Here is a 71,577-nt window from a genome sequence, read left to right as displayed (position 1 = left end):
AGCTAGGACGTGGTTACTGTCCCTGCCGCCGAACTCCATCACCACATGGGGAGAGGCATGTGAGAAGTTCATGCTCAAGTACTATCCTAGCCACAAGACACAGGAGATTAGGAGCCAGATAATGAACTTCATGCAAGGAGCTGACGAGCCTCTCCACGAGGCTTGGGAGAGATTCCAAGAGCTCCTCCGCCAGTGCCCACAGCACCAGTTAGCACCCGTCATGTTGATGCAGTTTTTCTATGACGGATTGATTCAGACGGCACAGTTTATGGTGGACAGTACAGCAGGGGGCAACATTGCCCGGAAGACAGCTGATGAGCTCAAGGAGATTTTCAACACACTTGCAGCGAGCTCTCAACAGAAATCAGTTAGAGGAAGGAGGGTTGAAGCCAATGCAGTAGCTCCCAACAATGAGCTTCAGAAGCAAGTAGCAGAATTGATGAGGCAAGTTCAGCACCTCAAGATGAACCAGGCAGAAGCCCCACCAGTTCACGCGCCACCAGCAGAAGGATGTGGAATATGTGGCGAATTTGGCCATGGAATTAACGCATGCCATCGAATGGGCGAATTCCCACCTGAAGGACAAGCAGAAGTATATGCTGCTCAGGGCTATCCGGGGAGGCCTCAATTTGAACAGAGGCCCAGCTTTAATCAAGGGCAACAAAGCTCCAATTCGGGTTGGAGAACTCAGCAGCAGAACTACAATCAAGCTTATCAGCAGCAGCAGCCCCCGCAGTATCAGCAGTATCAACAGTTCCCTATGCAACAAGGGAATTTTCAGCTGCAGCAGCAATACCAGAATGCTCCTCAACAGTTTCAGAAGCAAGCTCAACCGCAGAAGCCGTCTCTCGAGGACACCATGCAGTCCTTTATGGAGATGACCAAACAGAACATGGAGTCTCAGAGTGCTACCATCAAGCGCCTCGAGACTACAGTTGGGCAGCTAACTGGAGCATTGAATCAGCTGCAGCAAGGACAGCCAACGGGGAAGTTCCCAAACCAGGATCAACAGCCGCATCAAGCTCATGCCGTCGAGGTAGTCAAGGACGAGGCCCCAATAACCATGGGGAGATGGAGAAGCAAAACTGTGCAGGCAATCAAGGCTACCCAATGCCCCAGTGAGCCATGGCCACCTGTCACTGTTGCACGAGACCAATCACCACCCAAGCAAGGAGATCCAGGTAGCTTTATTTTGGATATTAGCTTAGGTGGGGTTGAAAAGGTGTTTGGGATGCTTGATTTGGGCGCGGCAGTCAATTTGATGCCGTTTGATATTTTTGAAAAATTGGGTAATAAAAGGCTGAAAGGCACGAATTTGAAGATAGAGCTAGCTGACGGCTCTATTAGTAGTCCACGGGGCCTTGTTGAGGATGTTGAGGTTGTTGTGAGGGGGATTAGTGTCTTGGTTGATTTTGTTGTCCTTGATGTGGGAAAAGGGATTAGAGGCGAGAATGGGCATCTCGTGCTACTTGGCCGACCCTTTATGGCTACCACCCATACTCGCATCGATGTGGGTACGGGAACTGTAAGTATGGTAGGGGCAGGTAGAGCGGTCACATTCTCAGTTTTTGATAGAAGACCTACTACCCCCACTCCCTTAATTCAAATCTGCTCTTATGTTGAAACATTTGATGCTTTGGATGAGGATTATATTGTGCAGGAATTCCTTAATCAGTTGCAGGAGGAGGACGAGATCGAGGAGGAATCCCTTGCTAACCTGCAGGATGGGGCTGACATTGAGCAGGAGTTTATCGATAAGCTGCAAGAGGATGAGGATGTAGAGCAGGGCTTTCTGCTTGCCCTGCCACTGGAAGAGAAGTTTGATGAGGTAGTTCCACTCGGTCCCCAAGAATGTGTAGACAGGAGATCATCTTATGATATGAGCGTTGAACGCTCACCTGGAGGGCCCGCAGCTGCGATCGAAAGAGATATGTGTACAAAGATGCTAAGGCAGATGGAGCTTCAATGGGGTTTTGGTTAAGGACCCATCTTAGTCGGGCCGGCGACTTTAAAACTAGCGCTGCATGGGAGGCAACCCATGTTTTTCTTGCTTTATTCCTTGCTCTTGTTTTTCTCTTGCTTTGTTTGAGTTGTGTTTCTGTTGTTTCTTGTGTTTGTGCAGGTTGGTGCTTGGGAATGATAGTTTGTGTGGATAGAGACAGGCAGACATCGTGGGACACTACAGACTCACCACTGGATTGGTATTTAGGGAAGTTTCCTCTTTCACCCCTCTTTTTGTTGCACTGAGGACAGTGCCAGATTTTAAGTGTGGGGGGGCGTTTGTTGGTAATTGTAAATCCTGTGGGTGTCTTCTTGTTGTGTCCTTGGGCTTTCTTGTGTTGGGGCGAATGGTCCCCTTGCCTTGTTTTCTTACTTGTTTTTAAGTGCATCGCATGTTGATAGTGATTCATTGGCGATTCTGGATTGTGTCTGTGTTGTTTGTTATCCTCGTTTTTCTTGATTGATTTGTTCCCAATGAAGTGTAATTAGTTTAAGGTTTTGGTGCAACACCCTGATGAGCAACTCTTGACGTGATTTGTCCGGTAGATGCTAGGGGGAGTGTTTTCAGTGCAATTTCCTAATATCTTTCTCTGTGTTGAATTGTTTGGTTGGTTGTTGAGTTTTTGATAGGTCTGGGTCTCTGCTCCCCTAATGGCTTCATTATGAGCATGGGAAACCACACGAGAATATTTTGGATCACCTCCAAAAGTTCAATCTCGTGAATTATGGCCCATCTATTGAGAGCAAAAATAACTTGACCCCAAAAAAAAAAAAAAAAAGAGAAAGTGAAATGTGAAAAAAAATGTAAGAATGTGAAAAAGGATGAGATATGATTGTAAAGGAAATTGCATTAGGAAATTCACCCCTAGCGGAGAACTGGGTCTGATCGGATTGAGTTGTATCACCTCGTTGTTGCATTTTTAAACTTTAACTTTGAACATCTGATTGGGGACATTGATATCTTGAAGGACTTGGATTGGTTAGTGTTTGCTTGGTGAGAAGAATCGCTTATGGATTTTCTGTCGATGTTGTGACTGTTGCTTGAGGACAAGCAAGGATTTAAGTGTGGGGGGGTTGTTTAGCCCTATTTTGTGATGATTTTGTGAGTTTTCCTGCTGTGCATTCGAGCTCGTTTCATACCTTTGTGCTTTATTTTTCACGTGCTCGATGATCTTTTGGATGTACTATTGTCGCGTGCAGGATTCGCGAGTTGCCGAGCGTTTTGGCATTCTTTTCGAGCATTTTCTGGAGTTCGGCTCACGGCCGCCGCCGCCAGGCGGCGGCCGCCGTGGAGACGGCGGCCGTGGCCCCACGGCGCGGGCCGTGCACATTTTTGGTGAGAAATGCGAAGGGCGCTCACGGCGCCGCCGTGTCACGGCGGCCGCCGTCCACGGCGGCGCCGCCTCACGGCCGCCGCCGCCCCTGTGCAGTTCCGGCAGTTACGGATTTCACCTTTAAAATCCAATTTTTAGGGTTTCATTCGGGAGTTCCGACCCCAGCAGCCTCCAGACGCAATTTTATGCTTTTTTCCCTTAGTTTAGTTAGATAGAAACATTCTAGATACTTGTGGATTCCGCTAGATCGTTGTTTACATTGAATCGATTGTAAGTTCTCAATTTGATTAGTTAATCTTTACAAGCTTTCTTGTTATTGCATTGCCTAGATAATTGAGCACTTAGATAATGATATTTGATTTATGCTTTTGATGTTTTCATCGCCTAGATAATTAGTGTTTATAATTGTTGATTTACTATTGCTTTCTAGATTGCTAGTTAAAACCCTAGGTTTTTGGCTTTCCTGCATTCTTAATCTGCTTCCCATCTTTCGCCTAGATAGATTTATATGCTTTCTGTTGATTCTGCATTAGATAATTTACAAGCTTTATTTAATTACGCCTAGAATTAAAGAGAGAGTGTCAGACCCAATTACCCGATTAGAGTGTTTAGGTTTTATTTCTGTTTCTTGTGAGTAGCACAATTGAAGCCCTGCTAAGCCTTCCTTGAGAGACGACTTGAGTCACCTTACCACCCTAGGACGACCTCGTATAAATTCAAGTCCATCCACTAGGTGTTTTTGGATGAGTCAGTGCCGAACATCGAATAGATATTTAATTGGTGGATGAAAGGAGTATCAATTATACACAATGTCAATTACAATATTATAGTGTCATTTATACGCAGTGTGATTTGTATAGTAGAATAGTGTTAATTAAAGACAGTGTCATTTGTATAATCGAATATTGTCATTTATACGATTTGGGTCAGTATGCGGGTTCAGATTAAGTTGCAGGACTAAGTCTAGATGCGATTCAACTCGATTGTACGATACATTCGATTGTACTCAAAATCATCTTTTTCTTAAATATATGGATCGCCATCTTTACTCCAGTAATTTAATTCTCTTTGTATCCAAAACCACATCTTTCTTAAATACTAGCATTTGCATCCCGTGCAATGCACGAGAAAAATATTTTTAATTTTTATATTTATATAAAATTAATACTAATTCAATTATTATACCTGTAAATATAATAAAAAATTAATTTTAATTGAATATATTTGAATTGGATATTGAAAAAATTAAAAAGAATTCACAATTATAAAATTTGATATTATGAAAAATGTAGGGGGTGAATCCAAAAATTACGGAAGTGACGTCAGTCACGTCTGGATCGACGGACACTAGCAACCAGAAACCACAAGCAACGTTAGAGCCCTCCGAAGAGCACCGGTGGGGATGTCGATGGAAGGGCCTCCGACGCTTAAGTCAGTAAACTGATGGAAATATTAAGTGTAAGTAACGTAAGTACGTAACGAAATAAATAAATGGTAAAGAGAAGACAGTAATAAGTGATGTATCCGGAAGATCGGGGTGTCCCGGAAGTCGAATTAAAGCTAAAGGGCGGTGTGGAAAAAGGGGCGACAGACGTCCTGGCTAGCGGGGCTAGTCGAGCAATCGGAACCCTTGAGAGTTGTGAGCGTGGAGGCGGAACGGAAGAACGGGAAGAACGGGAGATAACCAGAGTCAGTGATCGTGAATGCAAGAATGAATATCAGTGACGGCGGGGGTTGATTGTGTTAGTGAATTAGTATATATAGGTTATGGGCCTGCAAGGAGGCGACTAGGATTAGGGTTTTTTGGAATGCTCTTTGAAACCCTAGCGGTTCCGATTTCTTAGGAAACGATCTTCTGCGACTCTCGTCTGACCTAGTCGCCAAGTAATCGTTGAGTTTAGGGTTTTCCCTAGTGGGTTTACGTATTTACCGCATATGGGCCCACTTTGGACCTTGTGTCACGAATGTGGTGTGGATCGCTTTACCGGGCTGACCCGTTGGGCCGCGCTGACGTACGTGCCGCCGAGCTGCTCTGCTTTGGTCCTCCAGAGCTGATCTGCTCTGGTCTTCCAAAGCCTCTCTACTTTGGTCATCCGAGCTACTCTGCTCTGATCTTCCAGAGCTGCTCTGCTCTGGAAGTTCACTCTGCTCTAGAGTACGCTCTGCTCTGAACCGTTTGCTCTGCTCTGGCATTCTACTCTGCTCTGCTCGAGCATGTTTACTCTGCTCTGAAGTCCGCTCTGCTCTGCTCTGGTCTTCTAGAGCTGCTCTGTTCTGGTCTTCCGGAGCTGCTCTGCTCTGTCTGCCGAGACGAGCTGGGCTGGCCCGTTAGGCCATATAGTTTTGGTTCATACGAATTTTATCCATGGGAAAAACAAAAAAATATGTTAAAAAATAAAAAAATAAATACTAATTAAAAATAATTTAAAATATATTTATTCAAAAAAGATGAGAGAGGAGAGAGAAATTTATAAAACTTTAATATTTAAACAAATTTAATTTTTACATTATAAATCAAATATTTTCATAAAATATATCATATTAAAGCTCTTGTCGTGTTCTTTAATTTGATATATATATATTAAATATTTTATAATTAATCAAATTTCATAATTTTTAAAAGAAATATAATAATAAATAAGAAGTTAAAGAAAATAAAATATATATAATTTAAACACAAACCTTCAATTTTATTATAACTACTTCAATTTTACTCCGTCCCATAATAAGTGGCCACATTCTTTTCGGCACGGAGATTAAGAAATTGAGTGTTATATGTTTTAATAGAGTGTGGCCTACAATTGTTGACCAAATTAGTGAGTAAATGTTGACTTAATTAAAGTAATTTTGGCATTTTTAGAAAGTGGCCTACAATTGTTGACCAAATTAGTGAGTAATTGTTGACTTAATTAAAGTAAACTTTTGCCATTTTTAGAAAGCAGCCACTTATAGTGGGACAGACGAAAAAGGAAATGTGGCCACTTATTATGGGACGGAGGGAGCTATTGAAATTAATGGAAAATTGATTTTAAATTGAAAATTCTCTTTTTAATATAATATAGAGATGGGTCGCCATCTTTACTCCAATAATTTAACCGTCTTTGATACTATGTGTGCAAAGCAAAAGAAATCGGAGTATATATATATCCGGTCGTAAACCCTAAATTCCTCTTTCAGCAGCAATCCTCCTCCACTTCCCCAAACCCTAAAACCCCTAGCACCCGCTCTTACGCCGTTTAACAATGGCGGAAGCGTTCCCGGTTAAGCCGAAGCTTCGCCCCACCTCCAGTAAAGTCACTCCAACGCCGGAGGCCAAGTACTGGAGATCATTCAAAATCCCTAAAGATATCGAAACCACACCATCAAAATCCTTCACTTTCCCAATAAATTCGATTGCATTTTCGCCGATAGGCCCTCACGATTTCGCCGCCACGCATTCCGCCAACATATCGATCTTCTCCGGCAAGACCCTTGAGCCTAAACCCACAATCTCCTCTTTCTCCGACACCGCCGCTGCCGTCTCCTTCCGCTGCGACGGGAAGCTCCTCGCCGCCGGAGACTTGACGGGCACCGTCCACGTGTTCGACGCGAAGTCCCGCAGCCATCTCCGCCGTCTGAAGGGCCACGCAGCCGCTGTCCGGTCAGTAAATTACCCTCGCGCCGCCGATAAACTCCACCTCTTTTCAGGTGGAGATGATTCCGTTGTTAAGTATTGGGATGTTACAATTGAGAAATGCGTGTTTAATCTCTTAGGGCACAAGGATTATGTGCGGTGCGGCGATGCTTCGCCTATTAGTGATGAAATGTTCGTTTCTGGGTCGTACGATCATAGTGTTAGGGTTTGGGATGTGAGAGTGTCGAATGCAAGCTCTGTGATGGAATTGAATCACGAGAAGCCAGTAGAGAGTGTGATTTACCTGCCCTCCGGTGGCCTAATCGCCACGGCTGGTGGCAATTTCGTTAAGATATGGGATGTGATTGGTGGTGGGAAGTTGCTGTATTCAATGGAGAGCCATATCAAGACGGTTACTGCGCTTTGTATGGGTAAGGTTGCACGAGGGAGTGGAGAGGAGGCCGAGGAGAATAGGATCTTGAGTGTTGCATTGGATGGATATATGAAGGTGTTTGATTATGCAAAGTTGAAGATCACTCATTCCATGAGATTCCCGGAGCCACTTCTATCAGTGGGATTTTCGCCTGATTGCTCGACACGTGCTATAGGGACGTCCAAAGGGAACTTGTATATCGGTAGAAGGAAGGCAAAGGTGGAGAGTGAGGAAGTGGGGGGTGGTTTGCAGTGGAAAATTGTGGACGATGAGCCTGGCAGGAAGGTTCTAAAGCCTTCGTATTTTAGATACTTCCAACGAGGGCAAAACTTGAAGCCCTCGGAAGGGGATTACTTGATCAAGAGGCCGAAGAAAGTGAAGATGGCTGAGTTCGATAAGCTGTTGAAGAAATTTAGGCACAGGGAGGCACTGGTAGCTGCTTTGAACCGGAGAAATCCAGAGAGTGTTGTGGCTGTGATGGAGGAGTTGGTAGCGCGTAAGAAGTTGATGAAATGTGTGTCCAATTTGGACATGGAGGAGCTCGGGCTGTTGTTGGCGTTTCTGCAGAAATACTCGACTGTGCCAAGATATGCAGGGATGCTGACGAGGTTGGCGAATAAGGTTGTTGAGTTGAGGGCCGAGGATATAAGATCGTCGGATCAACTAAGAAATTATGTTAGGAATCTGAAGAGGGATGTTGAAGAGGAGATCAGAATACAACAATCTTTGCTAGAAATACAGGGGATAATTTCGCCTATGCTGAGGATTGCTGCTAGAAGGTGAAGTTAGTGAGAGGAGTTCTATATTATGAGTTTGATCTACCAAGATTTTGTTGGAGCTGGGAGAAACCCTCATCATGTTTTTTGATAGGATTGATCTCTATTCTATTGTTGTCTGTTTTCCCTTTTTCTGATTCAAAAGCCAAAATTTTGTTGAAATAGAATCAATTGTGAAACTCTTACATCTTTCTATAAAAATAGTTGCATCTTTTTACCAGGACACCACATTTCTCTTAATATTTTTATATAAATTTCTGCCAAGATTTTTTATCTTAGTGATTGGTCTTGTTAATGATTTCTTGCTTTCCTTTTTTGTCATTGTGGAAACAATTCTCACCATGTGATGTTTAAGTGAATTCATCCTAGAGTTGTGAAACAGAGCGTTGGTGAATTTTACATTTATTTTGGATGATAGTTTGGATTTATAATAAGACATATGATTAAGTAGTTGAAGAATTGCATCTTGGATTTGTAGTATACATGATTAAATATTTGAAGAATATACATCATTCAACAAATTTGTAGTTTTGAAGAATTGCATCTTGGATTTGTAGTATACATGATTGTAGACCTATATAAATTATTCTCTCGTTTAAAATAAATGTCGCCTAAGAGGGCATATACATCAATTCATTGGCAGAGCTTGATTCCATTATAAAGTTGCCATGCCTAATACTATTGAGCTACCCACTGCAAAGCATTTCGATATATAATTAATTAATTTTTTATCCGGCTTTAGAATCTAAAGATTTAAGTTTATCTAATAAATAATGGATTAATTGCCAACAATTATACAAATTATATTCAAATTTTAATTTTTAATCAAATCTATTTTCTTTGGTAAAAAATACATAAACTTTTAATTTTTTGAAATTTATGCCGACTCCAAAAGTTTGTTGATCGATAACGTGATTGTCTGAATTTCGATGGGCATTATGAAGGCATCGTTAAATATTTTTTGACATTATCTTTCTAATAATACATATATTGCTGAGTTTTAGGCACCGAAAATGATCGTAAAAAGGATAAATATAGAATTTCATGACATCAATTTTCATGCCATTTTTTATTATTTTCGATTACCAAAACTTAACAATATAAGTATATATCATTAATAAGATAACGTCAAGAGTTTTGCAATAGTACCTTCGAATTGCCCATCAAAATTCATACAATCAAGTTATTTGTCGGCGAACTAAGCCTTTCGGCTTAGGTCAAATTCTAAAAAAAAATGTATTTTTTGACTAAAAAATTAAAATTTGTAGGCAATTAACCCTTAAATAATTAAAAAGTATGAGGATTTTTTCTTTAGTACGTGGCTTTGAGTATCAAAAGATTTAGACCGTCCCAATTTAATAGGTTATGTTTTCTTATTTGGATGTTTCATTTTTTTTTTGTTCAAGCAATTCATTAAGCAAACCATGGTACCAGCAGTACCAGAAATTACATCACTCAGCAGTACCAGCAATTCATTTTTTTTTTTATATATATATAACAAAGTTTGAATGTTTCATTTCAATAAACCATTTTCTAAATGAAAAGTCAATATATAACAACATTCCCATATAATTGATCATCATTTACATCAAATGTTATTATAATCTACACATAATTATCTCTTTTTTTATTGATTTTATTTATTTTATTTATTATTCGTTTCTTAATATCCGTACCTAAGTTCTATGATCTATTAAATTGAGACGGAGGGAATATATTTTATGTGGTTGCTGTGTAATTATATATTTATATATATATATATTTCTATTAAACTTTCTCATATATATATATATATATATATATTCTTAAAGTCAATCTTTGTATTCAAGTGTGAATTACGATTTTGTGGTGCTTTATTAACTTTTCGTCTCAAAGAAGTCAAATCTTGCTTAAAGAAAATTTTAGATAGTTACATTTTATCCTCTCAAAGTTACAATATACTCCATCCGTTTCATGGCAATATCTTATTATTTTGGGCAAATTGCATGAAAATACCTGACTTTATATCAAAATTTAATTTTTAATATTCTTTTTAATTGTAGAAAAAATTTTAACGACGTTTCAATTAATAGCAATGTCCGTCCGGCGTAATTTTTCGATCAAATTAAATCTGATTTGACAGCCAGACCATCAACGTGGAAGCTGAAATGCCAACGTGGCATCAAAAATGTCAAATCACACCCACACACACTCTTCACTCCCTCTCTCAACCTCTCTCTTTCCCCCACACACCACGACGCCGCGTCCTCCTCCTCCACCGCCGCCGCCGCCCTCACCCGCTGGATCGTGCCACTCAGCGAAACTGCCAACGCCTCGTTCTCTTGCGCGAATCTCAGCTACGTCTACCGCTCCATCTCCATCTTCCTCACGCACTCCTCCAGCTTCGCGTTCCTCATCGCTGCTCTCCATATTTCCTCGTCTCTCTGTTTCAACAGAGACTGGAACCTCGATTCGCATCCCTTTATCAGCAGCGCCGCTTGCTGTCGCCGCCGCGCAACCGCCACAACAGCCACCAACGACATCCCCACCACCACCGCCGCGACGCCCTCCAAGTCGAAGAAGCTGACCCTCCTCTCCATCACCTTCCCTAGCAACGACAACTTCGTCATTTGGGCCGACTGCGCCTTCGACCCCTTCTTCAGCTCACTCATGGGCACCTGGAAATTCCTGAGCGGCATCATCAACATCGCTGCCTTCTCCGCGCTCTGCATTGATTATTTGAATCGGATTTTTACCATTTTCGGATCTGAAAAACCTAGAACCCTCGTGATTTTAATCTCCATCGCGTTTCTGAACTACACCGGCTTAGCAATCGTCGGCTACATCGCGTTGGCGCTGGGGGTGATCTCCCTCGCTCCGTTTCTGCTGATGTCGGTAGATTCATCCCCGTTGATGGATTAGCTTAGGGCGGAAAGGAGTGAAGAAGGAGGGTGACGTGTTAGATGGGTAGGGAGGGGGAGTGGTGTTTCACGAAACCAACACCTAAACTACAAAGCTGAAATCGTAAACTATACCTAGTAGAGGTGATCGGAAAGAATAAAGTAAACGATTGGAGAACTTGGTGCGAGAGAGAAAATAGTTGTTGTATTCGAAAAACAAGAGATAGCGTAGTTACAATGCACGAGTGTGGAGCCTATTTATAAACTACATAGAGGGGTAAAATGGTAAATTTGCCTGTAACGCATGCGCCTTGCATGATCGAAGGATAAAATAGTAATTTTGTCTTTACGCGGGGCTCTCCCGCGTTTTCTGGTGACTTCTCTGGCGTGGGTGACATCTCTGGCGAGAGTGACTTCTCTGGCGTGGGTGACATCTCTGGCGAGGGTGGTTTCTCTGGTATGGGTGACTTCTCTGACTCTGATGACTTCTCTGGTGAGGGTGATTCTTCTGGTTCGTATCATTTCCCTACTCTGCACATATTACTCCTCATCAACCACTCCCCCCTCTGGTCTGGTTGAACCGGGCATTCTTCGTGTTCAACCAGCGAAGCATTGTTAAAGCTCGTACCGTGCTGTTTTCCCTGGTCCCTGCAAATCATGAAGACACGAGAATTCTATCTTTGTAAGAAAATAAAGGTAAGCCCTGTTAATTGCTTTTTGGCATTTTTGTTATTCCCATCCCCTAATCTGGCTAGTTCACTCTGAAGTAGTGCAACTAGTCAGAGGATTTGCTCGCGTGGATGATGTCATCCGCATTAAATGCCCGCTCAGTCTACAGTGCTTTTCCCGTACCCCGAGGTTACTTTTTAACCTTTGCGTCTTTTCGCCTCCCCGTAAGGATTTTCTGTCGTCGATTCACTTCCGTATACCACGTGTCGTTCATCCCGCATGTTAGTAGTTGCCCGCGTACATTTTTACTTAGTCGATTCGAACTTCCGTTTTTCACTATTCTTCTTCTCCAAGTTTTTCGAACTCCTTCATCTGTAGTTTTCGGCGATCCTCCCTCCTGTTCCGGTGTATTGTTCCGCGACCCCTCCGCTCCAGTTTTCATTGTCAGTCTTCCCTTGACCTAGGTAACTTGCGTACCCTATTCTCCCGATATGTGTGATTAGTTGTAGAGTGGTTTTGAAATTCGTTGGTGCTCTGATTGAGCGTGTTAGAAACCCTAGGTTTTGAATATTCTGACCATGGCCTCCACTTCCGCTCCCCAATTCTCGCAGTCGCCTTCTCCTTCTCCCCGTGATGCTTCATCTTCTTCTTCTCAGCCCCAGAGTCCTGAACATCTTCCCTCCCCTTCTGCCTCTCATGATTCTCAAACTGTTCCCGATTCTCCGATTGTTCCCAGTTCCTCCCAACCAAAAAAGAGAACCAAAAAATCACCCCAACCCCCAAAGAGTATTCCTGAATCCCGCCTTGGCGTCGCGGCGGTGGAGAAATTAAAGAACAAGTGTCGACGCCCTGCAGGTTTACAATTTACGGCCTTCTCTAAAGCCTCAACACCCCCTGAGAAACTTCGCGACCACAAAACAATCGCCATCTGGCAGGCCCAGATAGATGCTGGCCTACGGCTCCCTCCTCCTACCCTTCTGGTTGATGTTTGCAACCATTTTCGTATCCCTTTTTATCAGGTCGCCCCCTCTGCCATTCGGAGGCTAAATACCTTCCATATTCTATGCCGCGCCCACGGTGTTGGGGATACCGCCAAACTGTTTTGTCAGACCCAATCCCTTCGTATGCAGGGCAGTCCCCTGTATAGCTTTGCTGGTCTTCCAAAATGTCCTACTACCTTTCTTTCCTCTCTAAATTCTTTTGATAAGGGCTTTTTGAGCTACTATTGTTATGTGCGCACTCTTATCGGCTCCTGGCGTGATTATAACGTTCGTGAACTGGAATGGCATAATCCACGGACTACTTATAAACCCGCCTCCCTAGAAGCTCCCTCGACCTTTGACTTGGGGGTCATAACCCGTCTGAACGCTATGAACGAAGCCCAGCCTTTAGAATGTAAATACCTTGCTGAGAACAATTCAGCTCTGGCATACAATGGCCTATTTCCCCTGTATCCCAAGAAATCGATAGGTAAAAAATATGAATTAGAAAATACATTAGTTTTTGTTACCCTGATTTAACGGTGTAGAATTCTGATCTGCAGACATGTCTTGGAGAAAAAAGTGCGGGGAAAATTTGCCTGACGTTGCTTCGGTGGTAGAGGTCCCCTCAGAACAACCGACCGGGATCGAGCTGGTCATCATTCCCCCTGTGGTAGAGGTCCCGGGGGAGAATGTGGAAGCCTCCCGCACGTTTAATGCAGAGAAGGTTGATGCAGGTAGCCTTGTTCACAGGCGCGGACTCCCCAGCACTGGTGGTACATCTGGTGCCGGTGAAGAAGAAGTCCAGATTGTAGACATCACTGGTGAAGTTCCCTCACCCGACTCAGTCCCAGGTGTCACCCTTACTGAGCTTTCAAAGAAAAGGAAGAGGGGCTCCCTAATCTCCGTGGGTGAGAAAGAGAAGCAAGAGGTCCTGAAGAAGGCCGCCAAGTCCAAGGAGCCAGCGAAGAAGTCTGCTGGAGGTTCGAAGGTCCCCCCTTCTGCTGGGGGAAAAGGCAAGGGCAATGCTGTGGTCTCTGCTGAAGAGGAGTTGGAGGATATTGTTCCTGGCCCGATTTCAAGCTTATCGGGGCAGGGGTTTATCGATGCCCTATCCTCTCGTGTTCACTCAAAAGACAAGGAGAAGATGGAGAACTTGACACGAGGGGCTTTGGCAAGTCTGCTTGCCCAGACAGCTCTTCAGGTACTTTGCAGTTGGTATCCTTATCTAAAAAATTTAAGTTATCAAACTTTTGATTGTTCTGGTGGACCCCCTTTCTCTGAAGAAAATCATTCCTTTGGTGAAGATGGTTTCTTTGTTCTGACCTAACCCATTCTATTTCCCTGCAGGTGGAGGCTCGATTCTGGGGAGCTATCCGGCGCATCTATGATTATGATGTGTTGGAAAATAAGAGAGAAAAGGAGCAGGCAGATATTGCCAAACGCGACGACGCTGTTGCTGGGGTAGTGGAGCGCCTGAGTGGGGCTGAGGCAGAGATTGCTGAGCTGAAGGCCAAGCTGGCCCAAGTAGAGGTAGAGAAGTCGTCCCTGACCTCTGAGCTGACCAGGGTGACAAGGGAGAGCCATGAGAGCCTTATGAGGTTCAAGGCGGGGTATGAAAAAGATTATAGGGAAGCCAGGCGTGATTGGAGGAAGACACTTGTGGAGGCCCAAAACCGTGCTTACGTCCTGGGAGCACGAGATCAGCGCTTGGAGTATTTCTTGTCTCCTCAAGGTCAACACTTCCTAGGGGTGATGCTGGAGGGTACCTTGGAGGCCTTCAAACGGACTCCAGAGTACCTGGCGGACTTCGGGCCCCTCTTTGCTTATGTGATAAAGCAATCCGCCTCCAAGGCGTTAGAGATGGCGGGGGCGACTCCAGAGCAACTTGCTACCCTAGATCTACGAGCCTTGATGGATAATCTCCAAGATGAGGAGATGAATAAGCTGATGAAGATCCCTGAGAATTCCCCAGAGAAGCCGGTGTGGTGGTATCCAGTGCTGGAGAAGGCTATTCCTTTCTTTGCTTTTGGAGTAGGGTCTGACCCATTGCCCTCTGCCCCCATGTATATGCCTGCCTTCTCTGCTTCCCTAGTGGGCTTCGTGAACAAGTTACGGGATCCCACTGGCAACAGTACTCGGAAATTCTCCCAATACAGCATGAGGCCTCCTCTGCCCTCTAATCTGGGTGGATCCGCTTCCTCTTCTACCGCAGTGGATCAGCTTCTCGATCTGTACAGGGACGAGAAAACATATGTGCAAGAAGCTGTGAAATTGCTGGATATGGAGTCCCGTCTTCCAAAGGCGAAAGAGGCTGGCATGCTACCGGTGTTTACAGAGGGAGCTTCTGCTAGTCAGTCCCCTGCAAGTGGTGCCCTTCCTCTGAATTCCTCTTCCTCTGCCTCTGCTCCCGCTTCCTCTACAGCTGCTCAAGACTCTGCTGCTCTTCCCACTTGATGGCCCTGATCTCCTTCCTGCCTTATCAACAGATTTTTATAACTTTATAATTTGTAAAGACTCAATACTTACTTTTGGTTTTCGATATGCAACTCTGCCTTCTTGGCATGTTTATATGAAATTTCTCCCCTATTTGTGCTGCTTTTTTCCCTTCATTCTTTGTGTTGTTTTCGTTGCTCGTTCATGTTGAGTTTATATTCCCGCATCTCCTTTGCTGGTTTGGTTTGTCCTGCTCGTTATTGATGTGTCTCTGATCCCTTCCTCTGAGGTTTCTTTGATTTCTGCTCTGAGGGTTCCACTGATTCTTCTGGTTGAGGACTTTGGCTGACTCCTCTGGCGAGGATTTTGATGACTCCTCTGGCGAGGATTTTGATGACTCCTCTGATGAGGATTTTGATGACTTCTCTGGCGAGGATTTGGATGACTCCTCTGGCGAGGATTTGGATGACTCCTCTAACGAGGATTTGGATGACTCCTCCCCGTTCAAGCCTTCTTTTGTTGCTTCCCATCCAAGCACTCCTTTGTTGCTTCCCATCTAAGTTTGAGCACTCTGCGCGGAGCATGGAAGACCCTGGGGGTACAACCAACTTTCGCGGCTTACGATTAAGTAGTAACCCTCTGCGCGGAGCATGGAGGACCCGGGGGGTTGCAACCAACTTTCGCGGCTTACGATTAAATAGTAACCCTCTGCGCGGAGCATGGAGGACCCAGGGGGTGCAACCAACTTTCGCGGCTTACGATTAAATAGTAACTCTCTGCGCGGAGCATGGAGGACCCAGGGGGTGCAACCAACTTTCGCGGCTTACGATTAAATAGTAACCCTATGCGCGGAGCATGGAGGGCCCGGATGGCACAACCAACTTTCGCGGCTTACGATTAAATAGTAACCCTCTGCGCGGAGCATGGAGGGCCCGGATGGCACAACCAACTTTCACGGCTTACGATTAAATAGTAACCCTCTGCGCGGAGCATGGAGGGCCCAAATGGCACAACCAACTTTCGCGGCTTACGATTAAATAGTAACCCCCTGCACGGAGCATGGAAGACCCGGGGGGTGCGACCAACTTTCGTGGCTTACGGTTAAGTGCAACCTCTGCACGGAGCATGGAGGACCCGGGGGGTGCAACCAACTTTCGTGGCTTACGATTATGTGCAACCTCTGCGCGGAGCATGGAAGGCCCGGATGGCACGACCAACTTTCGCGGCTTACGATTAAATAGTAACCCCCTGCACGGAGCATGGAAGACCCGGTGGGTGCGACCAACTTTCGTGGCTTACGGTTAAGTGCAACCTCTGCACAGAGCATGGAGGACCCGAGGGGTGCAACCAACTTTCGTGGCTTACGATTATGTGCAACCTCTGCGCGGAGCATGGAAGGCCCGGATGGCACGACCAACTTTCGCGGCTTACGATTAAATAGTAACCCCCTGCACGGAGTATGGAAGACCCGGGGGGTGCGACCAACTTTCGTGGCTTACGGTTAAATGCAACCTCTGCACGGAGCATGGAGGACCCGGGGGGTGCAACCAACTTTCGTGGCTTACGATTATGTGCAACCTCTGTGCGGAGCATGGAAGGCCTGGATGGCACGACCAACTTTCGCGGCTTACGATTAAATAGTAACCCCCTGCACGGAGCATGGAAGACCCGGGGGGTGCGACCAACTTTCGTGGCTTACGGTTAAATGCAACCTCTGCACGGAGCATGGAGGACCCGGGGGGTGCAACCAACTTTCGTGGCTTACGATTATGTGCAACCTCTGCGCGGAGCATGGAAGGCCCGGATGGCACGACCAATTTTCGCGGCTTACGAGAGCTTCCCTCCCTCTGCGCGGAGCATGGAAGGCCCGTATGGCACAACCAACTTTCGCGGCTTACGAGCGCTTCCCTCTAATTTGCAGCTTGATTCCTCTGCTTTTCCCTTTGACTTGCTGAGGAGTAATTTTTGAATTTAAAAATTGGGGACTACGGGTATACACCCTACTCCCCCCTCTGGTGACATGTGCAATACTCTGTTATGAACATGTTGGCCCAATTACTTCTTGTTCCATCTCCGGCCCATAAACTCGCGTGAGCCCGTTACCTCTTAGCCCTTTTCATGTCCTATCTCAGAATCCCTTATTTCCTTTCCGCCGTCCCAAACTGTTCTCCTCTCAAACCCTAGATCTCCCGTCCTTTTGGCTCAAGATGCCTTCTTATCTTGGTTGTAACGCCCTCAGTCGGGGGAGTGAGTCCTGTTAAGAAAGTACTCAGTGTTGGAGGCTGAAAAGGCAGGACTCTCCCCCGCCTGAGGGTTTTATCCCCAGGATTCCTGAAGAAGACTTCCTCCCTGTATCGTCCCTAGCTTGGTTATAAAGCACTCAAGTATGGGAAGTTCCCCTCAGAACACTCACATTCTTGAAGGCTCCGCTTTTCCCTCTGTGCTCCCAGTGCAGATCTCTAGCTTTGTGGTTGTAAGGAGCGGGCTTCCCGTATTTGAGAGCATTATTACCGGCTTCCCGAGATCTGGACGTTGGTTGGTCTATTCCTCCGTCTTCTTTCCTTTTGGCATTTTGACTTGTTGCTTTTCTTGGTATTCTGCAGGCATGGGGTAGATCTGGAGTAGATCTGAGAAGTGGGGATGTTCCAACGGAGCGGAAGAACCTGAAGTGTTGGCGCATGGAAGAGAAATCGCCGATCCCTGATGTTTGCTTTTCCCTTTGACCTGCTGAAAAGTGGTTTTGTTTTTGTTTTTCCCTTGACCTGCTAAGAAGCAGTTTGTATTTGTTTCTCCCTTGACCTGCTAAGAAGCAGTTTGTATTTTGAATTTGAAAATTGAGAACTACGAGTATACACCCTACTCCCCCCTCTGGTGACGTGTGCAATGCTCTGCATGAACATGTTAAGTGGTATATGTAAAGTAAGAAAGTGATAATTGAAATTAATGAAACAACACCAGGGAATTCCCTAGAACCACATATCTGTTTTATTGATATCATGGCCCCGGACCTCGTTAAAACCCCTGTGGGGAAAAAGAGTATCCGGTCTACAAGTGATTATTCCTGCTGAGTAGCAGTTATACATAGAACTTTTTAAGCGTGTTTATATTCCATGGCCTAGGTAGAGCTCTGCCGTCTGAATCCGACAGTATGTACGCTCCCCCCTAAGACCTCTGTAACGATGAACGGTCCTTCCCAATTAGCTTCAAATTTGCCCACTGCCCTTAATGCGTCGGCTCTCTTTAGGACCAAATCGCCCTTGACCAGCTTCCGCGCTCTGACCCTTTTGTCGTACCCTGCTTTGATGACACCTTTATACTTTGCTGCTCTGATTTGAGCTTCTTCTCGCTGTGCTTCCACAAGGTCGAGCTCTGTTCTTCGAAGATCGGCGTTATGCTCTGTATCATAGGCGATGATGCGGTATGATTCCAGTCTGGCCTCCGCTGGTATCACTGCGTTGGATCCATATACCAGCGTGAAAGGTGCCTCGCCTGTTGCCGTCTTTGGGCTAGTTCGGTAGGCCCAGAGAACGGTGTCCAACTCCTCCACCCATTTCCCTCTACTCTGGTTCAGCCTCTTCTTGATCCCTTCACAAATTATTCTGTTAGCTAATTCCACTTGGCCATTTGCTTGTGGATGAGCCACTGAGATGAAACGCTGAGTGATATCCATTCGGTCACAAAAATCCGCGATTCTCTGCCCTGTGAACTGAGTCCCGTTATCAGACACAATGATTCTCGGTACTTCGAATCTGCAACAGATGTTCCTCCAAATGAAGCGTTCCACTGTAACTTCATCAATCTTGCCCACAGCCTCGGCCTCGACCCATTTAGAAAAATAGTCTACTACTACGAGGAGAAAGCATTTCCCCCCAGGTGCTGTAGGCAACTTCCCAACTATATCGATGCCCCATTTGTCAAACGGACATGCAGCGTACAAGACACCCATAGGCTCCCCTGGTATGTTGATTCTCCCAGCATGCCTCTGGCAAGCTTCGCATTTACGGACGAATTCTCTGGCTTCCTTGTTGATGTGGGGCCAATAGAACCCTGCCCGGATGATTTTACGTACAAGATCTCGAAATCCTGTATGCCCACCACAACAACCTGCATGAATTTCTTTCAAAGCAAAATTAGCCTCATCTGGAGATAAACATTTTAGCAAGGGTTGAGTGAAAGATCGTTTGAAGAGCTGATCGTTAATTAAGCAGTAATTTTCATAGCGAGCCCTCTGATTTGATTCTCTGCTTAGCCGCTCCCCTGTCTTTAGAAAATGTATGATCGGAGCCCGCCAATCGTCCCTGATCTCCACTGAGAAAACCTGCGAAGTCTCCATCTCTCTGGTATCACAGAGTAAAATAATCTCATCGCTCCAAGTTTGTTCTACAGCGCTAGCCATGCGTGCCAGTAAGTCTGCTTTCGTGTTCTCTTCCCGGGAAATTTGCTCAAGTTTAAATTCCATGAACTTTTCTTTTATTTCGCTGATTTTGGAATGGTACGCTTTCATCCGCTGATCTTTGACATTATAGCTTCCCGAGAACTGTTGAGCTACCAGCTGGGAATCTGTCTTTATGATGACACATTCGGCCTTGAGCTCTGACAGAATGTGTGCCCCTCTGACCACTGCTTCATACTCGGCTTCATTGTTAGACAACCGGCAGGTGAACTTTATGGCAAATTGATATGTCCCATAACCCGGTGAAGTGATATAGACCCCGATCCCACATCCCTCTTTTGTTACCGATCCATCCACAAAGGCCACCCAGAACTCTGGTATGGGACGACGGGTTGTTTCTTGTATGAAGTCTGCTAACGCTTGTGCTTTGATCGCCGTTCTCGGCTCGTATTCTACATCATACTCCCCTAGCTCCACAGCCCATTTAACCATTCTTCCCGACAAATCCGGGCGGCCCAACACTTGTTTGAAAGGTAGAGACGTTCGCACCACCACTCGGTGTGAAAGGAAATAGGGCCTCAACTTTCTTGCCGTAACCATGACTGCCAGAGCAGCCTTCTCAATTTTTGTGTAATTTAGTTCGGCGCCTTGAATTATTCTGCTGACAAAATAAATTGGTCTCTGAAGACTTCCCTCTTCTCTGATGAGTACCGAGCTAACTGATTCTTCCCCCACGACTATGTACAAAAATAGTTTTCTCCTGGTACCGGCTTGGTCAGAGTCGGGAGTTTGGCCAAATACACTTTAAGATCCTCAAATGCCGCTCGGCATTCCTCTGTCCACAAGAATTTGGTTCCTTTCCTTAGGATTTTGAAAAATGGCATGCTACGCTCTGCCGATCGTGATATAAACCTGCTCAGCGCAGTGATGCGCCCGTTCAGAGTCTGCACCTCCTTGATTCCTCTGGGCGGTGTCATTTCCATAATAGCTTTGACCTTTTCTGCATTAACCTCAATCCCGGCAGGCGTGACTTTATATCCCAAAAACTTCCCTGTTGTGACCCCAAAGGTGCATTTCGCAGGATTCAACATAAGCCGATGATCTCTGACCACTGTGAAGATTTCCTCCAGATCAGAAACATGATCCTCTGCCCTGACGCTTCGTACAAGCATGTCGTCCACGTACACTGAGATATTCTTAGTAAGCTGTTCCTTGAATATTTTTTCCATCATTCGCTGATACGTAGCTCCTGCATTTTTTAGGCCAAAAGGCATACTTTTCCATCCATATACCCCACAACAAACGGCGAAAGCCGTTTTGGCGATGTCTCCCCTATTCATCCTTACCTGATGATATCCCTGGTATGCATCCATCATGGATAGTAAAGCGCACCCCGAAGTGGCATCCACCAGCTGGTCAATCCTCGGCAGAGGATAGTGATCTTTCGGGCAAGCGGCGTTCAGGTCTCTGAAATCTACGCACATCCTCCACGTATTTGTCTTCTTTGGTACCATCACCGCGTTTGAAATCCATTCTGGATATTGCACCTCCACGATGTGCCCTGCTTCCAACAGCCCATAAACCTGCTCCCTTATTGCAGCATCCTTCTCGGCCCCAAAATTCCTTGTTCGTTGTTTTACTGGCTTGATTTTAGGATCCACATTAAGGCAGTGCTCCGCCAGCCTTCTGTCGATTCCCTTCAAATCGGCGGTGCTGAATGCGAACACATCCGCATTTCTGCGCAAGCAAACAATGAGCTCGTCTCTGACTTGATCACTCATGTTAGACCCAATTTTGGTCTGAAACCCTTCTTTTCCAGGGAACAATTCGATCATGTTGCAGACATCGCAGGTGGATACCAACGCAGTTTTTTCTGTACAATCTCTGTCTTTCAATAAATCCGCCAACTCTTGACGCTCCTCTGCCGAAGCATTCACCTCGCCCACTTTTCCCCTCTTCCGTGCATCTGATCCCTCTGTCATTCTTTCTCTTTTCTGTCCCGATGAGTGTGTAAGCATTTGGACATGGCATGCTTTTGACGCTGTTTGATCCCCACAAACTTCCCCTACTCTTCCCCCCTCGATGGGGAATTTCATTTTCAAGTGAAACATGGAGATCACTGCCCTGAACGCCGTCAAGGCAGGCCGTCCCAATATGACATTGTACGCGGGTTTGGTCAAATCCACAACTAGAAATCGTACCATCCTTGCTCAGCTGCTAGCGGCTGCACTACCAAGGATTAATGGCAACTCCACATAACCTAACGGCATGACCATCTCTCCCCCGAACCCAAACAAAAGGGCATTCGTTGGCTCAATCTTTACTTCAATTCCCATGTTTTGAAGGCATTCCTTGTACAAGATATTTACGGCACTACCCGAGTCAACAAAGATACGGTGAACCATGCAACCTGCTATGTCCGCCATGATGACCAGGGCGTCATCATGCGGGTACATTAGTGTACGTATATCCTCTGCTCCAAAAGTGATCGCCGGCTCCTCTGCCGCACTCGTAATTTCCATGACCTGTTTGTGGTAATATCCTGACTTTACTGCTCTGACGACTTGTTTTTAGCCCGATTTGATGTGTGCGTCCCATTCTCTCCACAAATCATATGCACTTCCCTTCTGTATGGTGGAGGAGGGGCTTGCCTCTCTGCCCCCTCTCTGCGATTATCCCGATTGTCATCAGGCCTACGATCTCTGTTGTTCCCCTGCTCTTGTCATTGATCCAGGTTATTTCTCTGATCCCTCTGATCCCGCTGATCCCGCTGATCCCTCTGATCCCTTTGATCTTTCTGATCATTCCGCCTCTGGCCCTCATTTCCTCTGTCAATGAACTGGTCGAGATATCCCTGGCGCACCAATAACTCCAATTGGTGCTTAAGATGTCCGCAATATTTTGTGTAATGTCCAAAAGAATTGTGATACTCACATAACTTGTTATTAGACCCCTCCTGGGGCGGCCCATTCCGATAGGTTCCCGGTGCCCGAAAGAACGGTTGGTCTTTTATCAAATGGAAGATTTCATCTTGTGGTTTATTCAAGGGCGTGTACTCAGTAAACCGCGTAACCTCATTCACAGTGCGTTGTTGATGGGACGACATTCCTCCCTGGGGTGGCAGTACCCTCAGAGGCAATCCTCTGAATGGGGCTCTTTCTTGATGTCTTTGTCTCTCGGGTGCTTCCTCGGCCTTTTTGACTTTATGTTTATCATTTTCCACTTTTCTTGCCATCTTGGCGTCCTCTAACTGTAAGTAACCTGGCAACCTTGCCATAATATCATCGAAATCCCTTGCTGGTCGGATTTGCAATTCGTCAAAGAAGATCCCCGGCCTGAGTCCTCGAACATATGCGCAATTTTTGATTTGTGATTCTGCCTCTGGTACTTCCAGAGCGGCAAGATTAAACCTTGCTGTGTACTCCCGCAATGTCTCACCCTGATCCTGCTTGATGTCCATCGGTGAGAGAGCTGACTTCCCTACCCTCCGTGAGCTCACAAACTGTCGTAGGAAACGAGTCTGTAAATCTTCAAAAGAGTAAATAGAATTCGGGGGAAGCGTCCCAAACCATAGCTGAGCTGGTCCGGTAAGAGTAGTTGAGAAGATACGGCACTTGATGCTCTCAGTGTACATATGCAGCGTAACCAACCCTTCAAACCGATTGAGGTGCACCTCCGGATCGGTAGTGCCATCATAATCTAGCGAGATGGGCTTGTAGCTTCTAGGTAAAGTGTCTGCCAAAATATCGTCAGAGAAAGGACTACGGTTGTTGATAGGATGAAACCTTGAAGTCTTAGCCCTCTTGTCTTCCTTATATCTTCCCTGCTCCCTTCTGTCCCTTGGTATGTCCCGGTCATGACGTTTGTGAGCCCGGTGCCCTGGCCTGCCAGAGGAAAACTCCAGCTCCATTTCTTCTACTCTTTCGGTGTACTGTGATTTTTCCGGGCTGTGAGACTTCTCTGCTCTGTAGGATCGCTCAGATCTCTGTTCCTTGTCTTCCCTCCGGGATTTCTCCCTCAGCGATTCTTCCAGATTCTCAAGTTGATGTTTCAATTGTGACACTTGCTTTTTCAACCGTGCCTTCTCCTTCGGTCTCTCTTCCTCAAACACAAGGGAGACGGATTGACTGTCAGACTCGTCAACCCGTTCTCTCCTGACAACACTGTTGAGCCTAACACGGCTCCCCTCTGGTATAGCTAGTTCTCTGTCAGCAGCATCCCCTTGCATTTCTCCAGGCATCACAGCCTGTTTGTTGATTGCCAGTATGTTTGCCTCCTGGGCAGCGGGAGGTGGGGCCTCAGTGCCCTGCGGATTGGTTGCTCCAACCGGGGTAGCCACAGTAGGAATGACAGACATCATCGGAGTTCCCAGTGCCTGCCGCATGTTGGCGTAGCTGAGCAAGGCCATCATTTGCTCTGCCAGCCCAAAATTAATCGATCCTCCTCCAGACGCGGGGGCCAGACTTGGCAGATCAGAACCCGGTGTTACCAAAGCAAACCTCTGGGCGTTGACATTCAACCCTGTTGTCGGCGTGGCTGAAATAGCCTGAAAACCCGATGGCACAGTGAAAGTGGGGTTACCCTGAAGGCCAGTGAACAATGAGGTAGGCACCTCAGTAGTGACAGCAGCAGAATCAAACTCCTTCTCCAAGTTCCGGTGAGCATCGGAGGATCCCATGGTACCTGCATATAAACAAAGTGAGAGAAAAATCCTATCGACGAAAGCATAAATCCTCCGTTTACGGATTTAAATCCCGATATAAGAGATCCAATAAGAAATCCCGGATACCGGTACGGAGACCGTTAAAAAAAATTCCCCTCGAAGTAACTCTATGCACTGAGAAATAAACCTAGGGCATAGATTGAAAAAACAGAACCCGCATAACGGAGTTTTCCCCGGTGAACCCGCATTAAGATCCGACGGAAAAAACAGAGCATCAAGAAAACCAAAACAACCATCAAAAGGCTTGTCAGCGCAATACGTTAGAAATGATATATAAATAAGAGCTATGTAAGGAAACGAACATCACAACCCAAGATTAATACAATCATGCCCTATAATAATCACAAGACCTACAACCAACAAAATTATCATGGCAATCAGCCAAATTAGCAGCATAATGCGTTAATCCAAGCATAAAATGAAGACTAGTCGAAGATGGTGAAACACAAATCAATAATTATTCTTCTGGAATGAAAATCACCCGCAAATCAATAACATAAGCCTAATTGTAGCAGGGACATAGTACTAATCGGCATATTATCTGTGCAAGGCCCGTAAATCTACGACACCGAACCAGGATAATCGGCAACAAAGTAACGACCGACATATTGTTGGTGCAAAACCCATAGATCCACCACAAAAACCCAAAATAACAAGAACAGAGCATCATTCCATAATCTAATGATAAAACGGCAATTAACCATAGAAAACGTGGAAAACATTGATAAGCATCACCCATAAACGAAAAATTCCCACCGATCAGCAACACAAGCTAAATCACTAATAAAATAAAGTATTAACTAACATTCTACCGAAGCAAAAACCCACAAATCACCAGCAAAAGCCCAATATAAGCAAAAACAGAACAATATTCCACAATTCCCCAACACAATCGTCAGATTTATAAATAAAACCCCCATTTTATGAAGAAACCTCTCATTCGTGAACACTTGAACCGATTGAACGGTAAATAAACATAAATTCCCCCACAATTCACTGTTCGTGACTCTCACCACCTTTTCCCATGCATCGAACACATAAATAGACATAGATCGCAACAGATTAACAGCATATTAGCCCGACAAATGCAATAAACTAACTAAAATCGTCTGGGTGCCCGAATTATCGGCGTAAATAGTACCGACGCACGCAAATCCGATTGGAATTTCAGATCTGCGTACGCCGGCGACCATAACCTCACATCTTAACTCAGTAGCCTTCCCACAGACGGCGCCAGTTGGTGTTTCACGAAACCAACACCTAAACTACAAAGCTGAAATCGTAAACTATACCTAGTAGAGGTGATCGGAAAGAATAAAGTAAATGATTGGAGAACTTGGTGCGAGAGAGAAAATAGCTGTTGTATTCGAAAAACAAGAGATATCGTAGTTACAATGCACGAGTGTGGAGCCTATTTATAAACTACATAGAGGGGTAAAATGGTAAATTCGCCTGTAACGCATGCGCCTTGCATGATCGAAGGATAAAATAGTAATTTCATCTTTACGCGGGGCTCTCCCGCGTTTTCTGTGACTTCTCTGGCGTGGGTGACATCTCTGGCGAAAGTGACTTCTCTGGCGTGGGTGACATCTCTGGCGAGGGTGGCTTCTCTGGTATGGGTGACTTCTCTGACTCTGATGACTTCTCTGGTGAGGGTGATTCTTCTGGTTCGTATCCTTTCCCTACTCTGCACATATTACTCCTCATCAGGGAGGGTGTTAGGATTATTTAATTTTTGCCACGTTGAAGAAAGCCCAGTAAACGCTAATTTAATATGGCCGGAAAATTACGCTGGACGAACATTGCTATCAATTAAAACGTCGTTAAATTTTTTGCTACAATTAAAAAAATTGTCAAAAAACCAGATTTTGGTATCAACTCAGGTATTTTAATGCAATTTGCCCTATTACTTTTAGACACAAAAAATTAAAAAATATATGTATATGTTGACCTAGCGGTAGATCATTAATGCTCAAGACCTAAGATCCATTATTAATAACATTTTAAATAATTAATTTTTTTTATTGAAAATAATACTCCCTCCGTCCCATTAGTAGTGTCCCACTTTTCTTTTTGGGTTGTCTCATTAGTAGTGTCTCATTCCCTTTATGACAATATTCTCTCTCTCTATACCTAATATTTAAATAATTTCCACCAATCCACTTTATCTACTTTCTACACACTCTTTAATCTACGTGCCCAAAAGAAATGAGACACTACTAATGGGATGTAGGGAGTATAAAATATTATTAATGGAATGTTTCAATATAATAATTGAGATATTACTAATGAGACAGAAAGAATATATTTTAAATTTCTTTATTTTACTTGTGTAATATATATATATATATATATAATTAATGTATAAAATGAGTTGGTGAAATATATTTAAAATTTATTTTAAGTGAGTTTGTATACAAAGTGAGTTGGAATCCATTATTAATAACATTTTAAACAATTAATTTTTCATTGAAAATAATATAAAATTTTATTAATGAAAAATTTTAATATAATAATTGAGACATTATTAATAAGACAAAAATAATATATTTTAACTCACTTCTTCTTTACGTCGGGAAATTTCGCCACTTGGAGATCTCGAAAGGGACTACTTAAACCTACAATTAAACTTTTATATGCAAACACCATTATGAACCCTTGATTTTAATTATATGTATGGTTACGAACTTGCGATCAATTCAGTTTTTTTATTATGTTTAGCGTGTAGATAAAGTTGATGATTAATAATGTCATTTACTTTTGATATTTATTTCAACTTTAATTTTCTAGTATATGTTAAAATCTAAAATTTTCCGTGGATTGCACAAGACACATAGTATAAATATTAAATATTCATTTGCCCAGTTATATAGATTGATTGAAATTTACACAATAATTAAAAAAATTATTGAAAATAAAAATATAAAAGTAAATTTTCTATTATGCCCATATTTATTATTTAATGATAAATTAAAATTGAAATTAATTAAAGAATTAAATAGAGATATGTTAATAAATTAGTGGAAAAACATTACTTCCTCCACCCCTCAAATATATCTTTAAGGGAGAGTGACACGCGTTTTTATAAAAGTTAATTGTGTAGTTAATGAGTTATTAATAAGTCCCATAAAAAGTGAAGATCGTAAGAGTAATTGTTATTGTTAGTGAAATTGTTTCCAAAAATAAGGTATGAAGATATTTTGTGGACAAACCAAAATGAAAAGAAAGGAAAATATTTGAGGACAAAGGGAGTACATCTTTTATGAAAATAAGCCTATATATTTAGGACATCTAAAATAAAAATATACATATATAAATGAGACAAAAGGAATAGATTTTTTTGGGATAAAGTTTTAAGAGCTATAATATAGTAAATGGGACGGAGGGAGTATATTTTTTGGGTCAAGATTTTAAGGGTGGTAGTATATTCACTCCGTTCACGAAAAAGAGTCAAACTTATCCATTTTATTTGTCTATAAAAAAAAGTTTCATTTAACCTTTTGAAATATTACATCATATATTTTCTCTTATATTTAACTATAAATTGTACTTTTATTCTATTTTTCAACTAATAATGTACTTATTGTACTAACACCATTCCTATAAATTATCTTTATTACATCAACAATTTTATTAAAAGTCGTGTGTATTTTTAAACGGATATCTATTTCATGGACTAACGGAGTACTAATTATTTTAAGGACAAGATTTTTAGGGCTCAATGTCAACTCTATGGGGAGTCTAAATTGTCTGGTCTAACCTCGAATTTTGTTTGAATACCCGATAAATGTATTCCAAATTTTCATTTTCAAGAATTTAGTTTAGGCATCAATCAAGCAATGCCAATTTCGATTAATAGTCGTAGTTAGAATTCACGTCATCAAATTTGTACACTTGATTAACCACGCAGATATAAAAGTACCATTTATGCTACACACTTTAGAATTGAGATGAGATTTGTCAACCAAAACCCTCTCTAAAATGAAGAAAGTCAACAGTAATACACCATAAAGAAACCAGAAAGGAAACTGTCTGATAATTCTAACGAAATCAGGTCACCAAACTAACCACAATGACAAAGATAGCTCAACACTTGCATCTGTCTCAACTTTTCAGTCCTTATTTTAATATAGATATACTTATAATTTAAATCTTTCAGCAAATTAGACTCAACCTTCAAAATATTTAAACATATATTGATCTTTTAATCTGTTGCAAATTCATCAATTCTATATTATTTTTGCACAAGTCTGAAGCTCAAATTTAAACATTTATCTAATAGTATTGAAATTCAAAATTGATTTGAGTATTTTTTTTTTATGCTCGTTTTCTTCTTTGTCTTTCAATCTCATCATCTAATATCTGAAACTACAACTCGAACCATCAAAAAGCTTGAACTCTATCTTGTCAATTTCTAACTCAATACTCAAATAATGTCCAACGACATTGACAAAAAGAAGGTAAAACCCAGAAAATGAGCATCAAAAGCCTTTAATCAATTTGAATTTTGACGTTGGAAGAATGTTTAAATCTTGGTTCCAAATTTGTGCAAAAATAGGACAAAAGAATTTATAGTAAATTGAAAGATTGAGACACGGTTAAAATGCTTTAAAAATCAGTCCAATTTGCAATAAGGTCCAAAATTTAATACTCCCACCGTCCCATTATAAGTGAGACATTTTTCTTGGACACATTATTTTTAAAAAAATGTATTTTGTGTGTAGGTGAAAAAATGAAAAAAATATTTAAAGGGTAAAACTTGTATCCCGAAAAGGAAAGAGGCTTACTTACGGTGGGACACTCAAAATAGAAGGAGTCTCATTTATAGTGGGATGGAGGGAGTATTTAAATTTCAATTATCTTTTTTATTATCTCCATAAAAATGGTTGAGCAGTATTAAATAAGGTGAGATACTATTTATAATAGAAGATCTCGTTTTATGTAATTTCCTAATTTTTTTAACAACAAGAAGTAGGAGTATTAATTAATTAAGAATATAATAGTATAGGCGAAGAGATAACTTTTCCGAAACATAAATACTTTCCGAAAGAGAGAATTCCGAAGTGGTGATATCAAAATTTGAAATTTATGCCGTTTGAATAAAGTAATCAACTTTTCAATCTCCAAGGCCCTCTTTTCTTGAATGCAACTCAGAGTGAGAGAGGGAGGATGGTGACAAGGGGTGGAGGGAGGAGCTTAGAATCCGGTGCGGCGGAGGATGAGGAGAAGCAGCAACAGCTGTCTTACTTGCACTCCATTTTATCTGCTTTGAGAAAATCCATGGTGTCAACGTGCCGCGTCGCTGAGCAAGATGAAGAAGAGGTGATCTCAGCCGTCCATCACATGGAAATCGGGTGGCCCACAAACGTCAAGCACATAACTCATGTCACTTTCGATAGATTCCATGGCTTTCTCGGATTGCCTCTTGAATTTGAGGTCGAGATTCCGTGTAAAGCTCCTAGTGCTAGGTATGCTCTCTCTCTCTCTGTCTCTCTTTGTGGTATCTGGTATGTTAAAGAAGTTGAAAAATATCTAAGCTTTATTGGTGTAAAATTAAATAGAGCTGTTTTAACTGTCACCTCCTTTTTTGGCCTCGTTCCTGCAGGATTTGTAAAAGAGATAGCTTTGTTGCTTTTTCTTGCTGGAATTTTGTATCAAGTAAATGTAAATGCTAAAGAAATGAAAACAAAACAATAGTACTACTAAAAGTAAAAGTGATACTTAATTTGTTGCTTTTTCATGCTGGGATTTTGTATGAAAGTGATACAGAATCGGAAACTAACAATAATCCCAATTAAAGTGGAGTTCATTGAAAGTAAAGATGTCTTCCTTGCTTTTGTTTGCAACTTGCAACACAGTTTAGATCTGATCCATTATCAAATTATGCTTTAATCTTTACTGGTTTATATGTATTTGTACAAAATCAATTCTTGCACATTGGGAGTTTCAAGCATATACTTAGACCTGAGAAACTGTGATTTTTCAGTATTCAATTAAATAAAGTCAGTCAACTTTGAGTTGAGAATATTTTTTACAGCTTCCAAAGTCTTCTTAGTCACATGGAGATTTATTCCCGGTATTGATATTCATGTCGGTGCTCTCGAATTTATGGATATCGATATATAGAGGTTAATATGATGTTCACTTTGGCTTTATCATTTCTATTTTACTATCATTTATGGATATTGATATTGATTGAAAGATAGATAGTTGAGTATGATCTCCCACTTCACTTCTACTAGATTTGATCACAATTTTGCTGCTATATCTTCAATAATCTACTTGATGTTGCAGTGTCAGCGTGTGTGGCGTTTCGGCTGATTCAATGAAGTGGTCTTATGACGCGAGATGCAACAGTGTCCCGACTATTCTGCTGCTAATGCAGGAGAAGTTATATGCACTAGGTGGTCTAAAGGTGATCATGACTTTGAATCTCTTTGCATTTTTGTACATATAAACATGTTGAGTATTTCACTACACCACTTTGGCTGCAATGATTCAAGCTCCTCTCGTCTAAATTTTGCTTGAATGTCGCGACAGGCAGAAGGGATATTCCGGATAAATCCAGAGAACAGCAAAGAGGGGCATGTGAGAGAGCACCTCAACAAGGGCATCGTGCCCGATGAAATTGATGTCCATTGTTTGGCAAGCCTGATCAAGGCATGGTTCCGGGAGCTTCCATCCGGTGTCCTTGATGGCCTCTCGCCTCAGCAGGTCTTGCAGTGTGAAGCAGAGGATGATTGTGTCGAGCTACTTAAGCAGCTTAGGCCGACTGAGAGCTGTCTCCTGGGATGGGCCATTGATCTCATGGCAGACGTCGTTGAGAATGAGGATTCAAACAAGATGAGCGCAAGAAACATTGCCATGGTCTTTGCTCCCAACATGACTAAGGTGAGTTGATTCAATCATTCAAACACCACACCTTCTCACTGATTTTTGTATTTCAAGAATCATAACAAGGTTTCTTTTTGTAGATGTCTGATCCATTGACAGCTCTGATGCATGCTGTTCAAGTAACCAACTTGCTGAGGACATTGATCGTTAGAAGAGTACGAGAGCGTGGGGAGACGGACGGGGCTGCCTCCCCTCGTTCCTCGAAAACACGCAAGAATCTTGATGATCAAATTGAGTGTAACTCCGCAGATCTAGCCTCTGACGATGAATATGAATACGAATCGGATTCATTGAGTGACATCGAGTACTGCTTCTCGAGACAGCTAGATGAGCAGGACAGCGCTAAAGATGGCTTCCGCAAACAGCTTGAGAGGATTCTGTGCAGAGATCAGTCAAGCCCCATTAGTGGCTCGGCCTTGCAGGCGGATTCGGGTGTCTCGTTTTCTGAGAGCCGAATAGGGAGTTCTAGCACTAGCACGAGCGATGATGAATGCTCAAGATCAAGATCAAGATTGAGATCAACAGCCAAGAATTCGCGGTTTTACCTGCACTAACCCGGTGCATCTCATCGACTAAGTGTTTGTTTTGGATGTGGATTGTTTGTAACCTTCATAGTAAGTTTGTATAGTTTCAATTTGCAGGAAACAAGAGAGAGCTAAGCAGTTAAGAGTTAGTTGGTAGGTGTAGGATCTTGGTGATTGTGTGTGAAGTGAACTGCCTTTGTGAGCTACTAAACATTAGTGGATCAGCCCAACTTATTAATGATAAGAATAGTATTTAACTTGTGCCGAAATTCGATCATCTTTCACATCATACATTATCGTATAACTCTGGTTTATCCTTTTCTCTCTCTCTACGCCTTTTCTTAACCAGTATTGGAAAATACATATTCTTGGTTGATTGTGATCTCTCGTTCAATGCATAAGCCAATAGGAAGCAACATTTTTTATGTCATCAAGCCATTCCTTTTATAGGTATATTAGCGTATAAATATACCAAGTTTGGGCTTTTTTTTTTGTAAATATTTATAGATTCTCTTTTACTTTGAATTTACTCTTCTTTAAAGAATACTAGCTGCCAATTAAATTGTGTTACTTCTGGGGCTCGTCTGGTATCTAATAATTAGGTGTATAATATATCTATAATATTTTAATATTTTATTTAGTATGAAACACGCAATTTTTTTATAAATCAAAAGTAAAAAAATATTCATTTCAAAAAAAAATATGTGATTCCTTTTATATATATATATAGATTTGTATGATTTTGATACCACCTAAGGAGGTAGTATGTGTAATACAAATTATAACTATAACTTTATACTCCCTCCGTCTTGTGGTGCATCACTTTTGGTGGCATAGATTTATTCAATGTTAGATGAGTGTATTGAGAGTTGAATAAGTTATTCACTTTATTACGAGTAAAAAAAGGAGTTAGTGGTGGAATAGTATCCAAAAATGACAAATGCACTCTTATGGAATGGAGTGAGTATAATTTTAATACCAAATAGATTATATATTACATATATTTTAATATATTTTATCAAACATAATATTAATATACTTATACCGCGTACTAAACGAGCATTTAGAGTATTATCTAAAATATTAGTTTTCATATACACATCATATGGCATATAGTAAAACATATCTTAGTCAGCATCTTATTCTTTTACCTACTAACACTATTGCATACCATGCTAATGTTTATAATTTAAGGAATAATTTCTAGAATATCGAAATTTTACTTGGTTTTGTTCTCTAAACTTTGTTAGATTTGAAACTTTATTAAATTAATTTTTGGAAGCTCTCCAGAGAAAAAATATCTGAACTTTATTTTTTTTGAGGCGGAAAAAACATCTAAACTGTGGTCTCTAAACTTTGTCAATTTGAAAGTTCTCTGGAGAAAAGTGAAAAAGATGAAGAAGTTCGAAACACAATCCATTTAGTTTCAGTGGCGGAGCCAAGCCCCTAAAGACAGGGGGGCAAAGCATGATAAAAGAAAGTTTTAAATAACTTCTACAAAAATTATATAATAAAATATAATTGCAATAATACCCTACGATTATTCATATTTTGAAAGCGACGTACTATCAGCTCATTGTCAATAGCCTCAAAAATTTCTTTTTCAATATAAGTAATTAAACAATCATTCTCTCAACGATCACCCATTCAATTTCGAAGCCGATTTTTAACAATCTTAATGACAGAAAAAGCTTTTTCTGTTGTTGCAGTTGTTACAGGTAAAATAAATACAAGTTTAATAAGCTTATACACCAATTGAAAATACGGTAATTCAAAAAAAGTCTTTTCATAAAACTTGTGGAGAAAGGTGAATATAATTTCTCTTTCCTCTATCTTTTTTTTACTCTCTCGGTCTCTCCAATTAATATGTAAGGTATGTGACAAAAAGAAGGAATAATTTTTTTTATCAAACTCCACGTTATAGTTAGTTGTTGCCCCTTTTTTCTCAAAGTTTGGTGGGCCCCTTTTTTCTCAAAGTTTGGTGGGGCAAATATATATATATATATATATATATATATATATATATATTTGTAATTATATGTATATTAAGTATACTTAAAAAAAGTTTAGGAGGGGCAATTGCCTCACTAAGTTATAGTGTGGCTCCGCCACTGTTTAGTTTGTAATTTTGATCTTTTTTATTTGTAAAAGTTGAATACCCCTTGTACTCTTCATTTTTATCTAGGAGATTCGATTCATAACCCTCACTTTACTTTTTATAATAGCCCCATATTTAAATATAAGATAAATTTCTAATTATTATTTTAGATAATAACTATAAAGAGTAAAATGAGAATTATGAATGGAGTCACCCTTTCTTCTTGACCTTTCGAAAAAAAAAAAAAACAATCCATAAATGCGATGAAACAGCCCAATATCATAAATAAAACCAAGAATGACAATGGCCCATATTTATCGTATATGTAAGTCAAAAATTTTACAATGTAACCCTAACTCTTAATAATTGAAGTAAAATAATAAATACTAGCTACTTTTATTCATGAAATTTAACTTTTATCTTTCGTTATTTCTATTATTTTATTATTAAGTATAAGGCTTTTCTTATTTAGGAATACTTGTTTTCCACATATATGAATGTGTTCGTGTTCGTGTTAGTGGAAATGAAACACACCATTAATTTAAGTTATGCGTTAAGAACCACGAGATTGTTTAATAACCTACTTTTTGAAAGAGAAGGGAATAAGTTATGCTTTGCGTGTTGAACTACAACCAAAAATTACTATATGCTCTCCCTTATTGAAGATAAAGATAAAGTATACTAATGCTTTAATTTATTTATTACTTAATTTTGTCAAAAGGGTTTTAATGGGATTTCTTTTTTCTCTTTTTAATATATGGAAGATATTAAGTGGCCACATATAATGTCGAAAACCATTCACATATATGATTCTAATTTTAGTAATGGATGGTGGCAGCAAGACATAGATCTGTTTTCCCCTCGAATCCGATCATAAAGGAGTTCTAATCATCATGGTAATTACAACATTAGGAGCTTATTAATCAATAGATTGCTAGGCGAGTGTCGAATGTGCCAAGAAAATCCCTATCTTTTTTATCTACAAAAGTTTATGCTCCTTTTTATCCTATAATCTTTAGCTAGAGCTGTAAATATGTTACTATATCTAACTTAATAAAAGTTGGTGCTTCGGATCAATAAATAATTGTTTACAATAATATATCTAATGAAATGGTTTTAACTCTAACATGAGCCAACTTTCTAGTGCCACATTATGTAGAATAATCACATATGACTTTTTTAATTCGATAGATATGGAAATTAATTAAATAAGGTTGACAACGTTGATTGGTTTGATATTTGTCAATTAAAACAATTCATAGAATAACGCCTCACTTGTCTTTTTCTTCGTTGAAGAGCTATCCACTTTACACTGCATAATCATAGTTTCTGCAATGGATTGAGAAGGCAAATGCATAATTCACTAGCGTTTCTCCTAATTAACCTAATGCAAAAGAGGTACAAGACTTAATAAAAAGATTTGCAATTTTAGAAAATCAAACCGTACCAATCAATGCATCTAACTGTAATTTTGAGGGAATGAGATTCAATGTACCATATTTTAAGTCCCACTTCGTGTCCCACTTTTAATTTTACTTATTTTCTTATATATTTTTTCTTCAAATTCAATTTTATATACTTTAGTTTAATTTTGTGATTATTAACTAGGATTTATTCCATCAAATTAGAGTATATAATTATTTTTTATTATTTAATTTCACTTTTATTAGCTAATAATTGATTGATAAATTCAAAGTCATGGTATATATTTTTTTAAAAAATTTAATTTTTTAAAATAAAATTTAAGTATAATTCATAGTATTATAATAAATTTTATTTTTATAAAAAATATTTTAAAAATAATAGATATAAGAATGTGACATAGTGGTACACATAAAATAATACTAGATATTTTTACTCTTTATAAAATTGTGAGCCGATTTCCATATGATTTGTAAGTCGTTGGATCTCCGAATTTTTGTACTCAACCCTAATATCTAGCTAGTACAAAGCATTGACCTCAATAGATGGACAAAACTTTTACAACCAAGAATAAAGAAGATAAAGGTTTTGGAGCATATCAACAATTAAATACAAAATCTCTGAAAGTATAAAGAGAGAAGATATTGGGTTTTACATTAAAAGAGAAAACTTACACTCAAAACCAAAAAAGCCAAACCAAAGCGTATTGGAATAGAAGATTTTGTTTATATGAGTATTTTTTTTTTTTTTTGAGTTTGAAGAAGATCAAAATCGAAGGCAAATTTACATGACAAGTCACAGCAGCATTGGATATTTACAGTTATGACCCGGCCCTATCTCTTTGCTTTGATATGTATGGGTTTGTTTATCACTCTATTTTGTCCTTTAGTGGAAAATTCCAAGTGGGTGTTTTGTCAGGGTATGGGTATCATCATGTGGGAGTGCACGAAAGCAACACATCATATGTCCCTCGCAGCGCCGTTTGTGGATCTTGGCTGCCGTAGAAGCTCAATCAGTGCTTCCGCCTACAACATTCAATTCAATTTCTTCAAATCTCATCCAACATTCAATACATACCTAATTTCTTATTTGCTTCCACCTCACTATGCACACCCAAACCAGCCCTTAATCTCACCCATAACATATATTCCACATCAACCCCACTCATATCCGGACTCATAACTCGTTTGGATTAGGTCGGGTCGGGTCAAACCCAAGTCCAACCAAGGTCCAACCCGCACGCATAGTAAGGTGAGTGTGGCTCAATTCTAAATATTACCACCTCTTAGTTGAGATATGTATTACAAAATATAATTATACCAAATATTAATTAATTTATCAATAGATCAAACTACCATAATTTTATATTCCTATCGTAAATTGACAAACTAAACTATCATTGTTACCATAATTCTAATTCAATCTCACTAAACATACTAATAAAATTTTATACTTGCAATACAAAACATCTCAGTTTAAAACACATCAAGAATAAATCTTAGTATATAGAAAAGCTTCAAACCTATATTATATAGTAATGGAAAAGATGAATGCAACATTTTTAACTGTCACTTTTGGACTCTAATGAATTCACCACTTCAATATTATCCAACTGTAACATAATAACTGAATACATATGACGTCAAAATAGAAATCCAAGAACAAATCAGCTAAACTGAAAATCAAGCCAACGCCTACTTTTCAAGAAAAGCAACAAGCCGCGTTCGTGGTTTCAGAACAAACGACTAACAAATTATTTTGTTTTTTCGGCCACTTGTGTCAGTCAATATGAGGCTATACACGTAGGTCTTGTTGATATCATCAAAACTATTCAAAACAGTTGCAAAGCTACGCGGTAAATTAACAAACTAGCTACCAAAATATTAGTCATACATCCTACATCACCTCTGTCATCATATATCATAGTAGTATATGTCAACTTATTTCAATTATGCACACACTTCTATTGCAAAGTATCTAAAGAAATCATCCCATCTAGAAACATACAAATAAGAGTGAGATTAATTTAATCAAATACAAGGAGGGCTGTCGGATTAGGCTTAAACTCTACACGCTAAACGCAATTATTGGTCTAAGATTTGCTGATCGTCCCTCTCCAACAAACCTTCATAAACTAATCCTACCTAAATCCCTACTAAGCACCACACTTTCTTATTAGCATAAAACAAATAAATAATGCTTCAGTGTCAACTTTTATTAACAATTGATTATTATTGGGTGATGCCAACTTGGAAGTGATTCTTCGTATCATCAAACATTTACAAACTAACAACCAATAGCTAATTTGTTAAAATTATTTTAACCAATTATTAATCAGACCACATTCAACACCATTACAGTCCCATTTAATATCCTAAGATCATTAATTGACAACCCACCAGAGCAGACATAATATTCTAATGGTGATAATTCATTCCCAAAATGCAGTCAACTTTATATTATAAATCTTGATAGATAATTGGGCAACAGACTGGATTTATCAATTGCTAAGTCACATTGTGTGCATCGTGGTAACTATGCACGAAAATTATCGAAGGAGCAAATGTGTGAAATTAGGGATAATAGCCCGTAAATTACCGAGTTTTGGCCATTTTGCACTCTACAAAATTATTCTACATGTAAATGACCCCTAATTGATGCTCACATAGCCACCTTGGATTTTCAGAACAGAGCATCAATTTGGAACCTCAGATTAAGTATAGGTATACATTATCATTTTGTGGGATGTAAAACTAGAATTTGGTTAAAATTCATTAATATGCAGGTTATTATTCCTAAAGTTTATATAAAATTTATTTTTATTTTTTATTTGAGGGGGAGTAACATTTTACTATTATGAACAATTATTGTGATCCATACCCACCACGTGTAAATTAGATAAAATGATAAACATCATAAATAAGGGGTGATAGTGAAATAGATTAATGAAAGTGAATTTATATTTTACCTTTTGTTTGGCGCGAGTGGTCCCGGTCTGCGAGAGAGCCACCAGGGGGGGAATGGCTCCTTCGCGGGCCACCATAGTACGGTAGGCCAAGCAGTCCTCGCACAACTGCAACAGTATGGCGACGGCGATCTCCTTCTGGCGCTGCGTCCCCACCTCCACAATCTCCACCAGCACGGGTATGCCGCCCTCGTCCACCAGCGCCGCCCGCGCCTCCGGCACCGACATCAGCAGGCTCAACACGAACGCCGACTTGTCCACCATGTTCGACCCCAAATCCGACATGAGCTCCACCAAGGGTTTCAAAATCCCCGCCTGCACCGCCCTGATCTTGTTCTCCTTGACCGTGCACAGCGAGTAGAGCGCTGTGCACGCGTCTTTCATCCCGCGGAAGTTGCCGCTCTCCAACAGGTTCACCAGCGGCGGAATCGCGCCGGACCGCCCGATCGCGACCTTGTTCTCCTCGATTTGCGATAGCCGGAGGAGCGCACAGGCGGCGTTCTCCCTGGCAGTGGAGGTGCCGGCCTTGAGGGCGCGGACCAGCGGCTTGATCGCGCCGGAGTAGGCGATCTCCTCCTTGTTCTCGTCGCACAGCGAGAGGTTCAGAACCGCCGTGACGCCGTACTCCTGCAGCTGCAGATCGTTGGACGAGATTATCGAAATCAGCGGCTTGATCGCTCCGGCCCTCGCTATTTTGATCCGGTTCTCCGGTTTATTCTTTGCCATGAGACGCAATTCCATGGCGGCCTGCTTCTGCTCGTCGATGTTGTCGGAATCGAGGGCGGAGACGAGCTGCGAGATGAGCTCGTCGGAATTGTCGGAGGCGCAGGAGAGGAAGAGGCGGCGGCTCTGCGACGACGCCGTGGGGAACTCGCCGGATCTGTCGCTGTTGCAGTCGCTGAAGGCGGAGGAGGAGGAGTCGTTGAGGCTGATATCGCTGAACTTGCGCCCCATGTAGGTGAAGCTCGATTTCACTGAATCGGAATCCATGGTTTGATCAATCCGCGATCATTTCCGGGAAATCGGGAGCCGATGGATTGACTAATTTCGATTTTTCTTTTTAGTTTCCTTTTGGGGGAAAGGAAGTAGAGGCTGAGGAAATTGGGGAGGGAAAACGACGGCGTTTTGGGACGGGAGGAAGGGTGAGACTTGAGAGTGAATAAATTGAGGAGTGAGAAAGAAGGGAAGAATATAAATGGAGAGGGGCGGGGGAAGAAGGTGCCACGTGGATAGCCGTACAGAATCCCAATCGCGACAGCACGTGTGAGGTGTCTCAGCTTTTAACGCGTGCGGGGAAGGTTCGGCATTCCATACATTACACTCCCTTTACTTTTTTTTCTTTTTATCTCTATTTACCCTTTCTTTAGGACTAGTTTTTTATGGATTCATTGCAGATTTATGAAAAGAAATCACTCATTTTGCGATTTTAATACAGATTTGTCAAACCTTCAAGTTATGTCATAAATTTTTTAAATAAATACTGATCATGTGATAATTGACTTGTTAAACGTAATACTACTAATCAAATTAAAAATATGGAGACACTGAAGTGCAATCCAACATCGCCAACTTATACCATCTCAATTCTTCGGTGCTCAATAAAAATTGCGGGTATTAATTTTGTAGACAAATAAAAAACATGACATCATTTTGACATTTTAAATATTGTGATAAAATTTAATGTAGAAATTAACAAGTAATCCTCTTTTTGTAAGTTGAGATTAAGCTAGACGCCAAAGAATATGAAAAAGAGGCAGAAACAAATTTATTGGGGAATTATGTTTATGCTCGCCGGAGACAATGTTTGGAGGAAAAAGAATAAAAATGCAGGTGAGATTGAGGCGTCTGGTGAGGTGAGACAATAGCTCGTTTTAATTAATATGACATCATTGTAAAATTGCATTTATTTCCAATCATTCTTCTAATGTGAAGGCGATGCCACGTGGCGTGTCATCTCTCTCACTCGAAATCTTTGCAATCAACCACTGCCATATCTACTAATTACTCATTCAATGATTCAATTATATTTTACGACCACCGCAAACTTCCTATTCATTGGGAACCTCGATTGGCTGGCTTTGAACAAATTTAACCAAACTGCAATTGCTTATATATCAAATTAAATTTCGTGCTGAGTGATGAAATCAATATCAATATAACAAGATAATCACTTGAAGTTGTAAAGGGAATTTGTAAAGTTGACACTATCTCATGATGGAAAATTTGGAAATTAACTGACAATCTATTACTGGGAAAATACAGGATGATGGCGTGGGCTTGGTTAGATATAGCAAAAATTCTCATATGTGGTAATCTACAAATTCACATACTCTAATAAGACATTTATAAATATTTTATCTCAAATGCAATAATCGTACCATGCAGATGTTCTCTAAACATAAAACTATTTGAAATTTTAAGATCTTCTACTTAGGCTGCGTTTACTTTCATAGATAAATTTATCCAAGAAAAATGATGGATAACAAAAATTTATGTCTTTAAATGTCTTCTTTCTTTACCCACATTTTACACAAAAGAGAAGTTCATCATTTTTCCTTTCTTATTTTCACTTCAAGGATGTATAGTATTATCCCTCTATTTTTAGGTGGATAATTATCCACATTTGAAATGAAAATAAGGAAGGAAAAATACTTTTGTGTCAAATGTTTGAAAAGAAAAGAGACATTTAAAGTCATAAATTTTTGTTATTCATCTTTTTCTATGGATAAATTTATCCATCAAAGTAAACGCAGTCTTAGTGTAACGAACGCAGGACATCTAGAGTTTACTATCCTAATCTCTATTTAACTGAACACTATGATTGTTGTAGTTCACAGATATGGATTGGGCATCAAATGCTCATGCTTATAAAGGGATTGATTCATACCACTCAACTCAACCACTGGACCATCTTAACGGGGCAGTCGGGTCTCGTTTTTATCAATGGAACTTGATGCTCGTACAAACAAACAAACAATTTTGAAAAAACCGAGATTTTTTCGAATTATTTCAGTCAGTAGTTTCTCTAAAAAATTCGGAAATTAAAAGTTTTATCTTTCAAAGAAATTATGAGAATCTAATATCTGTTCACTACGTTAATGAAGTTGTTGTGCCGATTTTAGAAATTCGGTGGTCCAAGTAGACCCAACAAGAATTAAAAAAAAAAAGTTATAAATTCTTTAAGGTTATATAGAGAGCATGAAAAACATTTAGAATCCTTTAAATTTGAAACCCACTGAGCCTACATTGATTGGAAATTTGTCTAATATGTATTGTACTTGTACTTGTTGGGTGTATCATAAATGTGTAGTGGGCGTGTGTGGTGTTGGCATGCGTGGATTATTGTGTGAAGAAGATTCAACAAAATTGGCTAACATATATAGCAATAGTCTTAATTTCCAATGATTTGAGTGGAGCATCTTGAGTGGTCCCAAATTCAGCTGTAACATCCCTCAATTCAAAGTTCAAACACAAATTGTTTTCCAACACATGAATGTCAACGTGGGTTTTTCATCGTACAATATTATTTGCCACATCGCATTAGAACTTCCATTTCCACATTGTACAGACGACATCATAGGTAAACCTAGAAATATCATGTTCAGACATTCGATCATATCCAGATTAAAAAACATCCCAAGAACAACGAGAAGCACGAAAGGGGAACAAGTTTCTTGGACCTATTTTACACGGCAGACGTTGATTGTTTAACTTGCATATTCTATTATATCCACCTTCCCTGCTGCAGTTATACTAGACGGTGCATCGAGTAGAACGAAAATATTGACTGACCTTGAAATATGAAAACCTTAATCACTCCAGTTATCCTGGTCACTGGTTGCAGCCTCTCCATTCTTCAATTCATCCTGCATTTTTGACATGAAGTATGGTTCAAGCTGCAGTCTGCATCCGTTAGGTAAACAATCAGTTTCAAAAGCTTACCTCCTCATTGGAAATGGATTTGGGTGGAGACCAGACAAGAATTTGCCTATCATTACCACCAGTATACAACTCCTATATGAAATAGAACCAATTGATTAGTCACCTGAAAGATAAAACTGTGCTGGAAAGTTTCCCGACTAATCGCAATCAAAAAGATCCCCTCCCGCTAATTGTACTTGTAAAAAAATGGTCTGTACGGGAAATCATATTATTATCTCCCGTCTAGCTTGTTTATCATGCTGGCCCACTTGGTTATTGCCCATTAACAACCGAAATAAATGGCAAGGTCATGCAAATAAGTACAATAGTGTTTACATCTTTACCAATGAAACATAGATCTAATGGCATATATGCCTAGTCCTTATGCAACATGAGGAAGGCAAAGGTGGGAGAGAGAGAGAGAGGGACCTGATCTTGTGCATTATACCAGCAGCAGTTGACATTTTCATAGTGGCCGCGAAACGCGCACTTTGTTTGGCCAGACCAAATATCAAAGACCTAAGAGATTGAGAAAATAAGTGCACTGAGGATCAAATATTTAAAACGATTGTGATATGTGAAAGTAAATAGAGAAAGTGTATACTTTCACAGTGGTCATGCAAGGAACAAAAGAAAGAGCTGAATCTTGGGATACAGCCATCTGTATGGCCTTGCTACTTTGTAAGCGTGCAGTTTCAAAGTTCACAAGTGTATTGCAGCCAGACTCTATATCCCACAATCTCAACCTTGAATCAGAACCTGTTAGTCGAAAGATTATAACTAATTCAATGTTTTTGAATAAACAATGGTGAAATGATGTCATAGTCAGAATTACTTTCGACCAGAGCAAAAGCATGTGGACATTCTGAAAAGGAAACACTCTCAATTCTAGATTCTAGAACCACTGACAGAAGGAATACTCCCAAGCCTATATAATTGTGACAACTACTGTAAAGGAATTCTCAACTTGAAAAACCTAACTTCCTGTGACAGCATTACAGGATGAGGAGAGCAACCAATAGTTTTCTTGTTCTTCCATGTCGAAATTGGTTTAAAAGCACATGTAAGAACAGGTCCAAGAGCTATATATTTCTATAGACCATGTGAGAGTCAGATCCAATGAAAGATAACTGATGATCATAACCATCACATAACAAACAACTCAATACTTTTTCATGTCTAAAGACATGTGGAAAAGGGAAGGAAAAAGGAATATGATATCCCGGACGAATAAAAATTGGCAAATACTTCTCATCTCAAGTGTTCTAAACAAGAAAGTAGTTATCCAAAATGAGTTCACAGAATGTTTCAGAACAAAGACAAACCATGAAGCTGGGAAGGACAATAAACAATAAATATTTCTTCAATATGTAGCAAATTCAACCTGCACTTAGGAGATACATGCCATCTTCAGTCACCTTTAATCCAGTTACTACACCATAATGGGCAGTGGCACGATCATGGCTAGACAGCATTCCAGGATGTGATCTCTGCTTTGTACTTTTCATTTGACTAGGAACCCTACCGACACCATGGGGCTTTAAAGTGTTGCCATTAGTTGATTTTCTTTGAGGTGGTCGGGCTTTTGCAGAACTCTGATATATTGATGATTTCTGCAGAAGATTCCATAAGATTATACTAACATGCGATATTAGTAGTCTATTTGTGCAACATTTTAATGCCCATGCGAGCATGTGATACCAAGTACCCATTGCCTAAGGTTGCTTATTAGTAGTCTATTTGTGCAACATTTTAATGCCTGTGATACCAAGACCCCATGCGAGCATGTGACACCAAGTACCCATGGCAAGGTACAAACAGAAGTACAGAAACCAAGGCAAAAGAAGGTGGACTTGTACTTTGTTCCACTCTATCTACATGTCAATCACCAGCTTGAGGTTCCTTTTCATCAATATAAGTCCTAAATATCATAATTAAATTTCTACATCATGCTGTTGTCCTATTAAAAGGAAAAAACTTGGATACAGGTTATTGCAATTTTCAATAGAAAACTTCTAATTCTTCAGAATCACAGTAATAAAAACAAATCATGAGATGAAAATGCTACTATGTTACAAGCTAATATTTGAGGAGGCGATACAAAGAGTATAACTTATACATCAATTTAAAAGTGATGAATCACAGGAAACTGGAACCTTATTTGTTGTTGCACACGCAAGGAGAGGTGGACGTCTTCCGAGCTGGGAATGTGATTGGTCCAAAACACGAAAACACCCAGCCCGTCTGATGTCCCAAAAACGTATTGCACCATCACATCCTCCAGTGACCAATACCCACTCACTAGAAGTGGACCACTCCATCGACATTACTCCATCTGTCAAAAAAATCAAGTGATATTAACGAAGATATAGTACATTGTAGTACAAACATGCATTTGAACTATTAAGAGTGGCTGAGAAATAAAATGACTTTCCTACATTCCATTTGGAGGTAGTGTGAGCAATAGTAATATGTTGTGTTAATAATGGAATAAAGGCAGACACCAAGAGAGGTATTAATCTTATGCGAAGTGAATGGATTAATAATGGAACAAAGGCAGACACCAAGAGAGGTATTAATCTTATGAGAAGTGAATGGAGTAGATAAAAAATATATTAGTTCAAAGAGAGAGATTACCCCTACTAGAGTAAAGAAAAGGCTGGATGATGTCTAGTAATAGGTCAAATAAATATTATTCAGACAGTATATTAGGACAAGGAAATATACGAGGACAAAATAAAAGGAGAGAAAATGAGAGAACATATTTAAAACATGTTAACTCAGATCTATTAACTGCAAAATATCCTTGCCCTGCAAATAAATCCAAACACCAAACCTAGGTCTACTTGTCCACTTTGCAACTTTCATAAACTAAGAACCATAATTACTTTGCCAGATAACACTAAAATAGTTGAAATGTATCGAATAAAAAATATCTTAATGGGTAATACCATTTAAAGCTTGTAATGTTGAAAAGTTGCTAACTTATGTCTTAAGTAACTTAACGCATGGTTATCACTTAAACCAACATCATAATGAAAAATCGTTTAAATGCTGTTTTACTTGATTTTACACAGGAGTTCTTGAATTTGTTACTTCATCAATTATGAATGGTATATGTTGCTCAATTTATGTGTGCTTACGTGTGCCTCAACTAAGCATTGTAATATAGTCAGATCATTTATTTAATAATTGAAAAAAAGAAATCATCATGGTCAAGTTTTGATCATTAAGGATATTGCAAACTAAAGCAAAATCCATACTCTATGTATCGATGCAACCGTCCATTTCAAAGTTACAGAGTGAATAAGAAATTTAAAATGGCGATTTCGAGGGACAAGGACATCGTATAAACCTTTTTAAGTCATTGTAAGTTACAATAAGATATTCTTGTTTTTGTTAGAAGAGAAGGGTACTAAAGTTGAGTACTGACGAGCAGACTACAACAAGAGGCATAAATGAATTAACTTCATGCAATGCAAAGATAGTCTACCACTATCATCATACCACGATGACCAGACAAAGTGTGAGCAAATGCACCAGAAGCCATATCACACAATCGAACTTGAACATCTTCAGTTCCAGCAGCAATTAACATGTGAGATCTTGCTATTGAAGACATAGCATTTCTATAAACCTTTCCTGGCATTTTAAAATTCATTACAACCTGCAAAAGATAATTTTACAAATGTAAACTTGTAGAAAATGAAATATTAGAAATTAAAGCAGATAGTGGGAAAATATCTTACTTGTTGAGTATTAGTATCCCAAACATTGATATGATGGTCATAAGAACCAGTAACAAACAACCCTGTGTCAATTGGATACCAGATGGCAGAGGATATGGCATATTTATGCCCATGCTCATGCTGCTTGTTGATGACAAACAACGACTTGTGCTTTGAAATTCGGCCACGGCCCTCATGATCTGTTGCTCGCTGAACATCATAAACCGCAACAGTTGCATCTGATGCACCAGCCAGTAGATATCGACCCTCTGTCAAATCAACCTGATCTTGAGATCATAACGATCCCAGACAACCTCTTTTTAACATTATATTGCAATTAATAAACATGTTTTTGACTGAATGGATAACAACACAAATGCATTATGTGTACTGAAACAGGAAGCTCGAGCTAAAATACAAGTGAGAGCTCAACTTGATAAAAAAATAAACTAGGCAGTTACTGTTCCACCAATAACTCTTTATTTTCCTCCAAACTTCACAGTCCGACATCTTTTCAGTGAAAAAAATATCAACTTGCAAACTTAAATTGATAAAGTCACCTATGCGGAAAAGAGATCAAGAAAAGCGTGTCAGACTTAGGAAATAACTTTTGGCAAGAAGTTGGCTTATAAGTCCCAACTAACAATGCTAACATCCTCAATATGTACTCCATACCCGTATAGTGTCTCATGCCGTAAAAACACACATATCAAGAAAGTGGCCAATTACTCTTACTACCCTTAATTATTGCATTGAAACTGAAAAGGTAAAAAAATTGTATTGATGACAAGGGTAAAATGGGAAGTTTGGAAACTTCTACCATGAAAGTCTCAAATGGGACACTTCCCCGGGGCAAGATTCATTTCCAAATAAGATTCTCATGGTACATAACAATCATCATTACTCTTAATCCTAAACACGGTACAATTTTCATTACTGCAAACACACAGAGGCACAAAATTCAGCATCCGCTGCCTACATAACTAGCTGCAGAGAGACAATTAACCTCCCCCCGGGCGTGCACACACAAACAAATACATATATATTCGGGGGAAGACGTAGTTTCTAAAATAAAGAAGGAAATCAGAACCGCCACAACATAAATGCAGCAGAATCGACGAGGTTGAATACCAAACAACAGGAAAATAATTTCATAAAAGAAACTAAAAGGGAAGAGGACCTGAAGTGAGTTGACTGAGCCGCGATGAGCGGAGACGAATTCCTTGGAATTGGAGAGCTGAATGGACGAAATCCTAGATTTGAAAATGCGACTGCTGAACAAATTAGGGCGAAGGTTCCCGAACTCTCTCTCTCTAGTCTCCTTCCACATCGTCCTCGCATCTTTGATCTCTCTCCTCCCGCACCCCACTCCGATCGCTCCGCCTCCGCCTCCGATTCTCAACTCAATTGCTTAACACAAGTGAAGGACGAGTGAATTGGGATTTTCCTCTATTGTTTTTGCTTTTCGTTATTATTATCTCAAAAATCTTGAGCAAACTATTCTCTTCTACTCTGCAAATAAAATCCAAAAATGTTTTATTTTTAAGTGCGTGGGGTATCGCACGAGTGGCACGCGTCAGATCGGGCCGCCCGGGCCGGGCCGGTATTTTATTATCGGGCTGCCGGAAAAAGATCAACGAGTAATCTGACTTATTTTTCTCTTACTCATGTAATTATTTATACTTTCATGAATGACATCAATCTAACCTAAGATATTATTTCTTTTTTTAGCTCTATATTTTTTATTATATTTAAAAGATATAACAAAAAACAATTAAATTTTAAACTTGTGATTATGTTAAAAGAATTGGAATATAAAATTGAAAATAAATTAAAACAACCTACGCATGAAATATTAAATTACAACCAAAAAGTATGTAAATTACATTACATGTTTTTTAGTATAATAAATTCTCAAATGATCGAACTGATAAATATGTCTGACCTGTATATAGTTAATCAAAACTTAAGTTTATTTTTAATTTTTAGGAGAAACAAATATTTAAAAAAAAATCATGTGACAATGGAATTGAACCTTAGACATTTGGTTTAAACATTAATTGATGAAAATAATATTTGGTTCGGTTGATCTCATTGAACCATTAAAATCAAGGGTTCAAATCATCAATAAGAAATCATTATTGATTCTTTATTGATTCTCTTTTTTTTTTAAAAGAAAAGCATTGAAAATTTAGAGCCATTTTTGATCTTCGAAAAAAAGTTAAGAGGTTTGTGCGCTATTAACGGTTAGTTTATCTTGTGGATATTATCGGTTTGTTTTACTTAGAACTCTAATTGAGATTTACTAGTTCTAGGTTAGGATATATCAATTCTCACTTAATATTTATTATCCTCAATTAAAATTTGTTAATTTCAAATAAAGTTATTAATTACTCCCTCCGTCCCACTCTAATAGTTCTGTTTTCCTTTTCGGAAACAAGATTATTCTACTGGGACAGACGGAGCATAAGTATTTTATTAGAACGAATGCACACAAGTGTGCCTCATTTTGACAAAACTTATGTGAATGTACGCACCATTCACCATAATGAAATTCAATTCTCCTATTAGAACTTATTAATCACAATTAGAATTTATTTGAAGTAAATGAACCGCACGATCAAAGTTTTTTACAGCTACATTTTCGCATGAAACTTGTTCAACATGTAGCACTAAAATGACACTCTCGTCATACTAAGGATGCCGCACTTTTACCAATGACACAAATTTGGTATTGTAACTACGGAAAAAACGATGATATTTTAACTGCAGTATAGTATCATAATGACAAATTACTAATGTAAAAATTATACTATGTATAATAATGATTCTATTCTTATCCAATCTCAACAAAGAAAAAAGTAATGAAAATCTGATTGAAGGTTGGAAACATAAGTATTCCACAAAAATAGCACCAAACCAATTTCAATCAGCGTAGTTGAGATGAAGCAATATCATCAACAATTCATATTTTGCAGTTACAGAATGAAAAGTGTTACACTTTCAATAAAACTATCTCCAATAAGCGAGATTGGAATGACAGAAGAAGAAAACATTACCAAGGGTAACCAAATTACATCCAAAGTGGGCTCTACTTGAAAATGTGAACAAACAAAAAACACAAGTTAGAGCTAGACCCCAAAATTGTATAACACAGATGCAGCAGATATTGCTCTTTCTTCAACCCTATCTGTCCGCCCTCAGAATACAACAATTCGAGCTTCTGCATGCAGGCAAACCTCCTGCAAAATAAGAGCGAATATAGCCCCCCCACCATCCCACACCCCACCATCGAACAAACAACCAGCCTCGTGCTACCATAATACTATTTTGAAACAATGGCTTCAACACAAATTGAAGTTCCAACCACTACTATTCATGGAAGAAAGCTAAGTAAAGAATGCTAGAAAAGAGAGGGAAGAAAAAGACGCGAAGTGTGTCTGCTCAACTCTTTTTTCTTTTCCACAAGACTGAATAAAACAAGTCCACTACTCATGTACACATTTTCTGGCAGGCTACAAGATATATAGAAAAATGAAATAAAATTAATAACTCAAAGTGAAGTTACATGTGACCTGCAAGCCAATCTTAAGAATGTTAACTCCGCAGTTTTTTCCTTTTACTACCTTCTTCAATTGATTCCTGCACATGGAAAGCAAGTTGACCTTTTGTAACAAGTAAAGAAGAAACCAAAATTTTAAAATACAAATCAAGACATCTACTAAATATGGAACCACATTGGAAAAAAAAAAACTCTATAAGCAAGGCAGTAAATGTATCTAAGATTCAAGAAAGAGAAGTGGAAAAAAAAAGGCATACCGTTTCATCCTTCTTGTAATCTTCCGATGAAACCCCATGTGAATCAGACCTACATTTAGCATGCACTATAGGACCTAATTGCGATGTGTCCATTCCAACTGTTAACCCAGCTGGTGCATACATGTATACGGCTCCCCTATACATCCATTCTTCCATCTCGTCACTATAGAAATCATCAAAGGGCTCTCCACATAGTGCGCAAGCCTTCTGACTATCATCAGCAGGAACAGCCATTTCTTCATCCTCCTCATTTTCCACAGTATTCTCAATGGGCAAAAAACCTGGAGCTGATTCAGTTCCCAAGGCTTCTGTGCCACTAAGCCACATGTTAACACTCACAAACCACTTTGGAGAAGGTTTTGTCTTGCGGTTTTTTAGTGTCCGGTTCTTGTTTACATGCCAATCCATATGCTTGCTGTGCTCTTCTTGGTCTTTAAATCGATGGCCACAAGTTTTGCATTGCCTTGGAAGATCAGCATATAAAGATGTAATTGCACTTTCATGACGCACCTTAAGACTGTCTTGATCAAACTCCACTCCAACAGAATCCTGTTATTGTATATATTGAAAATGAAGGAAAAACCACATCGAATAAGTAATGATGAAAAAACAGGATACAAGAAAGGGAAAAGACAAATACCTGCTTTGGTAAAGATATTAAACCTTGGACCATTAAAGAAGAAATTAACCCTGAAAGCCCATTCCTCTCGGAGGCATTAGGAGCAACTTGCCCATTATTTTGACCTAAAGGTAATGCCTGAGTTGTTCCTGGAAGAGGACCCCTCGGTGGAGGCTGTAAGGTTGCCCCAGGTACTTGAAATGACATATTAGGGCCATTTAAGATTGGCAAGGAGGATTGCATCCCCGGAACTAAATTAAGTGGAGCCGTGCCAGTAGGACCCTGCCCTTGAGCTAAGTATCCATAGTTCAAAGGTGGTGCCATTGTATTTGATGAACCAGGCACTGAATAAGGCAAGTGTAAATTTTGTCTGGACTCCCGAGCTATTAAAAAGTTTGGCTGTGTTGCAGCATGCAAATTTACAGGAACCATTCCAGGACGAATACTAGAAATTTGGGGCAAGTTCACCTGTGGCATGCTTCTACTGCTACCAGGCTCAGAATGAACTTGATCAGCAATATTGGAAGCATTCTTCATACCAAATTGACCTCTAAATTGCATTTGTTGAGGAAGACTAGAGTGTGATGGCAAAATCTGAGAGTTCTGAAAATTTGTAGGATTCCATGTTTTCCTTAAAGCAGCATCACCTGATCGAATATCAGGAGCTAGAGAGTCGTAGGTGGAACTAAAGGTTGAAACAACACCAGCAGGCCCCCCAGCCTTCCAATCAATATTTGAGAAATTTCCAACTAGGGGCTTTTGCTCACCACCAGTTAAAAAGCTTCTAGTTTCAGCTAGAGAACCACCTCCTTTGGCATTAAATTGGCTCTGAGACTGCTGTGGCGGCAAAATCAAGGACTCTCGGCCAAAATTGGGAGTATGGCTCGTCAAATCACTGGCGCCAGCAACATTGTTAATAGATCCACGAGCAGACTGTCAGAAAAGAACATGCAAAAGGTCATGGTCAGTCTACAAGAAACATCCAAGTAGTGCTTCCAAAATATATTCAAGTGTGGGGTCTGACTGTTCCACTAAAAATTAGGAAAGACATAGTTGCAATTTCCATTCAGATCTTTTGCTGTTTACATAGATCCACCAATTAAAAGAATAAGATGCTTAGTCATAAAAATGAGATCATAACTATATGTGTAAGTTTCATTGCTGATGAACTTCAGAATTTTCTCATATAAGTCATGAAAAATTAGATAAGGCTACAACAGTTGGAAGTAACACCACACTTATATGAGAAACATTCTCAAAATGGAGGATTATAATAGAAGAAGAGTAAGCCTCAGACGATTTGCCTCTTAATCACTTACCAAACGTGCAGCATGGTTTGCAACAGCACTCTGTCTTCCAGGCAAGTTACCTAGAGGTGGAAGAGATGAATAAGTATCAGTAGACTGCTTCCGATCTCCTAAACATGGGGTCATGTCTTCCCAATCAAATTCTTCCTCTTCAGTGTTTTGCCATGTCCTGATACCTATCTTTTGCTCAGCACCATTTGAGTCCAACTCCTCAGCTTTATGGTGTTTATGGTTCAAATGTTTTTCTCGTTCATCCATTCCATATGCACTAATCAATGCTCTCGGTCCTCGAAGATCAATAGCACTGTTATATTTGTACGCAGCAGCTGCTGATGCTTTAAGCTGTGGTTTGGGATTGCCCTGCAAATTTCTTTTCCGCCACTCACTTGTCTCCTCCTCTCTGCTCATCACTTTGCTTGGCCCATAATCAGTACCAGGATGAGATGGTGACTGCCTAACAGCGAGTCTCTTTGTGGAACTATCCATGCCAAACTCCTCAAGTGAAGGACCAGCAGGTGATGATGATCCTGCAGGCCCAAGTCCATAAGGAGGGGATGACCTTGTTATCCTAGAAGCAGATGGCAGAGACTTTTTTACAGCATCGGCACCAGAAGTTGTAAGGCCTGCACGACCAGTTGAGCTCACTCCTTCAGTTCCAAACTGCAAAGTAAATGACTTGGAATTATGAGAAACATACACATTGTGCCCCAAATAGGATTCATTAGGTTAAAGTTCCATCAAACATCGCTTTTATAGTCTGACTCATACAAATACTGACACACGATCTATACCTACGAACTTAGGAAAGGGTAGATACATAAGATCATTCTCTTGCAAACAAGAATGCTATCAGAAAATATACCCAGTATGTCAATGAAATGAGGTCAAAGCAGCATGACATCCCCAAGAAAGCAACTTCTAAAACACAAGAGATGTCATGAAATCCCAAGCGAGGAGACTTGCGTTATTTAGAATAAAATATTTTTTTAAAAAAAAAAAGGCAAATGAGACCAAACCAATAAAGAAGAACAAAACCATTATAAACATAAGTCAGCAGCAAAGTTGAATTATGAGAAACATAACTGTTTAAAATTAGAACTTTTGCTCATAGAAACCAGCATGCAGCCACCATTCATATAAATATAATATAAGAAACTTAGGAACTACAACAGTATTTATGGATGTAAAGTAACACTAAAACTATTTTGTCAAGTTCCTCCAACTTTGAGCAATATTTGATAGCCTTAAAATTTGATCATACAATCAAAAAAATAGGAGAAACATTTCTAAGGCACTAATATTCATCACAACATTTTCAAGTATCAGTCTAAAACAAGACATGCCAATACAGGGAGAAGGTTAGGTATCTGGAGTCATATGTAGCCCACTTTTTTTTTTTTTTGAGGAAGTGTAGCCCACTTACGCTGGTACAAAGGACACAACAAGAGTTCCAATAAGGAAAGGACCAGATGGTCCTTATCTCTGCCTGTTCCTCTTATGGCCTTTGGAAATTCGAGAGTTTTCAGAAGCCTTAACAGCCCCTTATTATCATAAAAACTTACCCATCCGCCCATCTTCAAACCACTAAAAAAACTAAGAGATGAATGATGATCATGCATTGATATCCAATTTATGATAAGAGTCGGATAGTAATACAATTGATACCAAAGAAACCTAACATGCACACTCTTGACAACATTGGATAGGAGCGGACGAGGGAGGGAGGCAAGACAGAAATTGAAATAGAAAGAACCAAGATCTTGCAGAAGCTTACAGGGTCTGGTGATGATTGTCCAAACTGACGCTGTGCTTCCAAATACTTCGGGTTTATGTGTATCCCATGTGTTGGTCGAGGAGATTCAGAAGCTCTTGAAGAGCTCAATCCAGAAGACTGACCATTTACAGGAGGAGAAAACTGCAACTGTGTCTCAATCTTCTGAAGCACTGACAATGGGAATACCGTTGACCACGTACCAAACAGATGGCGCATTGCTTGGTGCATACTGGGGTGGACTTGTGTGTAAGCCTCACAGAAAACCTGTGGGATTAAATATAAAAAAAGCAATAACAGGCATGTTAAAACTGCTCGATAACAACAAGCAAGACATTAACTGACATGCATTCAAATTGGTCTCACCTCAGGTAAGCGAGCAGAGAAGAATTTAATGTATTCCTTGCCTATGTTCTTCACGATGCTATCCAAAAGGTACAAAGAAGGCAGTTTATGATCAACAGGAACCTGAAAAAAATCATCTATCAGAGAATGAAATTGAAACAATTAAGCATTAAATAACAGCTGAAGTCATATGATATATTATGCCAAGATTTAGCTAAAAAGAAATGTACACAGGTTAGAAAGAGCATAACAGTACAATGGATTGACAAAAATAATGAATGCACAAAATATTTATATTTTCAATGCAGCATTTTTATTGAGAAGAAAGAACATTATAGAGAATACAAGGCTAGTTAGCACTTAGCAACTATCAGCAAAGAGTCAGGATGAGGATAGGCTTTTGAACCCTTTGATTTCAACCCAGAAGACTTAAGGATATAGAACAGCATACAGCCACAGGTAGAGCATAAGAAGAAAAGTAAAGCTCAAAACCAAGCCCTAATACAGGTCCCATAATGAAAAGCACAAACCATCAAATACCCTGCTTTCAACCAGTGGAGAAGACATTCAGCTTTTAAGCTATGAGAAAAGTTTAGAAGTGCAACACGTGTACGTAACAAACATTTAAATTTAAAACATCTAGTCTAGGTTAAACATTTCACCATTAAGTGAGTTCTTTTTATCCAGCCAAGGCATAAAAGTTAATGAATATGATGCCATCTTGAGCAGAAATCTAAAAATAGAGCTGACAAACAATATTTCATCACAAGGGCAAACGGCAAGAAGATACAATAGCACGATATCACAAAGAACATAACAAAAGTAGAATACACCAATAGCGAAGCCATGGTTTCCAACTAAATAAACTCTCATATAAGAGTCCAGCCATCTCTAGTTATATGAGAAAATCCAGGACCGCATACATAAAAGTTCTTCAACAAGGAACACAACATATTCTCATTATCTGATTACCAGGAAAAAGAAAAGGACAAGAAGCTTGCTTTATAAGTGTGCCGGGTTGAAATATGCCTTTCTTTGATTTCTTTGCACTTCAACAATGTTTTCTCATTTGAGAAGATCAAGCATGATTGTCCAACTTGCAAAATTCAAAATACACAAGGGTGGATTCATCTCAAAATTGCACAATTGTGTTGTGAGGAAGTTACTTAATTCGATTTTGAAGCTTGATTAATGTTGTCTTTGGAAGTGCACTTCACATTAACCGAGACTCATCATCAATTTCATTATATATCAATTTAACCAGAAATTTCAATTCAATCTGTGTTATCACCACGCTTGAAGTCTTTTTAAACACCCAGATTAGAGGAGATAATAATAGAAATTGAAAAACTTCCAGCAGAAGAATGGGGAAAAAAAACAAAACAAAAACAAAAACAAAAACAAAAAGGAGGAGGAGGAGAAGAAGAAGACACATCCACGTCAAAATCAAACTTTCAGCACTACAATTCCATTTGCAACGACTACAATACACTGGGAGAATTGGAAATTGCAACTCAAAATATTACAAGAACTACCAGAGCTGTCGGACCCTAAGTGCTATACCTCAATAATCCGCGAACAAATGGCACCAGCAATGCCCTCGCCGTGCGCCCGCTGCTCTCCGGCAATTATAGTGAGATCAGTGATGATGGGCTTCGAATTGATAGTGAGCTCCGACAACACAATCTCATAAAGGCGAACAATTTCGTCAGTGCTCAACGGATAAACAGCGGCGCCACCAAAAACCCTAAGTTCTTCCTCTCTCTCTTTCACCATGGCCCTAAATCTATCGAGAAGCAAGGGCGGAAGTGGCTTCATCCCAACGCCGTCGTTCTGGATTGGTGGAGGCTTGCTAAAACCCCCGCTGCTCAGATGCACAGGGTTCTGAAATCTCGAACTCCGGTCCATCGACGGAGAGAATTAGGGTTTTGAACCACCGAGAGGATACAAACTACAAGAAATGCAATAGTGAAGGCGTAATTTAGAATCAAGCATACAATCAAGTAGATTATTGGATGCCTCTGCCTATGGAGAGCATTGGGGGTCTTAGGGATAAACAGAAAACAACATGAGGCCTACAGGAGAAGGCGATGGGCGATGAGAGAGATAGAGAGGCGGCCGGAGTGTTAATTGACGGCGGCGACGGCGGAGGAGGGTTGAGATCTGCGGCGAACCACCTATGCAACAGAGGGAGGAAGGAGATGGTAAGCGGGGGGTTTGGGAGGGGAGAGACGAAGCTCTATTTCTTTTCCCTTTTCTTTTTTTGTTTTTGCTTTCGTTTTTCTCTCTCTCTCTCTTCTTGTTTTTTTGGACACGATCTTTTTTCTTTCCTATTTATTGTTTAGTGGAGCCGGCAAAATTAACTCGACTGGATCAAATTTTGCGATAGGCTATTTGTTTTGAATTTGGAAAATATTTACATCGAATTGATGTTTGAATATATTTTAAATTTTGTTTGCAATTTATATTTGATTTACATATTAATTTGCGAATATTTAAATATAATATTCGTTTAAATTTATTTCAAGTACATTCCAATTTCTAAATCTTTATCTTTATCTTTATATATATAAAAAGCAAAGTAAATGTCAATACATTCAATTTGAAGGGTAATTTTGGAATTGGAAAAAGTAAATAATTAAAAATCAAATTTAATATATTAACTACACTTTATTTTCGAAAAGAAGAAAACTGCCGGTTGGCATTAACCTAGAAAATAGCAAACTTTCAAATTGTTGAGCAATGCATTATTTAAATCTTTTATTTTTTTATTTTCTTATTTAATTGATATAGCATTTTTTTTTCATTTTTAAGCAATTTCATATTATGTCAAATGGAGTATATAATATGCATCTTGAACGAAAGATTATGAAATGACATTTAATTTGATATATAATATATATAAAAAAATATGTTTAAAATGAGCAAGTTATGATGATTTAAAATTATAATACATTAAATAATTTATGCATATAAATAATGATATTTTCCTTCAAAATTATATTTTAATTGCAATTCGAAAATATATCATCTTTTAAAAAAATATGTCAAATTATGTAATTTTATGTATTTCATTCAAAATATTATTAATATGACATTATGTAATTATCATAAAATGATAACATATTATATATTATAATTTTTAAAGATATATTATAACATATTAATTTATAATTTATTTTAAGAAATACTAATGCAATAATTTCATTTAATTAATTCGATATAAAATATGCAATATGTAATCATGTATCTTAAATAAAATATTATTAAAATCGTTAATTTGCTGCATGAAAGGTATAAATCAATTTAAAAAGAGCAAGTTATGGCCTTTTAAAATTTCTATATATTATATATATTTATTTATTAGTTTTTAATTTTTTTTTAAAGTTGAGACTATTGACACACTTAAACATCTATCAAGAAAGAAAATATAACATTGTCATGTTACAAAAATATGTTTGCGAATGTTTTTATGATAATAATACGTGGATCTATTTTTGTTGAATTGAATAATCATTTGACTAACTCAATAAATATTAAAAGAATTAGTTTAAGTTAATAAGTCAATAAAATTAATTACGAACATTTAATTTTTAAATATAAAGAGTAGTGATTAATTATTTATAATTTAATTTTTCAAAGTAAGTTGAAAATCAGTTAAATTTGAAGTAAAATAAAGAAGGTTGTGTAAATTATTTACATAATTTTTTTTAAATATGTTATTAGATATTATTATTTTATTAATTTTAATTTTAATTTTAAATATTTATTTAATCATTAAATGAATGAAAATTCAATTCAATATTAAATAATTCAATTTTTATTGAATAAAAAGTTAGAAGAGATAAAGAAAATAATGCATAATTGAATTTGTTCAAAATTATTGTTGATTTCTAAATATTATGACAACTCTTTTATTTTCTATTAATGTGTTTTTTATCCATACAATTATCTTTGATAGGTATTAAAGTATTAAAGTAAGTTCAAATATTATTATGTGTTTATTAAAATTTCAAAATATGTGTTGAGCTATGGTTTGGGATCAATCATGTAAATTCATGGCTTTGCTGAATTAATTCTTGGTCGATGATTCAAATGTCATAGGCTGCAAAATTTACTATTACTTTTGTCACACCCCAATTCTTGAATGAATAAATATAATCGAGGTGCAACTAATTCATAGAAATAAACAAGGAACAACCTTGTAAAAACCCGAAATATGATAGAAAGTCGGGCTATGCCCCTTTGGATCACAAGTTTTGTTTCATGCTTCTGACAACCGGCATTCATTGGCATAAATTTAGTAGTGAAGAGTCTAAGTTCGGTCAGGTATATCATTTGAAATTTAACATGAAGATCTTAAGTTGGGAAAACAAAAGACTGATATGAGTAATTGCTACAGCAGAAGTCTATCATAGGAATTTATCGCTAGCCTCAGCTCCGTCCCGTCAGCACCGGCCAGCCAACCTGAAAACATTTGAAAGTATTTTTGGGCTAAGTACTAATGTACTTAGTGGGCATGCATTTTCATAAACATTTCATTATTTTCTTAAAGACAGTTTATCCAATCATACTTGACATGACTTAGAAGGTTTTAAATTGAAAGAAGTACTTCTAAGCATGTTAAAACATTTTCTTTCATTTGTGTGCACATGTCACACTCCCTTTCTGTTACTCGCTGTGATCCCGGACCTCTAGCCACCGACGGATCCATTTCTCCCATGACACTTGCCCTGAGGACGTAACTCAGACAAGTTGAATTGACCTCGGGACGCTACCCAGGCAGGTCTTACATGATACATGCTCCGGAACACATCCAGCCAAGCACCCTTATAATGCCTCTTACATGAATTAGTGCCCGATGGAGATCAACCCACCGAAACAACTAACAAGTGTACACAATTCTCAAATAGCGTGTTAGGCCATAAGAGAACCTCGATCGATCCATGAATTGCGAGCCTTAAACAGAGCAGAGTGCACATAAACATTTTATTGGATAAACAGTTTTCATTTCATTAAATAAACAGTTTGCATTTCATTGAAACATTTAGAGCTTAATAACTCAATCATACTTTGTACATTTGGAAAGTAAGCCCACCTGGATAGGCAAAGCCTGAAGATCATAATCACATATAAACCTGTCTTGGGAAAGCAGCGCTAATCCCCCTGGTCACAAAGCCTACAAGAAATTCTATTCTTAATAGGTCTCGTGAAGCTAATCTTAAATCATGGTGTAGTGCTTAATATTCTATGATTCACTTAGCCGGGTTTTCAAAATTTAGTAAATAAATAATTGAAAACTAAATTCTTGTGTTAAGGACACCAACAATATCCTTACTCGATTTTCTTAAATAATTGAAATTATAAATAAAACCAATTAAATCATAAATACTCTTATTGCAAAAATAAATGCAATTCCATGTCATGCTTGGCATATAATAAAAAAATTACTTAAGATATGCACATAATAATAATTTAATATTATTATGAAAACTAGTCTTTGAAATAAATTAATTAAACTAATTAATAGTTCAATTAATTAAAATGGGGCAGCTCAATTAATTTAATTAATCAAGACAGCCCAAAGTTTTAAAATAAAACTGACCCAAATGAATAAATTTAGGGCCCAAAGAATTAAATAAACATTGGCCCATCTGAAAATAAAGCAAATCTCGGCCCAATGAAACAAAGCCCAAATAAGGAGCCCAACATAATTAAATAAAACCCGGCCCAATGTAATGGCCCAACATCCAAGCCCTAGCCCAACATTCCACCTCTTTTTCTTCCCCCCATCAGCCGCACACCTCACGCACACACACCTTCACTCTCATTTCTTCTTCTACTCGTCTCTCTCTCAAAACCTCGCCGCCAGAGCTCCTCCTCCTGCGACGAACGCCGCCGGCCACCCCTCTCTCAACTCCCTCGACTCTATTTCACTCAAGGTTGCCGCCACACACACAAACCAACACACGCCGCCCCTCCTCTTCTCCCTCTCTCTCGGCGGCAGCAACCGCTGTCACGGTCACCGCCTCATCTCCCTTAACCCTCTGCTCTCCGCTTCCTCTCTGACCCATAACGGCGACAGTGAGGGCCTCCGCCGTCTGAGCTCTAGCCCCAATCACGGCTCCTCTCAATTTCTGGCAACGACGCAGCGCTGCCACACACACAGATCAAGACGTGTCTCCCTCGACAAACTCTCTTCTCCTCCGGCGATAGCAGCCCCAGCCGCCACCGCTCCTCCCTCAAAACTCCGACCTTTCTCTTTTTCCAGCCGTGGCCGGGCAGCAGCGGCACCGCCGCCGTGCCCTGCCTCCCTCTGCACCAAAACCACACCTCACAGCACATATCCCCCTCCTCTTTCTCCGAACGGCGACTGCAGCGGCGGTGAACAGCAATGAAAACTGCTGCTGCCGCCGACACACCAGTCACCACCATTCGGCTTCCCCCTGTCCTCGACTCGAATTTCACACACACAACAACCACTCTCTCTCTTCTTTATTAACCTCAACAAAAACAGTTCATGAAAATCACTCCAATGTATGTAAACTCTATTCATGTGCATATACAAATATATATATTGAAATAGTGCAATGAACGTATGCTGTGTGTTTCTTTGCTTGATTGAGTTGGGATTGTCTTAGAGATGAATCGAAGTGGGTGTCTCACTGTGAATGATCGAAACATGTATCTCATACATCATGAATTGAAGCTTAATATAAATTCTATTTCTTGTTTTCTGATTCAGTATGCACAATAAGCACAAATAAAGCATGCTGTGAATTTGAATGAAATGATAACATGTTTGAAAGAAATGAAACCTTAAGGTGGTGGTTGAGCTCGGTAGTTTCTGTGAGTCAAGGAGATGAAATTTCTTGAAGTCCAGTGGTCGAAATATCTTCTTAGATGTGTTTATTTGAAACAGAGTAAATGAGAAAGCTTCCCTTAGCTGATACAATTGAGAGGTAGTGAATATATTAACGTGTAGTGAGATGTTAGGTGGGTGTAGTGGGATGTTAGGTGGGTGTGGGTGTAGTGATGTTAATCATGGAGGTGGAAAAGGATGAAAGATGAAAGCTTAAAAAAAATGGGTGGGAGTAGTGGTAGTAAAATAAAATAAAATAAAAATCTTCCGGGTTGTACTATGAAAACTGTAATAATTCTTCAGGGTTTGCTGACTAAAAGCTCGTGAAAATATTTTGAATGCTAAATTAAATAAATATGCGACGCACATAAATTTAATAACTAAATTTACAAATGTTTTTTTTTTTTAAATCACTTTTGTTGGAATTAAAATAAATTCATTTTCTTTATATCCGGCGTGAATCATCCTGACTTCTAAGTTCAAAATAAATTCTAAATTTATCTTGGGTAAACGGGATATTACATTCCTCCCTCCTTAAAAAAAATTCCGTCCTCGGAATTGCATATCTGGTATTCTAGCTTGTGATACTAGTCATTCTAGTCATTGTTGTGCTTATCGTGATAAAATAAGTTCTTATTGTGACAACTACATAGTGTGAGTCTATACATTGGGATGAAGCTCTACTCAAGGTCAAAATTCTAATTGATAATCACCGAGATCTTAGTCATGTGGGCTGGCCAGACCCAGCACAACGAATCACTCAGTCAAATGGGAGCTTCGCCCCCAATCATGTCAACGTCTTATTCATGTAAGGCTCTGGTCAAACTTCTAACTTAAAACACTTACTAACAAGTACTTCATCATAAGTCACTGGTACCATGAAAGTCCATTCTATGCCGTTCTAGCAAAGCTATCACGACTAACATCATAATCATAAGCAACATAAGTTCTTATGTGAAAAACTTAATCTCACCGCTATTGAAATAGCTCAAGTGAATCCTTAGTCTTAAGGCAGTGCCTCTATGTTGTAACATCTCTATGTTAAACATTTCTATCTTACTAGTCTTTACTTAGATCGATCAAGCGGTGCTATCACGATTAACATTCTCAAAGCATTCTTGGGTGGTTCTCAAACGATTTGTAAAAGAACTCATCATTCTAATCATATAGGCAGTGAACCTAAAATGATAACATAAAGCTTTCTCATCATTCATTCATACATACATACATACATACATATATTTGCTTTCTTTGAAATTTTGAGTCATATGGACATAAATGTCCCTTTCATGAAAAACTTTGCTTATGCCGGAAAGATTCAAGGAATCTAACTCGACCATACATACATACATACATTGATTCGTTAAGGGCTCGGGTAGTCCCAAACACGACATTGAGCTTAGTTATATGAGTCAGAGACCCAAAATAACAACATGAAGGATAATTTGCATTCACATAACATCATAAATATTAGGCACACATTTTCTTGAAAATTTTCATAACTTTGAATATACATATATATTTTTGAAACTATTATCGTACCTTAGTTGCGGCAGTGTGACGGCGAGCTGAGGGCTACTGTCATTCTTAGAAGTCTAGAGATACTATTCTAGACTCGACATCAAAAGCTTATGGTTATCAGAGTCATGAAAGAAAACTCATGCTCTGATACCATTCTGTCACACCCCAATTCTTGAATGAATAAATATAATCGAGGTGCAACTAATTCATAGAAATAAACAAGGAACAACCTTGTAAAAACCCGAAATAGGATAGAAAGTCGGGCTATGCCCCTTTGGATCACAAGTTTTGTTTCATGCTTCTGACAACCGGCATTCATTGGCATAAATTTAGTAGTGAAGAGTCTAAGTTCGGTCAGGTATATCATTTGAAATTTAACATGAAGATCTTAAGTTGGGAAAACAAAAGACTGATATGAGTAATTGCTACAGCAGAAGTCTATCATAGGAATTTATCGCTAGCCTCAGCTCCGTCCCGTCAGCACCGGCCAGCCAACCTGAAAACATTTGAAAGTATTTTTGGGCTAAGTACTAATGTACTTAGTGGGCATGCATTTTCATAAACATTTCATTATTTTCTTAAAGACAGTTTATCCAATCATACTTGACATGACTTAGAAGGTTTTAAATTGAAAGAAGTACTTCTAAGCATGTTAAAACATTTTCTTTCATTTGTGCGCACATGTCACACTCCCTTTCTGTTACTCGCTGTGATCCCGGACCTCTAGCCACCGACGGATCCATTTCTCCCATGACACTTGCCCTGAGGACGTAACTCAGACAAGTTGAATTGACCTCGGGACGCTACCCAGGCAGGTCTTACATGATACATGCTCCGGAACACATCCAGCCAAGCACCCTTATAACGCCTCTTACATGAATTAGTGCCCGATGGAGATCAACCCACCGAAACAACTAACAAGTGTACACAATTCTCAAATAGCGTGTTAGGCCATAAGAGAACCTCGATCGATCCATGAATTGCGAGCCTTAAACAGAGCAGAGTGCACATAAACATTTTATTGGATAAACAGTTTTCATTTCATTAAATAAACAGTTTGCATTTCATTGAAACATTTAGAGCTTAATAACTCAATCATACTTTGTACATTTGGAAAGTAAGCCCACCTGGATAGGCAAAGCCTGAAGATCATAATCACATATAAACCTGTCTTGGGAAAGCAGCGCTAATCCCCCTGGTCACAAAGCCTACAAGAAATTCTATTCTTAATAGGTCTCGTGAAGCTAATCTTAAGTCATGGTGTAGTGCTTAATATTCTATGATTCACTTAGCCGGGTTTTCAAAATTTAGTAAATAAATAATTGAAAACTAAATTCTTGAGTTAAGGACACCAACAATATCCTTACTCGATTTTCTTAAATAATTGAAATTATAAATAAAACCAATTAAATCATAAATACTCTTATTGCAAAAATAAATGCAATTCCATGTCATGCTTGGCATATAATAAAAAAATTACTTAAGATATGCACATAATAATAATTTAATATTATTATGAAAACTAGTCTTTGAAATAAATTAATTAAACTAATTAATAGTTCAATTAATTAAAATGGGGCAGCTCAATTAATTTAATTAATCAAGACAGCCCAAAGTTTTAAAATAAAACTGACCCAAATGAATAAATTTAGGGCCCAAAAATTAAATAAACATTGGCCCATCTGAAAATAAAGCAAATCTCGGCCCAATGAAACAAAGCCCAAATAAGGAGCCCAACATAATTAAATAAAACCCGGCCCAATGTAATGGCCCAACATCCAAGCCCTAGCCCAACATTCCACCTCTTTTTCTTCCCCCCATCAGCCGCACACCTCACGCACACACACCTTCACTCTCATTTCTTCTTCTACTCGTCTCTCTCTCAAAACCTCGCCGCCAGAGCTCCTCCTCCTGCGACGAACGCCGCCGGCCACCCCTCTCTCAACTCCCTCGACTCTATTTCACTCAAGGTTGCCGCCACACACACAAACCAACACACGCCGCCCCTCCTCTTCTCCCTCTCTCTCGGCGGCAGCAACCGCTGTCACGGTCACCGCCTCATCTCCCTTAACCCTCTGCTCTCCGCTTCCTCTCTGACCCATAACGGCGACAGTGAGGGCCTCCGCCGTCTGAGCTCTAGCCCCAATCACGGCTCCTCTCAATTTCTGGCAACGACGCAGCGCTGCCACACACACAGATCAAGACGCGTCTCCCTCGACAAACTCTCTTCTCCTCCGGCGATAGCAGCCCCAGCCGCCACCGCTCCTCCCTCAAAACTCCGACCTTTCTCTTTTTCCAGCCGTGGCCGGGCAGCAGCGGCACCGCCGCCGTGCCTTGCCTCCCTCTGCACCAAAACCACACCTCACAACACATATCCCCCTCCTCTTTCTCCGAACGGCGACTGCAGCGGCGGTGAACAGCAATGAAAATTGCTGCTGCCGCCGACACACCAGTCACCACCATTCGGCTTCCCCCCTGTCCTCGACTCGAATTTCACACACACAACAACCACTCTCTCTCTTCTTTATTAACCTCAACAAAAACAGTTCATGAAAATCACTCCAATGTATGTAAACTCTATTCATGTGCATATACAAATATATATATTGAAATAGTGCAATGAATGTATGCTGTGTGTTTCTTTGCTTGATTGAGTTGGGATTGTCTTAGAGATGAATCGAAGTGGGTGTCTCACTGTGAATGATCGAAACATGTATCTCATACATCATGAATTGAAGCTTAATATAAATTCTATTTCTTGTTTTCTGATTCAGTATGCACAATAAGCACAAATAAAGCATGCTGTGAATTTGAATGAAATGATAACATGTTTGAAAGAAATGAAACCTTAAGGTGGTGGTTGAGCTCGGTAGTTTCTGTGAGTCAAGGAGATGAAATTTCTTGAAGTCCAGTGGTCGAAATATCTTCTTAGATGTGTTTATTTGAAACAGAGTAAATGAGAAAGCTTCCCTTAGCTGATACAATTGAGAGGTAGTGAATATATTAACGTGTAGTGAGATGTTAGGTGGGTATAGTGGGATGTTAGGTGGGTGTGGGTGTAGTGATGTTAATCATGGAGGTGGAAAAGGATGGAAGATGAAAGCTTAAAAAAAATAGGTGGGAGTAGTGGGAGTAAAATAAAATAAAATAAAAATCTTCCGGGTTGTACTATGAAAACTGTAATAATTCTTCAGGGTTTGCTGACTAAAAGCTCGTGAAAATGTTTTGAATGCTAAATTAAATAAATATGCGACGCACATAAATTTAATAACTAAATTTACAAATGTTTTTTTTTTTTTTTTTAAATCACTTTTGTTGGAATTAAAATAAATTCATTTTCTTTATATCCGGCGTGAATCATCCTGACTTCTAAGTTCAAAATAAATTCTAAATTTATCTTGGGTAAACGGGATATTACAACTTTTTTGTAATTCATCATTTTTCACAATAAATTTATAATGTTACATATCGAATTCATAGTCAATTTATTTTATATTATTGTATAAATTGCATTAGTTATATTAAAAAATTAGATCATTTTGCAAATAATAAATTTGATATCAAATTTTATTTTTATTAGTTTAAATTAATAATTGTAAAGCATATGCATAGCTCACGGAGTTTAAAATTACAACCGCGCATAGCGCGGGTGATACACTAGTATATATAAAAAGCAAAGTAAATGTCAATAAATTTAATTTGAAGGGTAATTTTGGAATGAAGAAAAATTGCATCATCCACTCCTAAGTCCTAACTGCCGGAAATTTAATTGGGAAAAAAAACTGCCCAAGTGTTTAATCATACAATTAGTATTCTTCCTTTTTAATCTCATTTTATAGATAAATCACATCTTTTCTATTTTCATTCAATTATATTTTACATAAAAGTATGAATTATACATCTTGATGGAAAAGTCATGAAATTATCTTTAATTTGATATATAATATGGAAAAAATAAATTTAAGATGAACAAATCATAATAATAATAATTATACTTTAACATATTAAATAATTTATATTTTGAATAGATATATTTTCCCTAAAATTTGGAACCGCATTTTAGCATGCTGTATCAAAAGAAAGTTTCCATTCATGCATGAAATGAAGTAGATAATTTTATGCTTCTTAAAATTTATTTTTCTTAATGATAATATTTTAGTTTTTTAAAATACTTAAAATATTAAAATTTATGCATTAAAATTTAGATAATTTTATGCATTAAAATTTATTTATATCTAACATACTTAATATATATATATATATATATATATATATTTACCAATGTATGTTATTTCAAAAATTCAGATGTTATTTTAGTTTTATTTGTTATTTCTTTCTTTATTATATAAAATGCAGACCTTATTTTTAATCAAATATTATATTTTTGCATAAATTACATTGATTATATTAAACTATTAGATCAATTTACAAATAATAAATTTGATATTAAAATTAATTTTTTTTACGTTATAATTATGATCTCTACGCCCACAAAAATAGCCTATTTTTGTCATTTAAGGACGTTCACAAAAATTAGTCTCATTATAAATTTGGAAAGTTTGCATCAGGTGATGGATTTGATGAATCTTTTTCTTACTCACAATATAATTAATTATAATTATTTACACTTCTTTTTAAATATGATAATTTATTCATTCACAATACACTAACAATTTTTATTAAAATTTGTATCATCTCTTTCTATGACTATTTTTTGTGGAAGAAGAAAATATAAATATATAAACAATTTATGCAAATCTAAGATGACAATCACCGCGCATAGCGCGGGAGATACACTAGTATATATAAAAAGCAAAGTAAATGTAATTTAATTCAATTGTAAGGATATAATTGGAATTAGAAAAAATTAGGTTAGTTTTGTAATTTTACTTACTAAAGTAACGCCTCTTATCTTTAACAGAAATTAAACTTCTACTATTAATTAACCATAAAATTTTATACATGTACGGTTACTTATGTAGTGGGCTTATATTTATTTTATTTTTTTCTCACTCTTTCTTTGAATATACATATTTTTGTTATTTTTGTGTAATGCTTTCGTCATAAAATATGAAATATGCATCTTAAATGAAAGATCATGAAAAGACTTTTAATTCGATATATCATGTGTAAAAAATGAATATGAAATAAATAAATTATGATCATTTAAATGTTTATGACATTTTTTTCTAAAAAAATAATATATTAAATGATTTTGTTGTTCTAATGATTTTTGTTTTCTTTTCCACAAGAGTCAAGACATCATAAACACGTCTTTTTAACTTTTTTTTCAATTTTTTCTTTTTTTGCTCTCTTTTCTCCATAATTCTAATATATTAATTTTCAGATTATGTATTTATATTTATTTTATTTTAATTTATTTTTAAAAGGATCCAATGTAACTAGTAATACACAAAGATATAGATTATTTTGTTAATTTATTTTAAATAAATAATTATAAAAATGTCACATTGTAAAAAGAAGTTTGTCTGTGTGTTTCAAAATAATAGTGGATTCTTTTTTTAAGTAATTAATTATTCAATTAAACTAAAAAAATATTTACTAACAAGAAATATTTACAGTAAATTAGATTTTTATAATAACAATGGTTAGTCATTAATAATTTAACAATTAGCTTATCACAATATGTTGAAAGAATATGAAATTAAAAGCCAAATAGAGAAAATCATGCATGAATCGTATGAAAGTTCTAAAATTATATTTATTGAATAATATTTATTAAAATTGATAACAACATGTGTACTTTATTCTCAACGTTTTCTATTTTTACATTACATTTTATAATAAAAGAAACTAAAATTGAATATTTTATTAAAAAGTTGCCGAAAATTTGAACTTAAAAAAAAACTACCATAAATTTAATGTTACTATTGTTGTTCTTCCATTTTTTTTTTCTCATTTAATTTGTAGATAAAGCATATTTTTTTTCATTTTCATTAATTTATATTTTGGAGATGCTAACCGATATCAAGCGCTAGATGAGGATGAGGAAGAGGAAGTGGAGGAGACTATCATTGCGGACTCCAATTATGAAGCAGAGCCTTTACATGAGGAAGAAAATGATGGGTCGCCTCACACGGACAAGGCTAGTGATAAGGAGGGCTCGAATGTAGAGGAAATTTTGGAATTGGATTCTGGAACGAATAGTGGAGCAATGATAGAGCAACAACCGGTAGTTGGGGCAGAAGATTCAGCGAGCCAGCGGGTTAATTCGCCGATTAAGGAAGTTGATTTTGATAATAATTCCATTTATTCTCCGGATGACATGGCGAGTCGTATTATTAGGTTAGAGGAGCAAGTTAATCAGGGGATGCAGTTGCTCTCGGAGCAGAAGCGCGGACGTGGTCGTCCAAAGGGCTCGGTAAAGGGACGAGAGCCTATACATGCAATTCCGGAAGGTTGTATTAAAAGTCGTCTCAGGAATGCGGAAGAAATGGGTAACAAGCCGAGGGAGTTTGTGGTTGACGTCACCAATAGGCCTAGTATGATTGCAATGAATAATGTCGTCCATAGGCGTTGGTCGGATGATTTGGATAATGATCCTGACTTTCCTTTTTGAGTTGTTCTCCTTTGCTTTTTAAGCTTTTTGCCCTTAGTCTGCATCTTGTGATTTCAAGGGATGTTTTTTCCTTTTCACTTTATAATAAACCTCAATTTAATTTTGGATAAAATATGAAATACTATACATCTTGATGAATGGTCATAAAATTAACTTTAATCTTTATTTTTATATATATATAAAAAACAAAGTAAATGTAATTTAATTCAATTGCAAGGATATAATTGGAAATTGAGTAAAAAAATTATAAAACAACTTAACCAACTGGCGACTACTACTTCCTACAAAACCGTGCCTTTTTCCTTTTTTTAAGGTACAACTCATTGTTTTCATTTAATTGAAAATTGTGTTTTAAATGTAGTAAATTGTTCTTCTTTTATATATATATAAAATAACGAAATTAATTATTATATATCTCTAAATAAACTCAAAAAAAAATATTTTCTTATTTCTCTTTATTTATTTATTTATGATACTTTGATTATATTATGCATTTAAAATTAATTTAATGTATAAAATATATGAATAAAACAAAATAACATTACTATAAAAAGACATCAAATTACAAATTATACTCTATTTGTGCATATCATATGTTGTGCATATTTTTTTATCAGATTAAATCAATAAGTATAAAATATTCATATATATTACTCGAGTCTAAAATTATGTGTAAATTATTTACATAAAAAAAATTCTAAAAATATGTTATCAGATATTATTATTTTCTTAATTTTGATTTTAATTTTCAATATTTATTTCATCATCAAATAAATGAAAATTAAATTCAAGATTCAATAATCCAAATTTTATTGAATCAAAAGTTATAAGAGATAAAGAAAATCTTACATGTTTAAATTAATTTGTTCAAAATTAGTGTTGTTTTCTAAATATGACAACTTTTTTCTTTTAATTAATGTATGTATTTTTTTATTTTGTTTTTTTATCTTTGATGGGTATTAAATTAAGTTTGAATGTCTTTACGTGTTTATTAATATGTCAAAATTATGTGTTGAAATACGATCTGTCAAAGACCAATATGCTTAATAGCAACCATTTTCATCCCTTAAGTTATGAAGATTTTTGGTGAAATTATAGCTTTGATGACTTAATTTTTGGTTTAAAGTTTGAATCTCATATATTGACTTGAATCTCATAGATTTTTTTTTTAATTCATCATTTTTCACAGTAAATTAATAATGTTAAATAGAAAATTCATATAAAACTTATTTTATGCGATAAATCTGGTTTAATTTGTACAATTATAGAAACTCCCTATATAAGTAATACATTTATATCTAAACACATGTTATATTTTTGTATTAGATTAAATGACGATTTTATAAAAAAAAGAAAAGAAAAAACCAAAAAAACCCAAAGCACAGAAGGAGCAGACTAAGGGCCGAACCTCATTAAAACCTTTTCACTGAAAATCCAGTGGGGAAAACCGTGAAAAGGAAAAAGAGTACTCGTCTAAACACAAAACGAAAGTAGGGAAGAGCGGAAGGGAAAGTTTCCGGAACTCCGGCCTAACCATCGTCCCCAAACTATCCCGGCTCTCACCCCACGGGAAAAAACAAAAAAAAAAAACTAAACGGGCGGTTAGAACCAAACAGCCACCCATCAGCCCCAACATGCGTTATATTAAAATATTAGATCACTTTGCAAAAATTAATTTCAGTATCAAATTTTTAGTTTTATATATTAGTTTATATTAATATTATAAAACATATATATGCATATTTTACACGAGTCTAAATTCACATTTACCGCGCATAGCGCGGGAGGTATACTAGTACTAATACATCTCAAATATTCAATTTGAAATTTCGCACAATTCGATTCAAATATATTAAATTCACAATTTTAAAGGTTAAACTTTTTAAAATAATAATATGCAACTCACCTACACTACATTTATCAAATAAACACTCAATAATGCCTGCTAAAAAGATGATTCCATTATTTCAAGTTGCAACTCTCAAATCACAAATTCAAAAATTTAGAACCAAAGTGTTTTTTAAGCTTTGATTAGTATTTTTCTTTTTTCCGTATTCATTTTTGTTTAAGTAAATATTCCTTTTTTTTCTTTTTTCTTTTATACTTTATACCAATTTTACTTTTTATTTTTTATAAATATAGAAATAAGTATATATATACTAGAATAGTTTTTAATATCGAACCGAATATCATGATTTTAAAATTGTATTTGATAATTAATCGAATCAGAAAAAATATTTATAATTGTTATCAAATTATAAAATTGAGTATTCTAATATTAAAAATTCAAATAGAATCAAAAAATATTTAATTCATTTACATTTCTAGTTCTCGAGCCAAAAAAATCCATCCAACTATTTTATATTTTCAATATATATGCTATTTTATTAGATGAAATTTAGGAATAGTTGATTTTTTTTGTATTTTCTTTTTTACTTGGTCTCCTATAAAACTAAGTGTATAGCAGAGACGGGTTGGGGCGGGGCTGAAGCAGGTCATAGGCTAGTTTTGTTTTTTCCTTTTAGCCCACGTTTGGTTGGGTGTTTTTAGAGGTTGGAAAGGGATTCAGGTAATTGAATCTATTACTTGTTGTTTGGTTTGGGTAATGAGATAACAATTACCCTTAGGGCCCGTTTGATTTTCAGTATTGGATTAATCAAGATATAAATTATCCTGATAATTTAGTGTGGATTAGTCATGATTTCTAATCTCAGATGAGTGTTTGATATCATTGGTAATTAATCCCAAAAAGTGTTTGGTATCCATTGAAATAGGTTGGATTAACATATCAAATACCTAAATTAGTAGCCTATGGAGGGGGTGGAATAATTAGTGTGGGTTAATCCCATGGGGGAGGTGGGATAATTAGTGTGGGTTAATCCCACAAAATAAGCTAGGGTCTTGGGATAAACCTGGAGTTGACCATATTAGTAACACATAATATCAAACACTACATAAATCCAT

General features: G+C 38.2%; 5 protein-coding genes and 2 long non-coding RNA genes across 7 annotated transcripts; 2 read left to right on the top strand and 5 right to left on the bottom strand.

Annotated features, from left to right (window-relative positions):
• Positions 1 to 6,440: 6,440 nt before the first annotated feature.
• Positions 6,441 to 8,382, top strand: LOC130995335 (protein SLOW WALKER 1). The gene has a single exon (XM_057920581.1). It carries the CDS (start codon positions 6,578 to 6,580, stop codon positions 8,162 to 8,164), a length of 1,587 nt encoding a protein of 528 aa, XP_057776564.1. The 5' UTR covers positions 6,441 to 6,577; the 3' UTR covers positions 8,165 to 8,382.
• A 20,787-nt stretch (positions 8,383 to 29,169) lies between these two features.
• Positions 29,170 to 31,924, top strand: LOC130995333 (rho GTPase-activating protein 2-like). The gene is made up of 4 exons (XM_057920580.1): positions 29,170 to 29,705; positions 30,532 to 30,652; positions 30,778 to 31,128; positions 31,212 to 31,924. The coding sequence occupies exons 1-4, from the start codon at positions 29,407 to 29,409 to the stop codon at positions 31,683 to 31,685; spliced, it is 1,245 nt and encodes a 414-aa protein (XP_057776563.1). The 5' UTR covers positions 29,170 to 29,406; the 3' UTR covers positions 31,686 to 31,924.
• Positions 31,925 to 35,633: 3,709 nt separating this feature from the next.
• Positions 35,634 to 39,612, bottom strand: LOC130995332 (U-box domain-containing protein 4). Its single transcript, XM_057920579.1, has 2 exons — positions 38,144 to 39,612; positions 35,634 to 36,200 (listed from the first exon to the last, which is right to left on the bottom strand). The coding sequence occupies exons 1-2, from the start codon at positions 39,128 to 39,130 to the stop codon at positions 36,135 to 36,137; spliced, it is 1,053 nt and encodes a 350-aa protein (XP_057776562.1). The 5' UTR covers positions 39,131 to 39,612; the 3' UTR covers positions 35,634 to 36,134.
• Positions 39,613 to 41,565: 1,953 nt separating this feature from the next.
• On the bottom strand, positions 41,566 to 47,308 carry LOC130995331 (WD repeat-containing protein ATCSA-1-like). The gene is made up of 9 exons (XM_057920578.1): positions 46,970 to 47,308; positions 45,811 to 46,071; positions 45,569 to 45,728; positions 44,218 to 44,396; positions 43,446 to 43,674; positions 42,666 to 42,820; positions 42,491 to 42,580; positions 42,083 to 42,154; positions 41,566 to 42,006 (listed from the first exon to the last, which is right to left on the bottom strand). The coding sequence occupies exons 1-9, from the start codon at positions 47,117 to 47,119 to the stop codon at positions 41,950 to 41,952; spliced, it is 1,353 nt and encodes a 450-aa protein (XP_057776561.1). The 5' UTR covers positions 47,120 to 47,308; the 3' UTR covers positions 41,566 to 41,949.
• A 1,918-nt stretch (positions 47,309 to 49,226) lies between these two features.
• LOC130995330 (polyadenylation and cleavage factor homolog 4) lies at positions 49,227 to 55,970 on the bottom strand. Its single transcript, XM_057920577.1, has 8 exons — positions 55,730 to 55,970; positions 55,214 to 55,601; positions 53,672 to 53,773; positions 53,309 to 53,572; positions 51,547 to 52,194; positions 50,249 to 51,160; positions 49,609 to 50,157; positions 49,227 to 49,431 (listed from the first exon to the last, which is right to left on the bottom strand). The coding sequence occupies exons 2-8, from the start codon at positions 55,556 to 55,558 to the stop codon at positions 49,387 to 49,389; spliced, it is 2,865 nt and encodes a 954-aa protein (XP_057776560.1). The 5' UTR covers positions 55,559 to 55,601; positions 55,730 to 55,970; the 3' UTR covers positions 49,227 to 49,386.
• A 1,866-nt stretch (positions 55,971 to 57,836) lies between these two features.
• LOC130995329 (uncharacterized) lies at positions 57,837 to 60,646 on the bottom strand. Its single transcript, XR_009092124.1, has 3 exons — positions 60,469 to 60,646; positions 58,749 to 58,829; positions 57,837 to 58,117 (listed from the first exon to the last, which is right to left on the bottom strand). It is a non-coding gene; the product is annotated as an uncharacterized LOC130995329 (long non-coding RNA).
• A 1,673-nt stretch (positions 60,647 to 62,319) lies between these two features.
• LOC130995328 (uncharacterized) lies at positions 62,320 to 65,108 on the bottom strand. The gene is made up of 3 exons (XR_009092123.1): positions 64,881 to 65,108; positions 63,161 to 63,241; positions 62,320 to 62,529 (listed from the first exon to the last, which is right to left on the bottom strand). It is a non-coding gene; the product is annotated as an uncharacterized LOC130995328 (long non-coding RNA).
• Positions 65,109 to 71,577: the final 6,469 nt, after the last annotated feature.

Source organism: Salvia miltiorrhiza, chromosome 7 (genome assembly GCF_028751815.1).
Source record: "Salvia miltiorrhiza cultivar Shanhuang (shh) chromosome 7, IMPLAD_Smil_shh, whole genome shotgun sequence".
Taxonomy (NCBI): domain Eukaryota; kingdom Viridiplantae; phylum Streptophyta; class Magnoliopsida; order Lamiales; family Lamiaceae; genus Salvia; species Salvia miltiorrhiza.
Note: the sequence above shows the minus strand (reverse complement) of the source record. Positions and strands in the feature narration are given on the sequence as shown.

Excerpts from the sequence above, each read along its gene's own strand:
- LOC130995331 (XM_057920578.1), bottom strand. The coding sequence starts at position 47,119 with ATGTGGAAGGAGACTAGAGAGAGAGAGTTCGGGAACCTTCGCCCTAAT. Across the intron at positions 46,072-46,969 it reads GCTCAGTCAACTCACTTCAG|GTTGATTTGACAGAGGGTCG; the intron begins GTCCTCTTCCCT and ends TCTCAAGATCAG. Across the intron at positions 42,007-42,082 it reads AATCCATTTCCAATGAGGAG|GATGAATTGAAGAATGGAGA; the intron begins GTAAGCTTTTGA and ends TCAAAAATGCAG.
- LOC130995332 (XM_057920579.1), bottom strand. The coding sequence starts at position 39,130 with ATGGATTCCGATTCAGTGAAATCGAGCTTCACCTACATGGGGCGCAAG. Across the intron at positions 36,201-38,143 it reads CCACTCGCGCCAAACAAAAG|GCGGAAGCACTGATTGAGCT; the intron begins GTAAAATATAAA and ends TGAATGTTGTAG.
- LOC130995333 (XM_057920580.1), top strand. The coding sequence starts at position 29,407 with ATGGTGACAAGGGGTGGAGGGAGGAGCTTAGAATCCGGTGCGGCGGAG. Across the intron at positions 30,653-30,777 it reads ATGCACTAGGTGGTCTAAAG|GCAGAAGGGATATTCCGGAT; the intron begins GTGATCATGACT and ends ATGTCGCGACAG. Across the intron at positions 31,129-31,211 it reads TTGCTCCCAACATGACTAAG|ATGTCTGATCCATTGACAGC; the intron begins GTGAGTTGATTC and ends TTCTTTTTGTAG.
- LOC130995335 (XM_057920581.1), top strand. The coding sequence starts at position 6,578 with ATGGCGGAAGCGTTCCCGGTTAAGCCGAAGCTTCGCCCCACCTCCAGT.
- LOC130995330 (XM_057920577.1), bottom strand. The coding sequence starts at position 55,558 with ATGGACCGGAGTTCGAGATTTCAGAACCCTGTGCATCTGAGCAGCGGG. Across the intron at positions 52,195-53,308 it reads GACAATCATCACCAGACCCT|TTTGGAACTGAAGGAGTGAG; the intron begins GTAAGCTTCTGC and ends TTTACTTTGCAG. Across the intron at positions 49,432-49,608 it reads ATTACAAGAAGGATGAAACG|GAATCAATTGAAGAAGGTAG; the intron begins GTATGCCTTTTT and ends TTCCATGTGCAG.